General features: G+C 39.0%; 1 protein-coding gene across 1 annotated transcript; it reads left to right on the top strand.

Annotated features, from left to right (window-relative positions):
• Positions 1–8,592: 8,592 nt before the first annotated feature.
• On the top strand, positions 8,593–55,223 carry LOC112968570 (unconventional myosin-X-like; the record flags this gene model as incomplete). Its single annotated transcript, XM_026071004.1, has 3 exons — positions 8,593–8,613; positions 14,360–14,458; positions 55,065–55,223. Coding segments are annotated over exons 1-3 (279 nt in total), but the record flags the coding sequence as incomplete, so codon positions are not given.
• Between the last annotated feature and the right edge of the window lie 14,055 nt (positions 55,224–69,278).

The following is a 69,278-nucleotide window of genomic DNA, read 5'->3' as shown; positions in this document are numbered from 1 at the left end:
GTGACCCTGCTTGAGCAGGGGGGTTGGACTAGATGATCTCCAGAGGTCCCTTCCAACCTCAGTGATTCTGTGATTCTGTGATTCTGTGATTTCTCTGTAGATACCAGATTAGAAGCAGTATGAAATTACAGGTTTAATACCAGGCTATGGCATGAGAGTGAAAATATCTAAGACAGGAGCAGGGTTGTGGATGTTCTGTGCACTGATAAAAATGCGTGGTCTTCCCCGCCCCCCCAAGGTGTTCACTTCTGGCAGTTTACTGGTGAATGAGTTTAAAGGAGTCAGCGTCCGTTATGTGTAATTTATATAAACAGTCCCAGTAAAGGAAAAAATAACTTGCCAAAATGAGTCAGGTGCCTTGCCCTGTAGATGCTTCATTTTATAATGGTAGAATTGAAGAAAAATCAAAGCACCATATGCTAATGAAGTATAGGATTACTAAAAGGAAATGGATCTGGTCAGGGAGAAGGAGTGGATTATGCAAAAGTAGGAGATTGCTTTTCAGGGGGTTGTGACCTTGAGGGGCTGAATATAATGAACGCAGTGTTTCAGGCCCTCTTTTCACCTTGCAACTGTTGCATACCGCTGGTATTCATCAGCAGGGATGAGATTCTGCTGCAGGAGGCCTTGCATCATCTCATTTCTGAGAGAAGTTTAAAGCTGATAAGGTAGAAAACTGTTAAAGTGCATGCAGGAAACTACCTTTTTTTCTGAACTTAATGGTTCTCTAGCTTTACCTAAAATATAACCTTTGTTGCTAAATTTGCCTTCAGTACAGATTCCAAAGTCTCTTTATTCTGATGTAAACTACCACCAGTCCAGGATGCTTTAGTGTCAGGCAGCCCCTGGGAAAGCTGAGATTTGCCCTGATTGTCAGTCTTCTGCTTACACCATTTACCAGTCGAGTGAGAGTATGCTTGAATTATTATTTTCTTTTCCACTGCTGCATCCTAATTGCCCCCTCTCCAAAGAACCCTGTTTTGCTTCTAGGATGGGGAAGTGATTTTAGATATTTTCAGATGCTTGTTGCAACAGATTTTATTTAAAAATGCTCAATCGCTCTTTAAGTAGTAACCCATGAATGACTATTTCATACTTAATTAAACTTTGCTGTTTGTTTCAGGGTTGGAAGATTAGGACTGAGGACATACGTACAGCAAACTTGCATCATTTAAAAACTGAATGAATTTGGGATTGAATTAACAAAGCATTAAGGGTTACAGGTTTTTATCCTCCACAGTTTGACATATTTTCTTCAAATTTTAGGGGGGGGGAGGGTTCTTTTACATTGAAATGTAACAGTGATCAAATCTTGTGTATTTTATATCTCAGTTCATGGCTGAGTATTAAAGGCTCTGTTGGGAGCTTTTCCTGAGTTTCTAACTTGGAAACCAGGAAGAGGCTTAGTAATTATTAGAGAAGGAGAAAATGACARCAACTGCTGCTGGCAGGCAATCTTTCAGCCTGCTCTAGAACCAAGAGAAATATCCACCAAAATCTCAGGAGGTGGTTCATTCCAGGTGCCTGAATAGCACAAAAGAAAACAGGGCTTAGGAAAACAGAAGCTTGTGTCAAGCAAAGCAGAAGAAAGGACACTTGTTTAGGGTTGTGTACAGGAGGAGATGCAGCAATTTCAGAGAGTCCTGTTAGTATCCTTTTTCAACTGTTGTGTATATAAATTTCTTCTAAAACCAAGAGAAAGAGAATAAAATCTTTTATATCTGTATAGCCTTGTGGACCTCTTTAGAGGTCTGCTAGGGACTCTAACTGAGGGTCAGCCTTTGACTTTTTTTTTTTTTTTTTTGGCTCTCTTTTCCCTTTCTGAAAATTTGAGAATGTCTATTTAAGTCATATACACCTTGACTGCTCCTATAGATGCTCACTTCTGTCTTGTTAGCTGAAGCTCTTACAACACCCCAGCAAACATGCATGTACCTTTCTGTGTAGAACTATAATATAAGTTACTTTAGTGGGGTGCTTTGCTTTTTTTTTTTTTAGTTCTTTAATATGCTGCTAGGATTTAATTAGAATAGTGTTGTCTGCTTGATTTTGTTTTTTAAAACATGCTTTGTGTTGTTGCTGTGTATAAGACAATGAGCTGTAGGAAGCTAGAGGGCAAAAGATGTCTGATATCATGTGCCGTAAAAAGTGCAGACATCCTTTTGAGTTATCTCCAAAGGAGGAAGAGACTTTGTTTTAACTGCGTGTCTTCCCCGCTCGAAGAGCTGCCATGGGGCMTGCAGTGTGCTAGCTATGTGTGTACTCTGTGAGAAGACACAGTGGGCTCAGCTGATCCTTTCTGGGCACCWTGGCATGCCTGAACACCCTCTAAACCCCGTATTATGCATGAGCCTGAGCAGTCGTGTCTCCTGACCTGTAAGGAGCTAGCCACCAGCTTACCTGCTAGTACGGGAAAAAGCCTGTGCTCTACCCTTTAACAATAAAATGTGCCATTATATTTTGCTTAATTGGTTATATTTTCATCAGGTGATCTCCAGGCAGGCAATTTGGGGTTCCTCAGTGATTACTGTGGTTTACAGCATACAAATTAGTGTGGGAAGCTGCTAACACTAGCCTTACAAGTTAGGGCTTCAGTGGTAGGAAGTACTTTTTCTGTATTGACTTGAAGCGTAAAAGATAAGGAAGGAAAGTGCGGAAGGGTGCTGTACTGCTCCTTTTGTCAGGATCTTTGTGTTGCCCTGGCATCAGAGCTGTGAGGACCATCCCATTTCCAAACCTGCTTGTAAAACCTAGGCGCCAGGTGGGCTTCTGATGTAGTGGGTGCACTGCCCTGAGGCTGCTTGCTCTCCTGAGTTTTTGATGCTTACCTCCTGGGAATGTAGTACTAGTTTCCTGCCTCCTCAAGTTGTTTCATAATCCCCATTGGACTCATTTTATGTCATCCTGCAAGTCTGAGAGTGCCTGTCTGAGATTCCAAAATTGGCTTCAACTCTGCCAATGGTACAATACATTGGCCAATGGTATCCTGGGGTGCATCAGGAAGAGTGTTGCCAGCAGGTCAAGGGAGGTGATTCTCCCCCTCTACTCAGCCCTGGTGAGGCCACATCTGGAGTACTGCGTCCAGTTCTGGGCTCCCCAGTACAAGAGGGATGTGGCACTACTGGAGCAAGTCCAGCGAAGGGCCACAAAGATGATTAGGGGACTGGAGCATCTCTCTTATGAGGAAAGGCAGAGAGCTGGGCCTGTTTAGCTTGGAGAAGAGAAGGCTGAGAGGAGATCTTATCAACRTGTACAAGTATCTGAAGGGAGGGTGTCGAGAGGATGGGGTCAGACTCTTTTCAGTGGTGCCCAGTGACAGGACGCGAGGCAACGGGCACAAACTGAAACACAGACACTTCCRTCTGAACATGAGGAAAAACTTTTTCACCGTGAGGGTGACAGAGCACTGGAACAGGTTGCCCCGAGAGGTGGTGGAGTCTCCTTCTCCGGAGATATTCAAAACGCGCCTGGATGCAATCCTGTGCAATGTGCTCTAGGTGACCCTGCTTGAGCAGGGGGGTTGGACTAGATGATCTCCAGAGGTCCCTTCCAACCTCAGCGATTCTGTGATTCTGCTGCTAGCAAGTTGCAGAAGTTAGCAGTTGTAAGCCAGAAAACTAAATTTTCTTGGCTGGGTATGGACATTGCATGTGTTTTTATTTTACATAACTTCCCTGCATTCCCTTTCCTGCCTTTGAGTTCTGTGCTCCCCTCTGTCAGTCTTGAGGGAACGCGTGGAAGGGATAAGCTGTTAGGCTGTGGAACAGTTTAAGCAATTGGAGTTGATGTGGCAAAAAGATATTTGTCTTGGATTCAGTACACTGCCTCTGACTTACAGGGAATGTGAACAGAGTCGAGTGGGTGGTGTTGGTGAAAGTTAATAGATGAATCATCATAGCTTGTGGGACTGAAAGACCTGAGCTCTGTCTGCTAGGATTGGTACAATGCAAACCCATCGACTACTTGCAGTCAAAGGGTAACTAGGATTTTTTTCCTTAACATTGTCAGATGAGCAGGACTGGCTTTCAAAAAGGTAGGGATAAAATGGTTGTTCGAATTGCCACAGAACAGGTTCAATAGCACACCTTGATTTCCTGACTTTCAAACTGCTTTTTTTCTCCTCCTGKTTTTTATATTCTGTTACATATTAACCATAATAAGGCCTTATCCTACAGATGTTTACTCATATGAATGGTCCTGGCAACTTTTATAGAACCTGGTAGTTGGGCAAAGTTAAGAAGAAAATTTGGTATTTGTAGGGCGAGAGCTGTAACTTGCCAAATGAATTGATGGAGAGAAAAAAAAAAAAGGCGGGGGGAATTATTTGGAAGTGTGAACTAGCAATCTAAAGAAATAATGCAACAAAATACTTCAAATACTTAAATTCCTGTCATGAAACAAGAGACATTTAGTGATCATATTGTGAAAGTGAAGCTGCAAACAGAAATGAAACTTGCTGATGATCTATTGCAAATACAAAATCAGGGTGGTCAATAACACTTAGAAAAAAAGTTATGCGCCGATATTTAAAATTCTTCTGCTTTCATTAACATTTCTATTAGTGAAATAAATAAAAGAACTGTGGGCTTACTGGTCCATTATTCTCTTTTCTCCTTCCCTTTCATGCTTACTTTCTTAGCCTTGGGATACAATCTTGCTAATTCTTATTGTTCCAAATTTTGAATAAGGCTTCTCCAAAATCCTGAGTCTTAATTTTAAGAAAACATGGGGATTGAGAGGAGGGGGGAAAAAAGGACACTGAACGTGGGGTGGGTTGGTTGGTTTGCTTTTGTCTTAAAGCTCTCATTTTACAGTTATTTTTTCCCCTCTGCAACAGTTAAAGCTGGAAATATTCTCCCTTTCACCTATCCCCACCTTCCGTGGCCCAGGAAAGTGTGAATAACATGTAATATGATATTTCTGAGCTGCAGAGAGACTTTTAAACAAAAAACACCCCAAATATTGTTGAACTTGTAATAGGATCATGAAAATTGGTAATGTGGAAATATGAACTAGATTGGAACCTTTTGTACTTCAATGCTAGTAACCTGAAAGGGCAGGCTGTGRTAATCATGCGGGTATGTTTTGAGTGTGCTTGTTACCTTGCACAGTCTACTGCTTAATACAAACAGTTTTTTTCACAGAAGAATCCCATTTGACTAAAGGTAACTTTTCCAGGAATTGCCAACTTGTTTGACAGGGGGTGGGGAGAGGGAAGAGAAAAAAAACAAGGCTGAACTTTGCAGAAACAAGRAAGAGCCCATGCCTTGCTAATGTTCACTTCCTACTGTTTACCTTCAGGTGCCACACCGATATTTTACTGATGATTTTTCTTGATGCAGGAAGACTGATAAMTTTTACCAGGGTAGGAAAAAAAAAAAAAAAGGCTGGCAAAAAGTGGTTAATGGTAGAAAATTTATCTTGGTCAGGAATTTCATCTGCTTTACAAACTCGAAGTAGGTTGAAGCAAAATAATGTGCCTCTAGACGAGGCATATCCATGTTTGTGCAGCACAACGAGGATCTGTGGGGGGGAAAAAAAGCATGGTGTAGTTGTTCTGTATTATAATTTGTTCTTAAAAAGTCAGTATCCTGGTACATCTTCTGTTGAGAGCTGAATAGTTTCTAATAGATCTGCGTTTTCATGAAAATAAATAGTAAATGCTTCTCTTCAGGATCCATGTGTCAAAGGAATTTTTTTTTTCACTTAATCAGCCTTTAAGTACTCAGATGAAAGATGTTCTTCCTAAATAAAATGTTTAGAAATGAAACTGAATGTCTGTCTTTGCAAGCACGCATTCCCATTTTGYAGACAAGACTCTTCATGGGGTTTACAGGTAGTGAATGCGAATCTTTGAAGTTCAGTCTCAAGCTGACCCTCATGTCAGAGGGGTCCGTCTCTGACATGTTGCTCCAGGCACACCACATGGCGCTCATGAGTCAGCTCCCGTTGCCCCGGTTTGTATCCTCTTCAGCTGGGAGGCAAGAGAAGGGTGGAAGAAAATGCTAGGTTTTACAACCACTGGGAAAAATGTTTTTGAGATCCTTAGCARCCTGCAACAGGCCACAAATTCAGTAGCACAGAATATTTTAAGTGCAGAATTCGTGGAGAGCAAGTTTTGTTGCTGAACCCCAATAAAGAGGATAGTTAAAAAGAAGATAATCCTGTTATCACTTAACCTCGTTGGCCTTTCAGACACCACCCCAAGAGGGCAGTTGAAGGAGGGAATGGAAAAAGGATGCTAGCACCACTTCATATCTGTTGTTTTAGAMATCATCCCCCTTCATGTGAGTTTATAAACTTGGCCAGGCAGCGTATGCAAACAAAAAAAAAWTTGTTTTCACAATTTGTAGAGTTGTGAATATAATAAAAATTTGCTAGTTTCTGAGAAATTTGACATCTTGGCACAGCCCTGCTGTCATCAAAGACAAATGAAACTTCTTTTAAAATCTGTCAAGGCAGAGTTGGGACTTGTTTGGTTCCTAGGATAATTTTAAGGTTTTGGGGAGAATACTGTGTAGTTCTTCCTAGGAAGTCCGCTTAGGGGAAGGGATGACGTGCTGCTTGTTTTTTAAGGTGAGCATGAATATACCAGGAGGTCCRTCATCTGCCGGTCTGTTCCTACCTCCACCCCAAAGCAGGCGGGGATGGAAAGGTTCACAGTGGCCCCAAGCTTTGCTGCTTTTTTTTTTTTTTCTTTTCCCTGCCTTTCTTGCATCTCTCCTCTACCATAAATGACTGCCTCTTCTCCCTCCTTTCCCCCACCCCACACTCCTCACTCACAGTTTTAACGGTTGCCTGCCTCCCCCCTGCCAGGGTGGGAAGGCTGGAAGGGGGGGAGGGGTGATAACAGTACTGGCCTTGCAAATCCCTTTATTGTTGTGTTTTTGCGGCCATGATGCCGTGGTGTAGGTTGGGTGGCTTTGCAAGCAAAAAAAAGATGGTGTTTTGCAAAACTTGCCAAAAAGTAAAGGTAGTGCTTGAACTCTCTCTTGTTAAAGTCATGATTTAGACTGTACTAATACCAGTAACTCTTTCCTTCAAAAAAGTCTTGCAGGTAAGAGAGGTAATGTTTTCAAGCATTGTGTAAACCTAGTCCCCAGGAGCTGGCAGCCACATCTTCAGAGCTCTGTTAATGAAGGTGCAATTGTTTTTGGCCTTTGATCCAGCTTTGGTAATGGTAAGTGTATTGAAATTAGCCAGCAGCAGATAGGTGTGTGCTTGCTCACCTGCTTATATAGAGGTTAATCTCTATGTTCTGTTTGTGTTGAGACCAATGGAGACTAGTAAGTTATAATGTTTAAAAAAAAAAAACACAAAACCCCCCAAGGTTTAATGTAAAAATAGCGGTCTTGTCCATAACAGTATGTAAGAAGTGCTGGTATATTCAAAAGGCTGGGGAAGGTAAAAGTTTCTTCCATTTCTTGTCAAGTCCGCAACAGTAATGGTATATGTTTTAATGGAGTAACTTGTTTTTAATGTGGTGTGCTATCGTTGGTGCTGCATTATCTCTAATTACTGAAACAGAAGGAGATGGATTCTGTTCAATGTTAATCAGCAGCTGTTGCGCAGACCTCAAAAGCTGAAGAGCTGATGCTTTGATCTGGTGGGGGGGTTGGATAGGCAACAGAAATGTTTAGTTTTCAAGGAGATTTTATTCTGCATGAAACGAACCCCCTAAGCTGCCCTTATCTCCTGTGGAAATATCTTAATGTTTTTATTCTGCTTTAAAACAGTAAAATAAAGCAGTATAGCTTAGGAGGCAAAACTAAATTTGCTGAGAAAGAGGTGTCAGTAATTTACTCCTGTGTGCTCTAAGGAAATTGTAGTTAGTGCCATAAGTGTTTGAAAATAACTTGGATCCCATTCAGCCAGATTAATTATGTGCCTAGATTTGTGTGTGTAATCACTTCATGAAGTTGAGTTTAAGATGCTTGGATTCAGATTAAATAGGTAAGTACCTTCCAAAGCTGTGCTGTCTCTCACTGGCTGCAGAGACTTTGGATTCAGTTACTCTTTCTTTGCAACTCCCTCCATCTCTACCTACCCCACCTCCCCCAAAAGAAAACTGCGGGTTTTCTGACTATGAACAGAGTAGCGGGAGAATGCCTGGAGAGAAGCAGAGCTTAGTAGGAACATTATCTTAAAGTAATTTCTGGAATATTAACTTATTTCCCTTTCATAGGTTGTGCAGTGACTGTGTACCCAGACTTTTGTAATTAATATTTCAGTCACCATTGAAATCCATCTTGTGTGGAAGTATTTTGTTGATGAGCACAGGAAACCTAAGCTGGGGAAAATCAGTATTGCAAACAAGGGGATCTAAATCCAGTGAAATACTGTAAATTACGAAGTAATACATGAGACAAATGGCCCTTGCTTGTTTCTCTGGGCTTAGGTATGGAAGAATAAGTCTGGCTTTCTGTTTAAGAGGCTGAACGCTTCACTTTGAGTTGAAGTCAGTGAGAGAGATGAAATCCTGCTTCTGGTGAACTTCACAAGAGTTTGCCACTGACTAGCAAACTGGTCTAGCCTGGCATGCACCCAGCATACTAAGAGTCTGGATCCTATACTGGAGAGTTTTCGGTAGTAATGAAGTCAATATTTTCAGAAGCAAAAGTGTTTATTGACATAAAATTTGCAAAGTTACAATTTTGTCTGGAGAGCCACTTTCTTCCTGTGGCTCTCCTTGTGATCAGTGTGTGAATTAGTGGAGAGGAGGAATGAAGATAAATGTGGGTTTAGTTTAGCTTGCTAGGTTTAGCTAGCTTGACCTAGTTAAATGTCATCTCTACCTGTCTCAAACTTTACATTTATAGGCAGGCTACTGGACTGCATAAATGAAAAGTCTTCTAAATACATATTAACTGTTGTTCCTTTTGCTTTGCTGAGTCCTAATAATGGAATGCTTTTTGGATGGCAGATGCAGCATAACCTACATTCATTGTCTTTAAAAGTTTTAACAAGAGCATTGATGAGTCAWCTGGTTTTACATTATAACATGTAAACGAGTAGCATTTTGACTTGGATGAAAACACAGTTATTATACAGTACATTCATATATATATGTACATATATTATATATATATAAAAATGTAACTATTGTACAGGCAGTTACTTTTTCCACATACAACCTGTATGCATACAAAATCTAGCTTGTTAATTATGGTTTTGCAAAGAGTGTTCTGCCTTTTTACTTGATTGATATAAACTGCTTAGCTAATTCTGTGATTTCCAGAGCATATTTACAATAGAAAGTAAAAAAAAGAAAGGATTTTTAACATTTCTGAGAACGGAATACAGAAGGATACAAATAGTAGTGTTTCCATTTTCAGCAGTAAAATCTGTAAGGTAGAAGGACCAGGGATGACTTTAGGTGGTCTTGCAGCTGTGAGATTTACAAATTTAATTCTTCTCACTTTGCTATGGAAATGATGGCATATGGCTGTTCTTCTGTAAATGCTATTCCAAATATTTTTACAAGCTCACTTTGCTGAAATAAAAACCATTGGGCTTTAATATGTGCTTCTTGACTTGATCTTTTTCCACTCTTATCATAGAATAGCCGAATGGCAGTACGTCAAATTGCTTGTCAGGGAGTTCTAAAGTAACAAAGCTATCGGGCTTCTCCTCTAAAAACAGTTTTAGAACAATACGCAGTACTCTGTGCATTTGGTGGAGTCCTTCCTTATACAAGTCTTATGCTGATATTTGCACAATTGCCTGGCTCATAGGCTGCAGTGCCTGTATCTCCAGCAGATACAGAAGCTGGCCTTTCTAGTTAATCAGCAGCAGTTATTCACACCTATCCAAGAGGCCTTTGGACTAAAACAGGTTGATTTCTGTTCCTTTCCTCAAAGGGCTTGATCCTGCAGGTCAGTCCTCACTTTCCCTCAAAGTAAGGATGTTTACTTTCACACTGTATTGAGGGTTTGTACTTGCTCGAGAATTACAAAATAAAAATAAACCCGAGCTCCTTAATCAAAGTAGCCTCACTTGTGGCTTTTGTAGATCCAAAGACTTGATCCAAGTATATCTTAAATCTTCTTCATAAATTAATTAGTAGTGAGGATTTTGTTCTCAAAACTGACTTGTGAATAACTTGGATATTGCAGAGAGACTGCAGGATATTTGCATAGCTAGCTAGACACACAGCACACAGTTTTAACTTGTGGAGCTTGTACCAGATCCCTTAGGAAGACCCCCCCCCCAGTGGAAGGTCTTACAGTGCACCCTGCCCGTGGACAGATATTGTATTGTTGAACTACCTTGCCAGAGAACGCTTTGTATTTGCATTTAAAATGCTTCAGACTTTGTGAACTGCATTGTTCCAGCCTTCTCTGAATAGTAGCTATTGACCCTTAACAATGTACATTTGTTTAAATCAAACTGTTTCATACTCTCTTTAAAAAGCTTATTTTAGGACTAGTCCAACCAAGTGAATGCTTCTGTGCAGGCAGCTTTTTTTTTTTTCCTTCGTAGTCAGAAAGAGACAGAATGAATTATTTAATTTCAAGATGGAAAACATTCTTCTTATTAGAGACTATTTCGAATGTTGAGGTTTTGGCAAATATTGTTGTGGCTTAATGTTTATAAGCTTTTTCATTGCCCTTGAAAGCATAAACTTCTTGTCACTTTAGCCAGGAGATCTTGGCAAATAATAAACTAGCTGAACGACAGGATTTTAGCTGTACTGAAGCACTCTAAGAACTTGTCGTGTCTGTGTTTTGACAAATAGTTTTTTGCTACTTATTTATGTATTTAGATGGATCAAATTCACAAAGGACAAGGTGGAGACTGAGCAGTACAGATGCTTCTTGCCCAGCAATAAACTGGCTAAAGCATCTCTCTGGGAAGTAGGAAATTCAGGGCTAAATTCCCTTCTCTGCTTGTGGTGACTGTAATACATGCCTCCGCCCCTCTAGTCGTCAGGTCTCCAGAACTTGGCAATGTCAATCACTTTCATTAAAGCTGTTGCACTTTGTGAACAAAACCAGTTATTTACGGAGGGGGAGAAAGCGGGGTGAGGGGAAGCTTTGTTATGCCTCGCTCCTGTGGGAACGTTTTGTCAAGACAGAGGAGCCTGACCAAGTAGAAGTTCGCTATAATCTGAAAAATGTTGTGTTACTTCAGTTTCATGCCAGAATGATTCTATTAATAACAAAAAATTATTCAAACAATGATTGTCAGATTGAATGTGGTTGTTTCCTAGGCTCAGTATTCTTCTTCTTTTAGTCTCTTATGTTAATTTAGGAGTATTACATCTCATAATGCTTCTATAAGTATTTCTGTTTGATACATAGGTTTAATGATATGGCAAAGGATATAAAAAAATGAGGAAAAAGACTTTGTTTTAACTGCTTTGAGCATTTTATATGGTAGAATGTGCTTGGTAGATGCATGATGTCTCTTGCACAGTGTGCACATTTATGTGGTATATTTTACACCACTTGCATATGTAGCATGTTGACATACAACGTTTTTTCATAGCAGATTGCTCTTTTTTTGTAAAGGAGTTCCTCTTGTTGCAAGGGGGTCTTGAGAAATCAGTTTGTTTTAGGAGACAGTCTTGGAGGTAGCATCAAGGAGCACGGCTGCACAGGGAGGAGCAGTGTGTTTCTTGCACTTCTCCCCGTCCTCTTTCAGCTCCAATAGACTCAGTGACCTGAGCCTGTGTGTGTCGGTGAGAGGACACAGTGCAGTTATAACTTATGTTTGATCTGGGGGCATGTGCACGTCTGACTGGCTTGTGTGTACATAGGGAGCAAACGGAAATATGAATGTTCAAGAGCCAGTTGGCAAGGTGGTGAAGGCGGCTGTGCTTCCTGGGCAGCAGCTGGCTGCTGGGAACCAAGCTCGCAAGTGTCAGCTTTATCTCTCGGCCTGCTTCTGTCGTCAGCTCACTCTCTCAGCCAGTGGGATGCTTTGGTTCAGGAGGGCATGAGACCGTATGGGAGCAACAGGATCCTGCAGGAGCCGGCATTGCATGTGCGAGGGAGGGAGTCCCACTACCACCACCCCGGAGGGAGGGAAGGATGCTTTTACGGACTGTTGGCTGATGGTAGCAGCTGTGCTCTTCAGTAGTTAAAATGAAAAAGCCTTTGTCTCCTGCAGTTGTAATTGTGGTAAATATTGCTTGATGCTGAGGATGTCATCTTCAAAGTTGTCATCGCTCTTGAGTCTGAGTTGCACTTAAAGACATAGGAGGAAAATCCTATTTTTCTATTCGTTGGCTTTGAGTGAAATGTAACAGAGAAAATCTAAGATGAATGGCTTGCTGTGGAAGCAAACATCTGGTAGCTCTGAAACATTATGCGGATGAAGAGACTTCTGTATCTGTTGGAGCATGTCTGGTTTCACTTCAGCCTTTCTCCCTCTTGAAAACACAAAGTGAAAGGTGCCCTTAAACTAGTCAGTATGAGAGTATTAGTCCTGCCTGAGAATATTAAAAACAAAACAGGTACCCTGGACATCAGGSTGTTTGGACTGCCAGAGTCTGATTCAGACCGGATGAGCTTGGTGGAAATCTTTCCACTGTTATCACTGGATGAAATTTTTAAATCCTTTCTCACTTTTACCATTTCTTGGGTGTCCTCTGTGTACTGTTTGTTCAGTTCCCCTGTTCCTTCTTGCCTTTCTCAGATGCTAGCTCTCTGCTTTCTGCTCACCTCTGCCCTTCTCAGCACTTTGTACTCTTTCCTGCTCTGCATTGACCCTGTGCGTTAAGTTGACATACCCTGCGTTTGAACTGCCTTAGATTTGCTATAAACCTGGAAACCATCTGGCTTGAGGTTTCAAAGGTAAAATGGAGTACAGCTCTATAGGCCCTTACAGCATTTAAAATGGAATGCAGTTTACGAAAAGGTGGAGGGGAGAAAGGGCCAGGGATGCTCTTATGTAATCCTCTATATGTAGTTAAGCTGTTACCATTCAGAGAAATGAAACGGCAAAAGTTTCTTCTCCATGAGAGCATTGTTTTGCTTCTTGATGCTGCTAGTTTCCCAACATAGAAACAAGAATAATGTGTATTCAACATGATCTTAAGGGTATCCAACTCATAACGTGGCTGAACTCTATGACAGGGCCACTCACCTTAAGTATATAACAAATAAAAGGCTGTGCTGCTTCTGATTGTCCATAAGGAACCCACTTCTACCAACTTATAGAGAGGTTGTAAATCTAGTTTCTATGTGTAGAAATTCATACAAGGGCAGTCTTTGGATGCTGGAATGTAAAATTAATTATTCAAATTGAGTCTTAAGCACTCATTCACCCAAATTCACCGGTATTTCCTAATCCTTTTCTATCACCCCTTTACCTCTGGAGAGAATTTGTCCGTTTTGATGAAAAAATCTGTTCTGTAAATACCCATAAAATACTGCCATTCTGATGTGGAGCCTGCTGTCCATTTTTGGAGAATGAGAGTGTGGTTTGGGTTTAAAGTCAGACCACTGGGGTGCTGCTACTGAATATCTTCAGGGCAGCTGAAGGCTTCTTCTACACTGGAGCAACTTCCGTGGGTATCATTMATGTGATGTTTTTGATGCTGCTTTCTTCGGTAGCCTCACTACAACTGCAGCCGTGCTGTCAGCTGTAGATTTCCCCTTCCCATAGAGGAGGCTCCCTCCCACATCCACCTCCCTTCTTATTCTCAGCAGTGGACATTTCTGTTTTCTGGCTGCTGGATCTACCTTTAAGAGTTGTGAATAGCCAGGTGGAAATTAAAATAGTCTGAGTTTACCGTGTCTTAATAGACAGACGTAGGTGGCTGATTGTGTTTCAGTTGCCTCCCTGCCTCTAAAAATTAAGCATTATTATTTCTGTCACTTTTTCTGCTAGTGTTTTTTTGTTTTGTTTTTTTTGTTTTTATCCTGAGTTCTTGTGCAGCCATGAGAGGAGTACAGTATAAAGGTCGAAGTGGTTTAGAAAAAATGTGAAATGGAGACTACAGATGATTGGGTGGAAGTGCAGTGATCCAAGCAGAGGTTGAAAATAAACAGGTAGCAAGCCTGACAGCTTTGAGGAAGATCTTCTAAACTGTGTGTAAAGTCAGACACCACTTTGTAATTTTATGTATACTAACATGAGGCACATGACTGAGTGAATTAGCTCCAGCTGTTCTTGCTGTCATTTAGGAACTTCCGTAAGGGAGGAAAAAAAAAACTGTCTCAGTAGAAACTGACAAATGTTTGATAAGAAATTATTTTATTCCTTTCTCTCACTTGCTTRTTTGGATTTCGCTTTTATTTTGTCTTTTTACCTGATAAATATTTCTTAAGAAAAATGTTTAAGTGGAATTCTTTGATCAGCTTTTAATTATGACATCTGTAACTTTGTTTTTTTTTATTGTTTATTGTAGGGGTCTCGGGTCTGGTTGCGAGAAAATGATCAGCATTATCCAAGTACTGTTCATTCCTGTGCAGAAGGAGTCATCGTATTCAGGACAGATTATGGTCAGGTGCGGGCATTCTTTTTTGTTTTTTTTCCTACCACTCTGTGGAAAAGAAACTGTTCCCCTTAATGAAAAGGGGATGGAGTAAACATGTAAGGTTTGTGAATAAAACATTTATTTTGTGTGACTTGAATGTAGAACTTTGGTTTTAATAGCTCTTTCCATTGTGTATCTGGTAAATTGCTCTAAATGTGTCTGACACAGCTGAAGAAACACTGTCATGTTTGAGAGCCTTGTTCCATTTAGGCCATTGGTTATTCAGTTTACTGGACTTGTGTCTCTTCATCATAGTCTTCCTTTACAGTAATAGAATGGGGGGCTGAGCACATGGCACTCAAGCATCACAATAGTGAAGTGTTGCCGATTCAGTGAGAGGCAACAATGTAGACCTCCCAAAGCAAAATCAGGACAACACGCTTAGTGTAATTCCATCAGTTCTTATCACCAGAGAACTGTAAAGGAGACCATTACTCCTCTCTCTCGTTCTGTCTGTCTGTCTCTTTTTTTAATTTTTTTTTTCTTCTGGCTGTCAAGCCTTTCTGTCTGTTTGGAAAGATGGGAATAGATCCCAGTGGCTCCATTCCATCTGCTCAAGTTACCTCAGCTATCTCAGGCAGTGTGTGCCTGCTGTATTAGCATATTACTGGCAGTGTCTGGTTGCCAGCTGATTACAGTATTGAGGTCTAGCCTCCTTAAACTTGCCCTTTTTTTAGCCAGAAGAAAGCAGAACTTTCCCTGCCAGTTGCTGACAGCTTGGAAATGCTCTGCTTTCTGGCTTACTTAAATTTTTAATTTATGTATTTATTCTACTCTCTGTTAGGCCACAGTTGCTCCAKACTTCCGTTCTTGCAGCTTCCCTGAAGAAATTTCAGTGAAATTCAAGTTTTAGATTGAGCTGGATATAAACAGTTATGTTGACACAGTTATCAGCATCTGGAGAATACTTTCCTTGACTTYTGGAGGATGTTTTTCCCCTCAAATTGGCTTCCTTTTGTTGGTTATTTGCACCAGATGGAGTTAGCTTCTGGTAGTGAACCATTGCTGAGAAAAGTGTGATAGAAAGGAAAACATGCTGCCTTTTGCTGCAGCCTGTGCTTAATGTCTTTCGGGGTAAGTGCGATGGAAAAGTATTTCCTTCAGAGCCAGAGAACCCTTACTTTTCTTGCATACCTTTTTCTGGACAGGAAAGGAATCTGACAGAATTGGAGAGTGTTTTTTGATGGGCAAGATATAACCTAATTTAGGTTAAATTGCTGTTATCCTGGCAATGAAGGATGAAAGCGGACATGAAACAAATGGGGTCTGAGGCAGAGAAAATGTTGTGTTCGTTCTTTTTAGAGTCCCTGGGAGTGCAGCAAAGCTTTGGAGACAGGATGACAAAGAGGAGGTGGCATTCAAGAACCTGTGTATGGTTGTCTCTGATGGCAAAACTTAGTTATGTTCTTCTATCTGAAAGGACAGTCAGGGAGCCTTTGTTTTTGAGCACAGCTCCCTGGTTGCTCTTGCTTTCCTACTTCCATCCACTGCCCTTTCAAGATCCCCAATCAACTCTCAGGCCATCCTTTTACTCAGAAGGATCCCTAGTTTCTTAAGTGGTAGCAATAATAGGCTGTGTTGGATTCGGGTGCCCATCTTTCCCTCGTGCAGGATGGAAGACAAGCAGTGAAAGCCTGGTTGTACAAAGTTGAAGTACAAACATAATATGCTCAGAGTTAACACATTTCTTGGATTGGTGACCCAGAGACATACGGTACTGGGGAAGACAACCACAGAAGTAGACCGAAAGTAATTACTGCTCGGTGCAAAGCGTCTTCACAGAAAAACAAGAAGCCAGCATATGTACTGGGATATTTACTGTAGAATTCATATTAAATTATATGCTTAGTGTTGCTTAAATTTTGGAATTTAAATGTTTAGAGTTTACCCTCACCCTGTTCTACAGAAATTCTTAGCTTAATGGAGTGGAGATACTGAAAGCATATCCTCTGTTGGTTTCATAAAGCTGAAAAAAAGAAGGATGTACCACATTAAAGCATCACAGGTATATTCTCTTTGCAGAATAAAAAGATTGTCCTGTATCTTTTTACAATAACACATGCTCCAAACAATGTCCACTGCTGGACGTTATGGTTTAAACATAAGTCTTGTCCAGCTTCTTCTAGGAGTGACCCAATTGCTTTGGTAGGAGGGTCTACTTTTAATTTTTCACAGAATTTTGTAGTTGGACACCTAGCTGTGAAGAACCAGACTTCTAGAAGTGTTTAGAACTTATAATCCTTGCATTTATGGAAATTGCAGGTACCAGATACTTCTAAAAATTGACCTCTTCTGTGCCTTAACCAAGAATGACAGAGCTAACATTGGCATCCATATTTAGAAAAGTTCCTTGCTAGTAATCTTGCATACATTACCTGTAATTTTGCCTTTCCGTGATGTACATAAAACAAGCTGAAACTTTAGGTAATTTGGAAAAGGATTCAAGTCACTACCTTAATATAACCTCACTGATTCCATTTCTTTAGGAAATTAGCTAGTGCTATAAATATCACTAGAAAAAAAAAACTTTTTAGTTTGGCCTGCTTGTTTTRAAAGAAGGTGAAGACACAGCAATCTATGCTGTGAAAAATTTAGGATGTTGGAAGCAACCTTACACTTTTATATTTTATTACATAGCATTTATGTCATGAATGAGTCTGAGGTGACTGCTGTCCAACTAAAGATATATTAGCAATTCAGGGAATTTGATAATCTTTTTCAAGTCTTCTATTTTCAGGAGTGCACTTCGAGCTTAAATGGACTGGGCCAGTTGACATTAATGCTAATTAATATTGTTCCTCCAGTTACTTTTCTGTATGTGCTTTTAGAATGTCTTGCCCTTGCTGTATTGGTTACTTATGTACCGCATAAGGTACCAAGTGTGTGGAATGAAATTTATATAGTGTGTGATAGCTACCTCTGGAGACTTGATGGTCTGCTGGAATGCTACATATCACTTTAAAGAATGAGACAGGGAAGTAAGGAATGATGTCTCAAAAGTGTGGAGTAGTTATGATTTTGAAGTGTGGCCTAAGATAAAAGTGTATTATTTCTCAGAACCTTTTGACAACTCTAGCTGTTGTGTTCATATCTAATGACAAACTGATGAAAGTGTTGGGACTCTATCAACTTTATCATTATTAATCTTCTGATTCAGTAGCTTCTGCTAGGATTTGCAGTTTTCAACTTTCAGTGACATTTTGAATGAATTCTGAAGATGTGATTGACATGGCAGTGGGATTAGGAAGGCATGTTTACTAGAGTGGTGCTCAGATTTTATTTTTAGAAGTTTGGATTTCAAGTCTTTGCCAGGGTCAATTTGCAGAATAATAAAAAATCATAGCAGAGAATGTAATTTCTTACTTTCTTCTTTCCATTCTCTTCTGAATGGTGTAAATATATTTGCCATAAAAACCTGCATCATACAGTTGTACTCTGAAGGAGTGTTGGTTGTATGGAATGCTATTGAATGCAAATACTCATGTATAGAATATGCTATACTTTTTAAAGTTTTAACAAGTTACATGTCAGGTAATGGATCCATTCTTTATAATCACATGGTAATATAATTATTTCTTGAGCAAGGTTAATTGATCTGGTGTTACCTGAATGTTTCAGTTAAGCAGTCCATCTGTTGATTTTCTTTAAAGATGATTGTGATGCTGCTTTTTGCTGTTGTCACCATGTCTGTGACTGGGTAGAACGAGTGGAATATATGATATGTAAATCTGTTTTAGGAATTCCAAGATGTAGGTCTGGGGTCCCCTGAGCAAGTAGCTAAGAAACATTCTGGCACTGCGTTGGGGCAGATGAAAACCTCACGAAATGAGGTGGGGAGAGGAGGCGAGAAGTACACTGGGACCATGTTTCACCGCGCTGGCCAATGATAATGGAGTAGTAGATGAAAGCTGTAAAATCCCTCTGAGCACATTTTCATAGCATTGGACTATAATTAGCTCTGGACTGCCTCTCAAAAGTCTACTGCAAACTAGTTTTCAAAATGAAGTGCAGTGCCCAGTCTGCAATGACTCAAGAAGTTGTGATGAGCGAGCAGTTCATACTGTGAATATTTTTCTCTTTATAAGCACCTCCCAGATGCTTTCCAGAAGAGAAGATACTGTATGCATTTGCTGTTCTTGATTTTTAGTTTCATTAGGGTGTGCAGACATGGTAAATGAGTCTGTGCCTAATGTTTTGGAAACATGATGTCTGTGAATTTAAATATAAAGTATGTCAGGGCAGTCTATGAATACTCAGGCTTAAGAAAATGAGCCCTAATCTTTCATTAGCTAATTATATTTTTGAAGATTGCATTACTGTTACTGTAATTTTTTCATGTTTGAGTGTTTTTGTTGCCTCTATTTTTAGGGTTAAAAAATATTTCTCCTTTAAGGGTTTTATTTACAGTAAAGCAGACATTTTCTCATCGCCATATTCTATAAATTTTTAATGAAGTTGTGTAAGCTTATAAAATACTCAATGTGAAATAAAATTCTAAAAGCCCTGCTGTCACAGTATGCTTTGTTTGAAATGACTTACTTGCACATTTTCAGTAGAGTATCAGTGGTTCTGTTGAGAAAAGAACTCTTTCCAGTCTGTCTCTTTCTTTTTTAGGTAATATGGACTTTACCTTTTTTCTGATAATATACTAGCTTTTGCCCTTACATGAAAGAGGATTGCACTGTGCTCTTAGCTTGTTGTACATACACCCATGAAAATGTTCTCAGTCAAAACATAGCTATTAAAAAGATTTCACACCATATGAGCTTCTTCTGTCAGCTTTCTTGAGTTGCATAGCATTAATGCTAAGAACATCTTTCTTATCTCCTAATAGGACTCTCTATCTCTTTTCTTTTGTTTGTATATCCAAATATATATATAAAAACAATGCCAACAAATATGTAGCCAACATTCCTATTAKTTTTTTTTAAACAGTAATTATGGTTTGTGTAAGTAGCACTGTGTTTAAGCCAGTGAGTTTCTGGACTTTCTGAACAGCACTTAATAGCACACATTTTAAGTAACACCCATTCTCTTGCAAGAGAAATTTCCTGTAAATGAAAGACATGACGTGTGTGTGCAGGGGAAATCTGCTATGAAGAAATTCATACAAAGTGAAGTAAAAGTTGAATTGATGGATGCACACTGGTTAGAGTCTGACATGGAGATTTCAGAATACTTAATTGCATACCTGCTTTGTTGACTGAGAGAAACTTTTAAATCAAATATGTTATAAATAGAAGCAGCTGAGCTATAATATCCTAAAAATGTAGGTTCTTTAAAAACAGATGTCAAATATCACCAGTAAAGACTTTGTCAGTTAAAACAGCTTTCTGTGAACTTTCTTTACAAAGAAGTCCTTTTTGATACAATATTATGTCAGCAAACAGAGCACTGCTCAGTATCCTTAGCTTCAAATAAGAGACACCTGCAAATGCAACAAAAGTATTTTTTCCTGTGTGTTTAACTTAATATAGCTCTGGTGGGGCATTTATGCACCACGAGAATGGGAAGGCTGAAGATGTTCCTTGTTAAACACAACTCAGGTATGCTTTCCAAGGAGGTTTTCACCTTTTTATTTTATTATCTTTTTTTCTGGTTTGAGGGCTGGAAGAGTTTCTCATGATGACCTCATTCAGGAGAGTTAGATATAGGCTTTGCTTGAGCTTTTGTTTGTGTTTTTTGGAGTCAGTGATGGAATTACGCTGAAGTTACTATGTGATTATTCCAGTGGAGTTCATATTTTCCTTGTTTGTTTATTTAAAAAAAAAAAAAGTCCAAACCTGCATACAGAAGGGTAAGCATTTATTGTAAATGCTCTTTCCTTTGCCTTGTGTCCTTTCTCACACTTCTTTGGGATTCTCTTGTGCCAGTCTTCACTGCTGTGAGTAGTCCTTTAAACAAGAGTCTTCCTTTCCTATTCCCAGGGCATGGATAATACCATCGAAATTATTTGGCTTGAGGTTTAAGGTAGTGAAGTCAGCAGGACTATTTATCAGTAAATGCTGTGTTTGACTGCATAGGTTTGTAGGATCAGGCATCCAAGAGGGAAATCCTCCTGGAAAAAAATTGTCTGAATCATCATTGAAAAGCACCCTACTCATTTTAGTTCCTCCATCTGATGAATTAACTGTATTTCTGAGCAGTGTTTTTTGACATTTCCTTGAATTTAATGTCTATTACTCCTGAAATACACCCATATAAGGGACCATTTTAAAGAAATCCTTTATGCTTTTCCTTGTATATACCACCTCTTAAGAAAATATACAAATATACTCAGTTAATTTTGATCTTGGCTGTTTTTGGTGTTAAATGAATCAGTCCCTTTCTGTAGGCTTTATTTCTGAAGACTTTCATTCTTCTTAGTTCAAGGGTGCTTTAAGAAAGTTGTGACCACTGACTCTTGACATTGTGTAGTTCATGCATGTTTCGAACAGCAGATTCCCTGCCTTTAGGGCATAGGGTAAATTCCAAATTCAGCAGCTTTATATCAGGAAATAGAATTCCATCTGTCTAAACATTGTAAAGTTCATATTATTCTGCAGTTAGTTATACTTGGCTTAGCTATAATAAGTCTCATAATTATTTCTAGTCTACTTTAAAAGCTTATTGCTGTAGCTATTTGGATGTTGGTTTGGGGAGTGTTCTGAATTTGTTGTTGTTGTGTGGGGCCTTTTTTTGTTTTGTTTTAAGGGATGTGTGAGAATTTGGGGGGTAGGGGGAATGTTAAGGAGCACCAGAAGTTAGCCAGAGTGCCTTTTAGTTCTCTGGATTTATCTTCTGTTGAGAACTGTTTACATCTTTATGTAGGATGTCAAGGTTCAGTGTCTCTTGCTGCAAGCATCTGTTGACGCACTTGTAAGCAGAGCTAATGACAGATGTTAACTGGGTGCTGCCTGGCGATGTGTGCTCCACGTAGCAGTGCTTGGGAGCTTATGCTGTGCGCAGCCAAGGGGAGACTGGCCTCCTTTCAGAGCTTGTGCCTTTGAAAGCTCTGTCAATCCTTGCAGTGTTTTGGGCACAGCTTCCGAAGGTGCAACTGCCAAATTGGCAATGGTATCTTTGGATCATGGCTTTTCATCCCGCAACGTGTGGGTCATCACCCAGAAGGGGTCACAAGGAGCTGCTGGGGCAAAGGCTGTGCCGAACTGACACTTGCTTTGTCTGATGCTCTTTAGAAGTTGATCTCTGTGAACCAATTCATTCTTCAGATGCCATAATTATCCTCCAGGTCCACTGAGCTGCATCGTACAGTCCCTCCTATGACACATTTAATGGACTGTAACTGAAATGCACAGAAGCCTCTCCATATCTTGTAAGGATTTAATGCAACAGTACACCTCACAGCAAACATTTTCCTTAAAAGAAATGCTGCTTCAAAACCCTATACTTTTATTTTTATATTAAAAAATTATGATATCTTGTCACTGATTCAGACTAAATCACTTAGATTGAGCAATATTTTTCTGATGCTTTTTTTTTTAACATTTTAAATTACTTACTAATTGGAAAATAATTAATTTGTGCCTCTTAAATTCTCCAAAATACTRATTACTATAACGTAGAAATATTGAAAAGATATTTCATAATACCAAAACCCATCAGTATCTCTAAAGGAGAACTTTTTTTTTCCATGATAGAGCTAATTCAGCTTGCCTTGTTACCTGCTTTATGTCAAGGGCAATATTTTTATACATGATTTATTCTCTGAATATTTGTTATAGGGTAATAGGGAAAACTTTTCTGTGTGTGTGTTTGTCTCAACTACTGTGAATTTATTACTTCATAACCTGCTCTGTATTGTTATGTATCTTCTAAGATATGTTGCATATGTGCTGTCTTTTACTTTTTTCCTGTTTTTTGCCTTTCTGGCAAAACCACTATCAGTTTGATTAATTCCAGGCAGAAGAAAGTTTTAATTCTGGAGTGAAATATTTTAAAATAAAGATTGAATTGAAAGAACTGACTGCCAGACCAAGTTGATTGTGTTACTCCTGCAAAGTTAACGTTCTAGTTACTAGTGCATAGCCACTTTTTTGTCAGAAATTAGGGAGCTTGAAAATGGCCAACCCAGAAATTTTTTTTAATGCAGAAGTGATGGGGTCAGGCAGGCTAAGCAATGACCATAAATAACTTCTTTAACATTGGTTTTTCAAGGGTTTTGTTCTTTGTTTATTAAACATAATGGTAGTGTTTGCTTTAACTGTACTGAAATTAAATCATTTGGCATTAGTGTGGCTGTTATTAAGTGTTTTAATAACAACATAAATTAAATTGTATGAACTAAAGCATTTATCTCTATTGAGCAGAGAATTGTTTTATGCTCTTTATAAGACCTTACTGAAAGCAGTTAATAACTGAGATGTTGACAAAGAGGTACTTTTTGTGTCTCTTTGGTCTGCCGTGGCCTTGTAATCGGTTGTGGCTACGTAAATAGTTGAGATGTCAGTCTTCTCTGTTGCTTTCTGCAAAGAAAATCTAAACCATCTGTCCTTTTTTGTGTGTTTTTATAATGCTTGTACTAAAGATAACAAAACTGCTTTTGTTTTAAGATTAAAGCAGATGTACACAGGCTGCCATATAAATTTATTTTGTAAGAGAACACAATTCAGCTGTTCACAAAACATGGAAAGGAATTCAGACTGCATTGTGCCAAAAAAAAATCTATAGTGTTGTGATGTGTAAGCTTGTCACTTCAATTGTTTTGTTGTTATTAAATTCCGTTGGATATGGAGCTGGTCTCATTGTTCAGTATTTTTTGGTGTTTTAGGAACACATGACTTAGGTTAAGCAAAACTACACRTTAAGATGCTCTGTTCTGTAACAGAGCAGTGCTTAGTTTTGTTTTGGTGAGATTTTGCACCTTACAGTTCAGATAAACTGTGAGCTGAGCACTGAGATTTTTGCTCAGAGAAGACTCCATCAACCTGTATGGGAATTTGCCCCCATTAAAAGTTGAGTGAAAAGTAGTATAGGGTGCCCTAATCGTTTTTTGTTTTTTTTWAAAAAAAAAAGTCAGTGAAATGACTGAATAATTATAAAAGTGATTTTACACAATGAGGCTTTGTAAGTAAACGCTAATGTGTGTGAGCAACAATTTTAAAAAGTAGTGTCAGTCCCCAAAAGAGACAGTCCTTACATTTTAAAGTAGTTGCTCTTAAAGCTGTAAGCTAGTCATTACAACCTGCAGTGTTTTGCGCTTCTGTTTCACAAAGTGACGTTGTACTTCTGTACCTTTGTACCATCAGGGACAGCTCGTTACCCTCCGAGAAGGGAATGTCAGCAGTAAGCATGAATTGTAGGTGTCTGACACACCAAACAGCTGTCCAGCTGCAACATAAATCTTTGTAATCTTAGACATAGTGGCAGGTATCCTATGAACAAGAGAAATCAACAATCCATTAATAGTCAGTTTTAGGTCTCTAATAATTGGCAGTCAGAATCCAGAAGAAAATAGATACTTCAAATGCCCTTTTTAATGTATAATTTATGTTACATTCATTAGTGTTAGTAAGTAATACCAGTGTGTTCTGTTCTTTACATTGTTTCCTCACAGAACATAACTAAAAAGTCATTAAAAAAAATCATCATTCAATAACATGAAGTTTGTAACTTAGGAAAAATTAAGTGTTACAGAGCTTTGAAAAATCATTTTAGGTTACTATTTCAAATCCAGTCAAGTGAGTAGTTAAAATCTGTAACCATCCGATAGGTGATTAAAATACTGTATTGTTTTGGTGATCTCAGTCCACATCCTAATTAGCAAGAGTGACAAGGTGGTGGTAATTATTTTGTAGGGAAGTAGCCAGTGTTAGCTCATGGGTCATTTGAGGAAGGCTGCAGTGCCACTGACTGCATTGTGCCAATTTTGTAGATGAAAAGTTGACTTCATCTTCCCGCTGTGGTCACTTGAGTAGTTTTTGAGATGTACGTTAACTCTGTATTTCAAAGAAACACAGAAAGAAGAAGGAAGAAGCTGTGTATCTCCAGGTATCCTCTTCTGCACAACTTTAAAAGAAACTGAATCAGACAAACTGTGTATTCAGACCATAATTTTGATGTCAGATTATAGACATCAGATTACTTTCAAGGTTTGATATTCAAAATATTCTGTTTTTGAAAGATGAATTTTTTTTTGTAGAACTTCAAATTCCCTTTTGACCGTATCTATAATGGAAATAATCTTTATTTTCATTGCAGTTAAGAGATGATCCAGGAATATCCAAATAAGATTGAATGCATTATTTCATATTCTGGAGTTGTAGAATGTGTATGTTTTTGAAAATGTCAGTGACCTTTTTGTTTGAAGGTGTTGAACTTTATTATGAGAAGAATATCTGAGCAGAGTTTCCCCTAAAGTATTTTTGCAATGCAACAAAACTGTTTTAACATTAGTTGCAAAAGAACTTAAAAACACCACTATGAAAGAACATTTAAAGTTTGCTAAACCAGGAAAAATAGTTAATAGGTTGTGCACCTTCTTATCATACAGCCCACTTTATTTTGTAAAACAAATAAGTTCCTGTTTAGTATACACATGATGGAACTGAGATATGATTTAAGGAGATTTATGTATCCAAGTTGACTTGACTAAGTACAAGCAAGAAATTTATAAAGAAAAAAACATTGTTAATATCGTAAGATCAAACATTATCACTATAGGATAAGCAATGTGCAATCTGTGTACAGTTAGATTATTGTAATGCATACATGTATGGAGAGATGATCAAAAGGGGATAAGCGACCTCAACTCTAGCTCTTAATAATTTCTGGACCTTTCAGCATTAAAGGCAATGAGTACTTATGAGGTTGGAAGGGAAGGATGCATGTTCACATCTTTTTATATTTTTGGTTGAAGGCACACTAACATTCCTTCCTGCCTCCCCCCCCACCCCACCCCTTGTACCTGCCTCCTTAACCTTAATTTTGCTCCCCCTTGGTCCTGTTTCCCATACACAGGTTCCTGCTGTCTCTTACTTGTTTGATCTCTCCAAGCTTCTGCTGTAACTTCAGTTTCTCTAACATATCCCTGCCTGGTGTTTCCATCTCACCTTAGAGCCTGACTTCCATTTGCATCTGCTTTTATCTCTGACACATGTCTGTGCCGCCCTGTGCAGGTACGCTGTGAGGGGAGCCTGACACTGCTGGTGTTGGCTGGGGCTCTCGGTGGGACAGGGCTGGGCCTCGCCTCCAGGGCCTGTCCCACCACCCTGCAAGGGACCAGCAGGGCTGGGGGTGCCCTGGGGAGACCTGACACACATGCTGCTGACTAATCTAGCTCGGGTACTCCCCCCCACACACACACTTTTTATTAAATTGTCTTGTTGCTGTGTATCAATTTTAAATCGGCTTGAGTCACCATATATGAACAAAAGTAAATTTTATCCAGGTACCGCTCTGGTACCAGAGCTGCACTGTTCCCCTCAGTTCCTGCCAGAGACATCGTCCCTGGAGTTCCCCATGCTCTTCGAGGAGCGCTGCCAGAAGACCTACCTGGTTACCACCTGTGAAGACAACACTTGGCACCATACCCAGATTGACTTTGGTTAAAGGCATCCAGCAAACCTCACCAAAGCATAAAACCTCAGTAAACCTTCTTCAGCTGATCAGGAGCACAAGAGCAGTGGCCTTTTTGTCCTCTCACATGCTTGGATTTGAGCTAACACAGATACCAGCATCGCAGAGCTTTGAGGGGAAGTCTTGCTCAGCAGCAGCTAGAGCATGGCAAGTGCAGATGTATTTTTCAAAGGTGTTTAGCTGCTAAATATCTGAGGTTCTTCTGAATGTTCACCTTGGGATTTTTTTCAGTGATTTATAACTTTGTGGAACTGCTGACTTTTACAGGAAAGATAAAATCTTGCCTCTTGCAAAAAGAAGTCATTCTCTTCTTAAATTAAACATGCCTACTCCAAAGAATGGTCTGATGGGGTGTTCAATTATTGAATCATCAGACTTAATGTATGCCTGAACAAGAGAGAGATATTGATTTATTTTTCCCCCTTTGAGGTTTTGCCTATGATGATGAACTTAAAATACACTAATTTAAAAATATATGCATTCTTAATCAGAAACAAACCTGCTATTGAATGTTTCATCTGAAGCTTTCCAAATTTAGCAAACTTGTAAGCTGTTGAAAATGGATTTAAGAAGGCAATATTTAGCAATGTTAATAGTGGAAATGCTGCAATCTTATAGGAAAATAATAAAAAATAGAGGCTATGTCTTTTACTGCTGATTATTGCTCCTTTGAAAGTGCAACTTTTCACTAGCATCAGCAAGGAGTTCTAATTAGGATTAAATCACAAAATCTGTCCCACTATTAACACTGCTTTCAGGCAGGACTTTACTATACATTGAAATCTGATGTGCAGACATCRTTGGTGTTATCATTTCATCATCATGGTCTTAAATGCAATTACACAGTATCTATCACCACAAGATTTACCCAGGAACTGTAAGGTTGGGACAAGGACAATTCAAGGTCTCCTAGAGATTTGAGATATGTTAGTATTTTTCACATGTCCTCAGGGGGAGGGGGGAGCAGTATTTCTGCATAATCAGGAAATGTGAACAGAAAACATGAACAGGGGCTGCATCAAGTAAAGCCTATACAGAATATTAAGAGGAGAGAGATGCCAAGAAGTAGAAGATTGCTATGAGTTCTTAGACATTGTGTCTTCAGTTTTATTCTGGGATGTTTCCCTGGACAGTTTTCAAAATGTTTGCCTAGGTTTCCAGATGTATGGCAATGTTAACAGATTAAACCAGACACTACTGTACATATTCAATTATTCCAGATCAGTTGCTGATATCTATTAATCCAAGGAATGCCCCCAGTGTATGTGCAAATGCCTTTGTTCAAATGCTTTCAGAAGGGAGCTGAGCTATTGCAGTGTAATGCAGCCTGTGCCTCTACTCAGTTGGTACAGCACTTCTGGAAAGTTTTAGGTCTTCTGTACATATGCTGTGTAGATGATAGGGTAAGGAAAGGGGTGTGTACGGGTGTATACAAGCACATGTAGTCTGCCACTTCCCCAAGACACTGGACTTAAAGATGTGTACTCTGCATCCTGTGCACATCTATTTCTGTAGAAGAAATCCTGGACAAAAGTGTAGCAGCCTACTGGAATTTTCTAAGAGAAGGCTTGATTTTAGGGGTATAATGTCACATTATTGCTGGATTAAAACAAAACCCCAGACCTGATAGTATTCACCTTGTGACACTGATAACCTCTGCAATCAGAGCTTGAAAAGTCCTTGAACATTGCTGCCTGAGTCAATGCCGTTTGAATATGCAGTCCTTAAATCTGACTCTGTACAAGATGAACAAACTGTTTACTGTACCTGATGTCCTTAGAGTAGATTAGGCAGCTAGAAGTAGACAAAGGTTTAGACACCGCAAAGATTTAGAGGGATTGAGTTGCTGAAGCTGTTCCAAATGATTCATTTTTACATGATATCCAAATATGATAGCATTTTTACAAAAAAGATTTACATTTTTACATTTAACCTGTGTGCAACATGATGATGTTATCAGTTGCAGTGTGGACGTTGTGTAAATATTAAGCAGCCTATCACATCTGGTGCTGTGTTGCAGTTACAATCAATGTTTCCTCTATTCATAAATGAAATGAAATGGCAGATTAAAAATGGTCAACTGATTAGCAAACTAGGGGCAAACACTACTGAATTTATGCTTGCAATACAAGTTCACCTTTGAAGTGATAACAACTGAAAACAGTAACCACAAATACTTCCTTTTCTGAGAAGTTTCTAATTGGAGAAAAAATATATATTTATAATGGAAGGTGTAATTAACTTATAAGGGTGCTTTTAGAACTTGGTTTCAAATATTTTCTAAACTTTAAGTTGCGATCTTGAGCTCCTAGTGCCGAATCTAATCAACCTCATTCCTTTAGATAGTGAAAATTTCAAATGTTTTTAATTGGTATTTGAGCTTAAGTGTTCTGAAAGTCACTGGTCTAGATAACTTAATAGAAGTCTCRGTCAGCTTGAGTGTCAGCATGACAAGAATTTCCTGTAACACCCATAGGAATTCCATGTAGGGAAGAATATAAAATAACAGGCCCTCCTTTTACAGCAGGACAGAACTCAAGCAATTAAGTTACTGACTGAGATGACCCTTCTCATTCAGTTCTTTGGATTAATTTTTCTTTTTGTTAGGTGTAAAAGGTAGTAAAGCATAAGTTATGTAAAGAGAAATAGCTACCCTTCATACCTCCAGGTTTACTAAATCAGTCCAAAATAAACTTGCCTTTTRGAAGAGTTTGTGAGATGGAAAAGTAGGTGAAATTCTGGATGCTAACCTATTAGTTTTGACTGCTGCTGCTGCTATAATTAAGCCCTGAGCACTTGTAGTTTTGTTGAATCTCTATTTTGTCTGAATCTAATTTAGTTTACAGTCTGGCAGGAACTGTCCCCTTAATGTCATTTTTTTGTATCTTACTCTTAGCATAGTGCATGGTTTTAGGAGATGCTAGTACATTATTTCTGTCTCCTAAAGACACACACAGTATACTGATACAGTTCTTGAGTTGTATAGCTATCAGCCTACATGTCTGTAGGGTGAGTAACAGTTCTTTGGAATATATGAGTAAATATTTACATCTGATTCCCTCCCACTTGGTAAAATACTCCATTTTTGTACAGTACAAAATGCTTTGTTTATAGAAAAAAAAACACTGTTTAGTTCTTCAGTTTTGTTTTGAGGGGGCGTTTTATTTATTTAAYACAGACCAAACTAGACACAGCGTGCATTTTGCAGTGAAGTCCTGCTTTCATCCAGTTTCACAGCTGGGCTGACAGATTTATTAAGAGGTGGTGGACTTCCTCAAGGTCATGCAGTGGATCGGTGGTTAGGTAGAACCCCAGGTCCTGCTGACTCCAGTGCTTTATTTCGTAGTTAGACTGTACAGCTTTGTCTTTGCAAATGATTGCAGTAAATAACATATCCCTCACCCCCACCCCACACTTAATTTCAATAAGCAAATGCTGTGTGGACTTATTTGTGCTTATTTAAAATGAGGTTGGTTGATATTGATAGGCTCAAACTTGTCCTGACAGTTAGTGGGATATTCCGAAAATGACTGTAATGATTCACTTTGACTCTTCAAAGATTTGGGTGCTTAAAAATATGTATTTAATACAAGTCAATTCATGCATCAGCTACTGCTGCTTTGTGTTTACTGTGAAGTTGTAATGCACAGATCCTAATCTGTTTGATATTCCTTTCTACTGAGTACTGCATAAGGGCAAATGGCAATTGTGAGGAAATTGTAGTGCCAGATCAATATGAAAATTCATTGTAGGCTTGAGCCAGTGTCTTCCCATGCTCTGTTGCAGTTGGGTAGGGTGAACTGTATATAACAGGGTAAGAGTTGGGCTCATAAAGCCAACGGTGACGTTAACTGTGTTCATAAGGAGCAAATTCTTCCTTGGAATAGACCAGCAACTGCCGGAGAAAAAACTGATCTGGGTAAGACTTCTTGAYATTTCATTTAAGTGAATATGATGTGTGCTGTATGGCATGCATATTGCCAGAAAGGCTGACTTTTGTTCCTGTGGACTTGCAGGAGATGGGTTCTTTAGCCTTAAAGAGAGAGTATCAGGTATTTCATGCTCGAGATTGTAACTTTTTCTGGAGTTTGTGTAAATGGCAGGTTCTGGCTGTTGCCTTCAGCCAGGGGCACAACGGGATACTTGGTGACTAAGGCAGAAATATGTTCATGAATCATATGCAGCAATTTCCAGTAAGGAAACTTCAAAAGTGATCTGTGTTTCTATTAGAGGAAAAAAAAAATTAGTGGTCTACCAATTGGAGAAGGTTTAACATCTATCTTAGCACAGCTTTGCCTAGAGCAGAGCATCCAGTAACATTGTCCTGGCATGTTAGCTGAGTTCAGAGTCACCTGGAAGGATGTCACTTAACTGATCTGTCAGCACCGCCTCCAGCTTCCTTCCACATTTTCCTTTATGCTGCTTCACCCAACTTTGGACCTGGTGATCCCTGTTTGAATATAAGGTCTCATGAATTTTTAATCTGGGAGGCTTAGTAATAAAATTATTGTTTACTGTATTTATTTATTTATTTTAATTTCTCAGCAAGCTGTATTTTAAACAGGCATAAGTTTTAATTAATTTTCTCATCTAACAAAACATATGCTATTGCTAACAGCAAGTATTAAAAATTTCTTTTGTGTTGAGTGTAGTATTTTGGGGACTTTTTTTTTCCTGACTTATTTTCTGTTTGATTCCGTGCATATGGATGCAAATGCAAATGGGCATATTCATTTCACTTCCTTTATGATAACTGAGTTTTGTCCATGATATGAATTCCTCATATTGGTTGCGTCTGCATGCAGAAGTTATGGCATTTCATGAAAGTAAGGTATGCTCTTGCTGTCAGTTGCAAGGCAAAAAAAAAAAAAATAAATAAATGCATGAAGCTAGAGGGTTTTTTTTTTTTTATAATAAATTAATAGAGATGCTGTCAGTTGGTAGAGATGCATATTGCTAAGCTCAGCTGAAAACTTGATGTGTGGTAGGAAATCAAGCTAATACTTGCTCCATCTGTTCAAAGGAGCAAGCACAGCAAGAGGCCAGGATAATGAGAAGAGTATAAAGGGAACAATGGATTTTACTATTGTACATAGTTTTAAAAGCTCATTATGGAACAACAGGTTTATGAAGAGGCTTGGAAGACAAGCCAACTGTATTGTTAGAGTACAAATGGAGCCTGAACTTTATTTTAAAAGTTCCTGAATTGCTGGGAACTTTATGGTAGAGGTAAGAGTCTGAGTTTTAGTCTCTGAGCTCATGGAAGACCTTGTTTCTGAGACTGGAAATTTAGTGTTAAAAGGCCTGTCTTTCATTTTTTGCTTTGTATTTGAAAGTAGGTCTAAGGACCAAAAGCAAGAACTGTGCTCTGTGTTTTTACATTCTTCTTGAGAAGTGTTGTGGCTTTTCTTACTGTAAACAGTCAAAAACAGCACTATAATTGTGGGAGTGTAAACATTTTTCTTAATAGAAGACATTAACAAATACATTCCATTACAAGTTGTGAGGAACTTTTTGGCTCCCAATGARTTTCAAACAAAATTATTAGCTGCCTCAAGAATGATGTTTAGCAGCTCTATATGCAGCAATACTCTGGGCAGTATGTGCATTGTGTTTCTATGTGGAACATGCTTGTGTGTGTGAGACCTGATTCGGGGCTTGATTTAGTCAGAGGCTCCCATTGACTTCATCATAAGGTTGGGATCTAGCCTGGAGCTGGCTTAAGCATCCAACCAGGATGAAAGTTGCATTACAGACATAGATTACAGTTTGTTGAGTGTTGGTGCTAGAATAGGCCGGAATATGCATTCCTTACAGTCTCTTCCCACTGGAAATAAACATTTTGTGGTTGCTAATCTTAATGCACTTCTTAGCGCTCCCATCTAGCAGCATTTGTGGGGAGTGCTTGTTTGAACTTGTATCTCTTGCGATCTTTAACTGGAGATGGCAACCTCTTGCTAACATTTAAACTTCTGTGTGTTTTAGAAGGCTGTCCTTTGCCTTTCCTTTGTGGCAAGTTGCTGTGTGTACACTTCAATAGCTTGAACTGTGAAATTTTCATTCTCAGTGTTGAATACTCGGTGTGAAGTGTCTTTATAGAATATTGTGCTCCAAGGGTATATCTCTGTAATGGTTCAAAATGTCTTTCAGATCATATAGTTGACTAGACTTTATCTACTGACTCATATTTTGGCACAGTCATTTGGAAATAAGCTTGCCTTTTTCACCAAATCTGGGATGTAAACAAGTGCCCTTGTTCTTGGTACTTTGTGAAGAATCTTCAGGATTGAAAAAAATAYACCTTTTAATTTGGTTTTGTGATGAAAATTATTGGCTGCTGCCAAAAGCAGGTACCTCATTTTGGGGGCTGTTTTACAGAATAACCACCAAACACTTGAGGCATATCTGAAGAAAGCTATAAACCAAATTGTGACTATGAGTGTTACAGCGACAGTGATACAAATTCTGATGTCACCATTTTATTTTGGTATAAAAATGTCTCTTCTGTCTTTCTGTCTGTCTTTGTCTGTCTGTCCGTCTGTCTGTCTGTCTTCCCAGCGCTTTTATATAATGCTTTCTGGGAAGTGGTTTGTGCTAAGTCAAAATAAAAATATCTGTGTGGGCACTGATACCATTAAAACTTCAGCTGATATAGTATGGTGGTTTAAGTGCGGTGGTGTGGTTGTACCAGTAGAAGGACTTTCTTGTAGTTAAGCACTGAATTCTGCTGAGGCAAAGCTGCCCTTGGATCCTTTGTAACTGTGTAGAAAACTCCCTTGARGTCCAAGGACCCAGCGTCTGCCAGCATGTTTTTAGTCGCAGATGCACATGGGAAAGGGTCAAGAGATTTCTGTAATAGCTGAGACAACTTTGTTGGAAAGGGTTTGACTTATGTTACTTGTGCTGTAGTAGAGTGAAAGACCTTTAGACTCTTGGAGCCTGCAGCACTAAGGGAATCATTTTTAAGTTTTATTACTTTTGTGTGTGTTTTAATTGGATTAAACTGTGCCACAAGGGGTCTAGAAAAAAATTTTGGCAGATGTGTGAGCTCTTCCTGAATAAGGGGACAGGCCACTAACCTTGAAATGAGTAACCCTGGTAGCCCTGTGAGCAAAAGAAAATCCACTGAAAAAGCACACACTGTCAGTGTAATTGTGCTGAGGTCAAGGGCCTCTGCTAGGAAAACCTCTCATATTTATGATTCACAGAGCTACATCAGCAGGATCTAGTGCAGACCTGTCTTAATGGAAAAACCTCTGATGTCAACAAGTTAATTTCTTTGGAGACCAGTGCTTACTTAAGTTTTGTCAGCAACAGAATATATCTGAGGTATTTGAATTACCTTGCTGTGAGTTGCAACAGACGGAGGGGATCAGAAAGAGTGCTTTTTCAACTTTGTTATCTGACCTAATCTAATGGAAGGATTGTACGCCCAGCATATGCTTTCTTTGACTTGTCCWCTAAAGAAATGCATTCTGGTAGTCCAGCTATCAACCTTCCTCTTAACAACAGAGTTCCTCCACTGGCACTTTAGCTACGTGAGCAAGTGGTATGTTTCCCTACCTGAGAATGTGCAGTAATGTTTGATAGACAAGATCTAGTGGTGGAGTGGGAGTGCTGAATTTTTATGCAATCTCTGATAAGGACCCCTATTTTGGTCTTGGGCAAATCAGTTAAAGCAAAACCTATAAATAAAGGTAACTGAAATTAGGCACTCTAATTTAGATAACTGAATGTGAACCTGCATAGCTTGTTCTCAGGGATGCTAAGTTTTCCTAGCACTTTACAATTATTCAGTGCCTCATACTAAGATTTTGTGCCTGACTTCTAGCACCTAGGTTTGAACCTTTCTTCTCTTTTTTGATCCATTTCCTTCCCTGAAAAATTTCAACTGCAATGGAACATAGCTAAAGCAAAATTGTGGAGACCATCTTGTAATTTGGCACGTTGGAAGCTCATACCTAGGCCTTGTGTGGTTATTGCAAGTGAGTATTCTACAGGTATGCTCTTGCAGGATTTTTTTCTTCCCCATAGTATAGTAGTATTTGTGCATAAAAGCAGAAGACATTTGAATTTCAGTTACATCTGCTAGGCACACAAGATTTTGTGATGATGGTGGCAGCAAATTTGGGTGGTTAATTGAGCTTTTCAGATGTGTAAATTCCAGAATTGACCAGTTCCAATATTACGGTTGTAGCTATTTGCTTAAAACACAGGGCTCTTCTGAAAGTAACAATATAAATTAATTTTCAAACCATATCAGAAATAAGTATGATTTTTTTATACAAGTATAGGAAATCCTCATTATGTCTCCCTTCATTTTAGTCATTGAACTTCTTTGATATAACTGGCAGTTGAGGTTTTGGGGTACTTTGCCTGGTCATCCATAGCTTTTTTTTTTTTTTATCAGTGTGGATGTTAAAAGAAAAAATGTGTGAAGAGATCAGTATAAAGATTTGCGTTTGAAGCTATTGTGGTGCAGAAGAACAGGTAATAAATAATGGATCTTATATTTCAATAGTTGGCCAACATTTTACTATGCTCAAAGGAAGGAATATATATGCATATCAATGGACTTTTTTAGGAAGTAATCTCTTTTTTTACAGTTTAAATATTTTATATACATTTGTGTTAGAGTTTCAGAAACCTGCTGTTCGTGGTGGAGCTGATGCATGTTTTGATGATGAAAGAGCTTGCAATGCAAATGTTAAGGCTTTTTTGTAGCATCACAGTATTTTCCATACTTTGCAATTGATTAGAGTCAGTTTTTAGTTATGAGTCATGTGATGGTGAGTCAGCTCAAAATGAAGTGGCTGCTTTGTCGTGTTGTCTGTCTTCTTTTACTGTGGGAGATGATAGTTGGGACTGCAAATTGGAAGTCGCTGACTGCTACTGCTTTCTTGTTAACGGGAAGTATGACCCTCTGTTGTACTGGCTTCTGCTATGCCTCGGTTCGTTAGCTTCAGTCAGCATTTGTGGAGATAAAAYGACTTCAAATAAAATCCTTACTGGAGGTGTTAGTTTACAGAACTCCTATTAATGTGATGTATTTTTTTGCTTCTCATTTGGAATTGCTTTCACCTTTTTGTCCTGGCTGTGCCCAGCCTAGCCAGTAACCTGAAGGCACAAGTCYGGCTGTTACTCCAGAGCGTTTGAATTTAAAGAAGAGATGATGGCTTGCTAAGGGTCCATCTGTGCTGCACATGTTGGTGTAGTGGAAACCAGTCTCACGTTACTGTCTCTGCAGATGGTCTTTGCTCATTTGCAGCTTTGTGTGGCATGGTTCTTTACCGATGAGGATGTGTTTTCATGACTGCCTTGATAATAAGCAGAACTGCTCTACAGTGGCCACATACTACCTTGGTTATGAGGTGGTACCTCTGTACCCTATGTGTGGCTGTCCAGTTATGCCTGCCTAACAAGCTTTAGTTTGCACACTCTTCGTAGTGCCTTTCCCTGTATGTTGTATACTGTGGTACGTATTTGGTACCATGGACTTGGTGGTTCTGGGATGAACACAATTAAGGCTGAGGACACTCAGAACATCACTAAACTCGGGCTTTTAAAAATCCTCCGTGCATAACAAAAGAGACTATCCAAACAGATGATAGTAAATAAAAGATACTTTAGGGAGGAGAAAAGAGATTTGCAGACTTTCAGGGCTGAGACTTTACTAAACAGAAATTTAATTTAGGCATGTCTATTCTCTGTGTTGTACAGCTGCTCCAATTAAAAGATCRTAATGTTCTCCCTAGCTTCAAACATGTCATTGTAAACTTTTCTAGAAACTTCTGATTTGGTCTGCCAGACTGAAGCTAAATGTAATGAAAATCATCGCATCATCAGAATAAGAGTGTTTATGCATGGAACGGAGTCACTGAATTTTGCAGTGACTTAGTAAATAGATAAATAGATAAAAAGATAAATACTTTCAGGGGAAAATGGCATTAGCTGAGGCTCTGGCTAGCTAAACTAAGTGGTTATTTACTGCATTCTTTTTCTTCTAATCTATCCCTATATTTGTTCTGCAGAGGATTTTTCAAAGTTATAGCTTGTTTGCTGTGCCTTAGTAGATGAGGGCAAATATATTCATTAACTTGCAAGTTATGTGGATAAAAATACGCAGAGCAACTCCATTCATCTTTTTTCTTCTGCAGCAGAAGTTGCTTTCCTTCCTTTTGCTTTGAAGTGAGAATAATTAAAAAAAAAAMCAAACTTCCTTTCTCACCTTGCATTTCACCAGAAATGGTAATAAGCAAGATAACTTCTCTGGCTGAGTCTGTAAATTGCAGTTCTGTAAATTCCAAATACTTTTGAGGAATAGGGGCTGGGATGGGAAAACAGAGATAACCTGTGCATTATGCGGTGTCCTGCAGTGCATGGTATCAGGACTCAACCGTCCCTGGAGGCAGCAGGGTTCTCCAGAATTTATTTAGCATCAGTTGAACTCTGTCCCAGGCGGACATGCTGCTTTATTCCCTACTTTTTGAGCCTGTCTCATATTAAAGACTAAACACTCTAAGTATCTGTAGTGAAAAGAACAAATAGTTGGTATGCTAATAAGAAGACTGCACCCTTGACAAGATCATGCATGTAATAAGCTGAGCTTGTTTCAGGAGGTGAGGGGGGTGGCATCTTTAGGGGAAATGAAAATTGATTTTGATATGGGAAAAAAAGGCCTCTTGTCACTTGCATGACAGTTTTTTTCCATTGAGCTCTGAAGTTGAGTTTGTTTAAGACGTGATATTTATCRGAAAACACAGTAAAATAAACCTTTTCGGATAGTTGAGAGTAGCTTGGGAAGATGTGTAAAATGCGACACTATTCACTAAAATGCATGTATCTGTGTCACAATCTTTGCTCCCATGCAAGCAATCAGAAAAGGCAGTCCGATTTTAATCTTTTTCATCTAGCTTTAAAATATTTTTAATAACATGCCAGGGTAATCTGACCATATTTGCTGTTGAACTTAAATGTAACCCTTATTTTAAAGAATATAGACCAGGGCTTTTAGAGCTTTGAGTGCTTGMGGTTTGTCAAGACAAATTCAAAACCAAACAACAGGATCCTTACAAAAACAGAGAAATGCTGGTGTATTTCTCTCTGCAGCAAAAGGTTGTGTTTTTCTTTTTAGGGCTATAAACATTACAGTTACATATGAGGCTACCAAGTAATCCTCTTACTATAAAACATCTTTCTTATCTATCTGCTTCCTAATTTTGGCACAACTGCTGAAGAATTCTGTCCTTATGTGAAAAAAGGTACTTACGAATTGCTCGTTGCTTGTATCATGAGAACTGATTGTAATTGGGCTCCTCAAACATATGCATACATGCTCTCCGGTATGTAATACAGATGTTTTTTGCACATGTAAGCACAGYCTAGCTGTGAAACATTAAACTGTGCATATATTCTAGTAAGTGGGCCACCTTCGTATGTTTTAGATCTGCACTTTTGCTTCTTGCAAAGGGGAAGGGTCATAGTTCAGATGCAAGCCAAACTGTTTAATGCTGATTTTATGGGAGCAAGTTATTGAACAGTGTCTGTCAAATTTTTACTGCCAAGAGCAACTTCTTTTCCTTATCTATGTATAATACTCATGCTCACACAGGTTAAAGCAGTATCTAGCTCATAAAATAGACTTACTAAGATGTTTTGAAGTGTATTACCTCTTTTGACCACTCCATCTGCCCTGTTCCCGTTGATCCATCCCTGGAATGACTAATGTTCCAGTCTCCTGAGCAGATTCTAACAGTGCCACCTACTTATGTATCTATTTATTTTGTTAAAAGAAACTTACTACGGATGTGTGGCCCAGACTGGACATATCCAAACTTTCTACCTGTCCCCTTTTTTTTGGAGAGGTTTAAGGTTTTTTATTTTACCAGCCACAGGCTTTTCACAAGTGTAACAGAAAAAGATTCTTAGCTTTATAATGACAGTATAATAACAATTTTTTCCTAAAACAGATATATTAAGATGCAACAGTGTTCTCATATTTGTACTGCAGTACTTCTGAGAGGTTTTGCAGTCTTTGTGCCAAACACTGTGCAGTTTTATAGCAAAGAGATAGCTTTTGTCTTAAGAAGCTTACATTCAAAGAAAGAGCTCACTCTGGCATACCTAAGAATGTATACTTCTATTTGTATAATAATCAAATTTATTAGAATACCTTTGAAAGAATCTAAGTAATTGGTGCCTGCCTATATAATCTAACACACCTATTCAGTGTAAACTTGAAGATGACTACAATGTGTTGCTTGTAACTAAGCAGTTTCTCTTGTTCCCAGTCTACACTTAAAGATTTCGTATTTCAACATAAGTATGCATTCATGTCCAGTGCAACTATTTTCTTACAAACGAAAATCTGATTAAAAATTTTGCATTTACAAATAACTACTGTGACATGTATATATAAGCCATATGCCTGTAGTTCAGACAAATACACAAAAATCTAAAATTTCCCTGAATGTCCAGATTGCAWATCTGCCCTCCTCTTCATTTCTGTGCATTTTCAAGATACGGTAAGGTTGATCTATTTTTTTTATTAGGTGTGTGTTCTTTCTTCTTTTTTTCTTCCTCCACTACTTCCCTTTCTCTGCAGCATGGTTTCCTGATGATTGAATCATTGTGAAATATTCAACTATTTTTGCTGATCTTAAACCAGAGAGCTGTCCATGGACAGAAGAGGTCTGGAAAACATTAATTGTGTAGCTCCCTCTCTCCCCCCCACATAAAAAGTAAATAAACAACAAACTGGAAAAAAAAAAGTTACAACAGGAAAATCTGAAGAGATTATAAATTAACTGTCAGTAACACTTTGGCTCCTCTGACTCAGCTAAGGCTGGAGTGTGGCCTGGAGAAGCCTTTGGTTTCAGCCGCGTGCAGGGACGTGTGATCTCAGTCAACAGGAGCCGGTTGTGCTCCCAGGGTGTGGATCTTGGTTTCATATTTGTAATGAAAAACGCATAACTGACTTGGTTACTATTGTAAGATACCTGCAACTTAATTTCATGCTTGTCCAAACCTGTCTCTTTCTTTCTTACAGCAAACATTCTTCCTATTTCAGTTAACAGTATTCTGGGGGGAGGGATAGCCTGTCCCAGCTATGCTGATGTAATATGCTCAGATCCCGCTGCTGATAATGGTTGTGGTGACTGTGACAGTTTAAGGTAACAAGACATGTTGGTGAGTGCATGCTTGTGAGAGTATTATAACAGAAAAAAATGCAGGAGCCCTGAGTATCTTGAAGTTTTAACCTTTGCCTTGTGCCACACCTAGCAAAGTGCCTTGGCAATTTTTATGAGGGTTTCTCATTGTGCACCGCGGAGTAGAGCAGAGTGAAAAGAGGCCCTGCTGTGACAGGCTGGCGTATGTAGCAGTATTAACTGACTAGCAATGCTTTCCTTCAAGTAGCCCACCGTTGTCTGCTGGAATCTGCTGCTGATGTCTAACCATAGTTGTTCCGGAGAAAAGCAAGAGTCTAAGGACAAAATAAACTCTTCAAAACTTTAAAGAATGGTGGCTTTGTGCTTTTTGAGACTAATAACATTCATGCTGGCTTAGGATGACAAAATCTCCTTGAAGATTTAACCTATGAGAATATGTTATAATAAAATGCTTTCTGCCTACTATACAGAAATTCAGAACTATCCCAGCTTCTCGTTCCCTTCCCCACTTTTCTCCTGTCATCTACTATTTATGTCAAGTCATTCAAGAGCCACGTGTAATAGTGGAAGGGCTCCTCTGTCCTCCTGGGTTCAGTGGATCCTACACTCACCATCAGTGTGAGGAAGACTTGCACGTGGCCAGGGCAGCAGCCTGTGGTTGTCTGCTGGAGAGGGGAGGCTGGTTCTGTTGCTCCTTCCCTCTGCAGACACAGGGCTCTTTGTTGAGGTTCTGCTAGCACCGTATGCAAGAGCAGTGAAATAAATTCCCCTTGGGAGGAATTGTTGCAGAATTATTATTTCGGGGGATTTGCAGACTTGAGCAGCCATCCCTGCAATAAATCATACACTGGTAGGTTCCCGCTCAGCGTATGAAAGCTGGGGTGTCTTTATTTTTTAATTCCGTATTGAAGCTGGAAATCTGGTGTACAGCCAGCTCCCCATCTTCTAGGAGAAATGGGAATGTGAGGCACCCCAAGTTCACATAGGGCATGCTGAGAGGCACAGTGTAGCCATACCCAACCACACAGCCATTGCTGTGGACATGGATGTTGCAATTCCCAGTGTCCCAGACTCTGGAAAGACTGGTTCACTGTGATGCAGAACTGAAGCTGAGCTGCTTCTCTTCACTATGGCAAAGCCAGTAAATCCTTCCAGGATGCTGTGTGAAGACTTATTCTGTCACTGCCTCCTTGTCCCCCTTGGGGCTGTGGCTGGTTCCAACTTGCTTTACTGCTAGGCCCAGAGAGATCAGCAGTGGACCCAAATGAATGATCTCCTTTTAGGCCTAGGCTGGTTTCATACGCAGACTATCATGTGTCTCTGAACCATACATACAGGGTTCCTGGTTCATAAGCAATGTCCAGGGGAAACTGTAGTAGCAGTGCGTGGAGCCAGGTGAGATTTAGCTTGAGTGCAGGCTATGCAAATGTGACTAAAATGCCTTCTGACCCTTGACTGAACTGGTCTTGCCAACAGTTACACGTTTCACATGCCATACCAATGGCACTGGCTAATTCTGAGTGTGGATAAACTACCTGCGTGTATTTTTTGACTTGACAGTATTTCCATGCATGGACATCTCTGGCATTGATATAAAATGTAAAGGTCAAATTCCTAACAACAAAAAGATTTTGTTGATATTTGGGTTGCTTGCTTGGGTAGGGGGAAACCATACTGTATTGGGATGCAGCCCTGATTTGGGTAGGTGGAAAGGCAGCTTTGGAGACCTGCTGAAGGTTGATCTGTCCTGCCCACCTTAGAATCACCACTGTATGTCAGAACTGGGCGCAGAATGAAGGAAGGGTCCCCAAGGACCCAGACCCCTTCCCACAGTCACTGAAAGACATCTTCCAATTGCCTTCATTGGAGTTGGATAAAATCCTGACCRCTGTTTAATTGAATTAATGAATATAACAAAGGAGGAAGTGGCCTTGCTGTTTGTCCTGAAGGAGCCCTTTCCTGAAAGGCAGATAAATTGTTCTGAGATTGGGATTCAYGATAAAGGTTAACTTTGAAATGACATAGCCTTGTAAACAAATCTACGATAGAAACTGTACCATAGACTCAGKTTTGGGGAAAATGCCATATTTTTATGTTCAGCTAACTGTATTCTGCTTTGAACATTTTCCATTAGGTATTCTGTATCGTCTTGTAAATATTTGCTTTCATAGATATACAACCTTAGGAGCTTATTGTATTCAGGGCTTGATTCCGCCCCCCCCCCCCACACACACACTAGTTACCATTATGTACTTGTGCATTTTGAGAAAGGGAGATGAACAGACAGCCACCTCTTTAAAGGAGTATGTTTTCAATGAACGAGCTTTGAGCTGTGAATAAAACGCATCCTTGGCTGTCTAGCTAGCGGTGTAACTGTGTTAAAACCTCACACCACAAGCAACCTGCAAAAACAGCTGGTAAACACTGGTTCCTTTAAAAAAAAAAAGAAATAGAGAGAGGGATTGATGTTCAAGCTAGGGTTTGCATTGCACTTGGATTAGTTGTTATCCGGTCCCCGTTTCCTGGGTTAGAACAATAGTAAGTGGCAGGGGTATGAAAAGTAGTGCAGAGTACATGGTGCCAGTCAGGTGTGGTTTTTGGCTTGTCTTTATCTGCTATTTGGTGATATTGTGGAAAAAAATTAAAAGTTTGATCTTTGTTTTTAAATATGTAGAAAGGGACTCAAGCTTTGGTTTCTTGCAGAAGGTACACAGTCCTTTTTAGAGTAATGTCCAGATCAGTTGCTTTTATGTGAAATATGAAGAGAATAGTTGCTAAATATTTTGAGAATTCAGCAATATTTCTGAATCATGACCAAAACTGAGCTGGTGCTTCTTGGATGTGTCCCATACAGCCGTTCTGTGTGTGATGTCATACTTATGCGATGTTTTGATGAAATCTGAACTGGCATTTTGGTGTCTGTTAAAATGAATAGCTTCAATTCGGATTTATACTTCCAGGTTCTCTGCAAGCTTGTACAGAGTTTTATATTGATCATTTTCTGTTTTTTCTCTTTTCTCATAACTATAATAGCAAAGAAAACTAAAGCTAATTTTTTTAAAGGATGAAAGTGATACCAGACTCATATCTAAAGTTCACCAGAGTTGAATCAAAAGATCTAGGAAATCAGTGCCTCAAAGATGATTTCAGATCAATTTATTGCCAGTTTATTGCCATATTAACCTTTTACCTATTCTGCTTTTTTTGGAAACCTATCCGTACAGAAAGATCTGAAGGACTTTTTTGAATTAAGGTGGGAAAGTCATAGTTAAACAGACACATTGCAATTGTGAACAAAAATTCATTTGATGAAGAAGTGATTTGAATACAATCAAATATTGTTGCTTTGAGGTGTGCAATATTTACAGTAAGAGAAACCAAGTCAAGATTTGGAGAGACTGTAATAAAATGGAAACATGATTAATTGACAAGAGTTTTGTCGTGAAATGTTATCAGGAAATCTGAAAACCAAGATTGTATACATTCGAGCTTTATTTACCCATGTGCAAGTTGCCATTTCTTTTATTCACAAACTGTTTTACAAATAACTTAATGCAATAGGCATTTTTTGCCTTAAACACTGGATTCATAAATAACATCTGGCAGTATACTCTTCTTGCTTTATATTATTTTTTTATCATGATGTTTCAGGGCATCTCATATAGTGTTTACTTTCTTATTTTTAGTAAGGGTTCTACGTTGTTCTTTGTCAGCACTTGTGTTTTACCTCTGTTCATTTTTCCTAAGGTTATGTCTCTTTTTAGGTGTGGGCAGGACAGAAGAAGAATCGGTTAACTGAAAACTTGATTTATTTGCATTTCTCTCTGCATTTCAGGGAATGGGCAGTTTACTTTAAAGCTAAATTTAAAATTAAATTTACCCATGGATTTGAAAGTAACACCTTGCCTTGCCAGACTAGCCATATTTGGAAGGTTTGACTGGAAAGCAGTGACTCCAAAGAGAAGTGTGTCTCTATGGGGAGAAGAAAGTGGGTAGCAGGGGAGGATGGAAGGAGAAGAGGGAAGAGAACTGAGAAGGTAATAGAGGGAGAGAGAAAGAAATTAGTGTGAACGGGGAAGGTTTGCAGCTGGAATGCAGAAATAAAGTTGTTAGTGGAAAATTCTGGAAGAGCATGATCTGATCCTTAGTAGGTGGTGTAACATCTACAGGAGGAACAGGCAGGAAGAAAATGGGGCTGTTAGGTGGACTGTGAAGATTACTGTTTGAGTCTGTTGTAGATGCTGATTTTCAGGACTGTAATAATCCTGTTGGCCCAACTAACCTAAGTTTTACCCTAGGAGAGCACTAGATCTTGCAGTAGCTCTGTTTCTCTCTCATGGGCCCTTTTCCAGCCCAACTCCAGGATTCGTTATCTCAGAGCGTCCTGTATTGCTTGTGACAGATGAGCGCGGGAGCCTGTCAGCACGCTCTTGTAGGTCACTCAGCCGCACTTGGCTCCGAAGGGTGCGAATTTCCGTGGGCAGGAGCTGCCCTGCTGTTGGCACCGTCACGTAGGGTGTTACATACTTCTCACTCCATCGAGTCAAAGAGGAGGGGGCTCTGGCAGAGCGCCAACCCCCCAGGCTGGCGGATCCCCTCCCTTGAGCACTGTGAGGCCAGGGGGGTTCCCATACTGCAAGCCTCCTTCTTGCTTGTTGTGTTTTCTTTCCCTTTCCTCACAGTCCTTTGTAGCAGTCTTTCTGAGCACCTGGGCCTAATGGGTGCTGCCCCTCTTTTGCAGGAGTTGCATGAGATATGCTTCCAGCTTCAGCTGGATTTGAGGTCACTGCAGGGACCTTTAGCTTTTAGAGTTGATGCTGTGACAAAATCTCTCTTTTGGTAGTAATAGGATGGTGATAAATTCAGGAAACTTTTCTGACAGGAACTTCCAATAAAGTTCACAGTGCAGTTACCTGGCTCTCACTCTCCAGATGAGCAGTCACGTGCTGGTCACTCTGTGCATGTGTCACAACTAACAGGCCAGTGGTGCCACCGCAACAGGAGTGCTGCACTTGCTGTCACACAGAGAAGGCTCGTCTTCACGGTGCTGGCTGTGCAGCACTTCATCTTTGCTCTCATGGAGCATTGCAAGCAAACCAAGCATGTGCGAGTAAATGAGTCAGATGGCAGCCTTTGGGGTACAAGCGATATCCTTGTTCTCAGAGCAGTTCTACTTACAGACTCTACCCTTCATCCTCCCTCACTATCTGATGGGTGCACATGGTCCAGCCTGCAACAGACTAGGGAGGTTATCAAAGTGTGGAGAGGAGAGAAGGAAAGATCCCTGCAGGATTTGGGAACCATCTGCTCCTACGGGTTGCAGTGACTTCCCTGAGAGTTTGGAAGGCTGAGTTCATCCAAAGCGTTGGACTGAAAGAAAGGTAGGAACGAGGCCAAAAGATTCGCATTGACGTTGCTCAGGTTTTGGATGTGAGGTGGAAGGTCCGAGGTGGCTCTGGTACTTTGGGGCTGCTGTGAAGCATCTCCTCCGCATAGTTCACAGGAGCTCCGCTTTGTTCTGCATCCCAGTAAACCTCATCAAAATAAAACCTTCTTCACTTAGTTCAGARCAAGGCTTGCTTGACAGGGATGGCCCCTTGGAGCTCAAAGCTCTCACGTTAGCACTGCTTTGTATTTGCCCCTAGATTTATTATTGCAGTGTTTCACAAAGACTATTCATATTCTAGATTCAGAGGCAATCCAATCAGCTGCCTGCTGTGTTTTTTCTTTCTTTTCTTTTCTTTTTTCTTTTTTAAAGAAAAAACCCTATTGAGATTGTTTTATTGTGCCTCAAAAAAGCTTTTAGGCTGCTTGTTGAACAGAGTTGTTCCTGTTCTTGATAGCAGGACATTTTATTCAAATTCTGTCTTGTTCATTCAGTTGCAAATAATCATTGTTTATCTCATAAATCACTGAATAAATATGAATTTAAAATTGGGAGTTCCACTCAAGCTCTAAATGATCTTGACAGTCAAGCTAGTGCTTTCAGTGCTTTGTATTGTCCATCAAGGCACTTTCTGTTGTGTGAAAAATGATATATAAGTGGTGAAGGTTATTTATGTATTTTTTTAAATGTTTTGGTCTTCCTCATGAGAGGAGGAAACATCAGTTTTCATCCTCCTTTCTTCTGAGCTAGTTAAGGTGGTGCATGTTAAAAGCAAAGGGAGTATTGCTGTTACTTCTGTTTACTAGGTGCTGCTTACAGTGGCAGGCTCTTGTAATGCCAGCAAGTGGGGGCTGCCTTTGGTAGGGTGACTCCTGCCAAAAAAAGTGAACTAATTGGAAAGGTTGGCCTGGATGTTGATTCTTCTGATATGTACTTGGCTTCGCTTTGTGCTTCATCTCACAGTGCCCTGCAGCCTCTTCTATGACTTACTCTCTAGGCATTCAAAGCTGAGTTCCAGTTCAAACTCTGCTGTTGACCTGATGTCTCACAGGGAGCCAAAGACTTCATCTCTTAGTGTATCTTCTATGTGTCCTGCCATTCAACTGTTTTATTTGGTTATGCATTCTGGGAAAGCCTGGGAGCTGTGATCCCTCCACTCTTCAGTTCACAGACAAAAAGGGGTACTTTTCCATGGTTAAGCAAGTGCTAGTGACATGCCAGGAATGTTTTGCCTTTTCTGCAGTGCCAAGGTCACAGTATTTATAGATGGGTGGACTTTTTAAAATCAAGCTTTGTGGTGTCTTCAGGTGCAGAGAACTGTAGGTTATACAAGGTCACTTCCAACAAAAGTTAGATACACTTTTTTTTTTCTTCTCTTAGAATTAGCATGGCCTGCCTAGAGGCTTACTGTAGTATAATCTAGGTAAAATTTGTGTGTTTAATTTGAATTAAATTTCTTTATTGTATGTGTAGGCAAGCTCAGTTGAAGAGTCACGAACACTGAACCTGTAATTGAAAGCTTGTTCATATTTGATGGCAGGGCTTGTCTACAAATGGAAACAGATCAGCATGTGGAATAAACTGTCTTGAAATGCCTCTTGCAGAATAGGCATTCAGTCTTCATCAGACAAGTTTGTTGACATTGGTCAACAGGTAGGGAAACAACAAAGAGGTTTCATTTAGCGGCTTTGCTGAGCTCTACTGAGGTGATAAATGGGATTGCCAAACTGACAGTATGCTTCTGCATGCTATGAAGTTCGGAAGCAAAAAGGGATACTTCTGTATGGGTGTGAAAATGCCGAGTTATTAGTAGGAATGCTGCTCAAGGAAGATGACGCAAGCCAGAGATTAGTGAGAGAGGTGGGCAAATGCAGTGGGACAGGCTTCCAGCACTTGACCTGGGTAGTAGCTGCTATGCTGTGTGTCCTGCACTCAGGTAACTTCATTCAGTGCAAGGATGCAGGAAATGCGGCAGCACACAGACAAATCTGAAAAGCGATAAGAAAGAAAGAGTGAGGGGAAGGGTCTAGAAGTTTTGTTGGTGGAAGTAGGAAATAAGAGTAAGAATAGGTAGAACTAAGCTGAGCAATGGATAAGATAAAAATAGAGAATTTTACAGAATTTATTTGGTAGATACAATAATGTGCAAAGTGGACTAAATGGGAAAGGAACATGTAGAGTGGAGTGATTCCCAAGATAGATGGGCAGGAATTTTACAGAACCTATAGGAAAACAAATGGTGAGTGTATGGGATTTTTGGAGAAAAGGCCAGTATTAGTCACAGTGGAAACAATGTCAATTTAGTTAGTAATATCTCTTTTCTTGACGTCAGTAAGTGCCTTTCATAATTTTCTTTAGTTTTCCCCATCATTTAATAAATAAGAAACTTCACTGTGTTTTTGTTTGGTTTGAAAAAGATTAAATTGTGTTGCATCAAAGCAAGCCTTGGGCCCCGGTACATCTTGTTGCATGAAAGTTTGTGTTTTGACAAAGGAATGGTTGTCTAAGGTCGGCTCTTAGAGGGAAATAGTAAGTTATCAGACAAAAATATTACTTAGATCACGCTGTTGTTGAAATTAACCGTAGTATTTAAAATATTGGTAGTTAGTCTGCTTTACATTTGTGTTTAAATTGCTTATGATTTATAAGAGAGCCTTCTTTTCCTACATTTTAAGTATCTATAGTCTTACAGATGTGTCCAGAAAAAAAGGGTAAACTAGTAGATTTTTATTTTTGTGTTTAATCTTTGGGTCCTTGGGCTTTTAACAATTTATTTTTCTCCCTGGAATATTGCATTCCACAGTTTGTAATGTGACCTCAAGGCCTCTTTTCTCTACTTGGACTCAAGCATAAAGAGTTTTGGTAAGATTCATTGCATTCTTTTAACTTCTAAACATGAGGGAAACACAAATGATGATCCTCAATCCAGACCAAAAGCAGAGAATGAAAAAAGTTGATATTTTTAAGTGGGTGTTTCTGTGTGCAGTCCACTGTGTTATGCTGGCATATGTTCAACTCTCATTTCTCTGCTGTGGGGTCAATGACTGAAAGCAAAAAGATGCCTTGGGAAGCTGAGGGCACTGATGTCTAAAACATATGAGCCAACTGCTCCAGAAGTTTCAGTTGATTCTTACAGATTTTCATTGACATCACCATAGCAGTTGGAATTAACTCTGTGAAAAACATGTGTAGGCAAGCCCTCAGGGCAATGAATGCAAGACTGTTGGCCTCACTTTCTGGGTCACAATTAACTTTGCTTTCTGATGTCTGTGGGCTGACCAAATGCTGTAGTGCTTGATTGGCTAATATCATGGGTGTTACTGAAGAAAGGTATGGTTGTATTTTTTGCTGTCTGTAAACCTGTTTCTCAGATGACATCCGTATGACACCTCCTTGCATTCACCTGCCTGTATCTTACTGAATTTTATGTTTAAGCAACCATATCTTCTATTATCCTATTGGTTATATGGATTTGAACAACTTAATTTAAATTAAATGCTTGACAAGACTGGTATTTCTGTTTTCAGTGCAAGAGTATCAGTCTTCTGCAGCTTGTAAAGTACACTTAAAGTTACTAGAAAGCTTTCTTACATAGAAAAGGGCAGCAGAGAGATGTTGGTTGTTCCCTTTCTGCTTTCTTCTATCAAAAAACCATCTGATTTATTGCAACAACATAGATGACAAGGAAGTGCTAAACTGTGTAAACATTCATGAGAACTGGTGTATTCAGTACTGGACATTAATCAGATACCATCAGATTAGTTGAGTCTAGCATGTTTTATTAACAGCTAGATTGGTCATGCTTGAGTGCTGCCTGCATGGTGGGAACTGCAAAGAGAGCAATCCCTGAGCTTTCCCAGCTTACTTCCTAACATGTTAAGGTAACTTGAAGTCCATGCAAGTTTGTTTTAGCATGTGCAAGCTGGGCTGTGAATKCTGGCTTAGCCATTCTTGCCATTAGGTGCTCGTTTGCAGAGAACAGAGACAGCAGAAAAACAGAGGTGGTAATTACTTTACTTTTCTAAATTTAATCTAGCTGTGTTAGTGCCCTCAGTTGCCATTATGGTTCACAGTGCTGCGTATTTCCAGCAAGATGAGCAGCAGTTCAGTAGATATCCCTGGTGCAAACACGCAAGTCATCCCCTCCAGGGTATTGTAAGATGCTGTATTTCAGACTGTGGACGCTGGAAGCCAGCAGGGAATTTAAGGCCATTGGCAGATGCCCTGGTCCAGACAGAGCTACTCTTAGAAGGAGTCAGTGCTCATTGCCACCCTCTGCCAGAGACTGCTGTAGGAGTCCTTACTCTTACCCGTAAGTGTGAGATCACCATCCTGGCTTTTGGGAAGGCTTAATGTCTTCCAATAGTGGAGCTGGAGCCAAAAGCTGAGTGTCCTTAACACTATGGAGTGGGAAGTGTGGTGGATGTTCTTTGCATTTGTTTGGCAGAAGTTAAAGCCTCTGTATTTTTCCATGAAGAAAAGGGAGTGGAGTACTCTTTTCACTTTTTCAAATAGTGAAAATAGCTTTGGATTAAAAAAGAGAACTGAGTCTGTATTGATTATCAGTTGTATTTAGGAGGGATGAGGGGTTGGGGTTTATGTATAAAAAGGGCTGTTTTAAAATGTTTATAATGTCTGAACTTTTCAACAGATGATATTACACATTTTCAGAAAGCGGATTCTGTAAATGACCCAATATACACCTACCTAAGTTGTAGACAGACTTAATTCTGCCTCTAAATACAAATTGCAAAGAAATCTCACAAGAATCATGAAGATGCCATTATAATTGAGATACTTAATTGCTGATGAGGAATGTTATAGGGTACCTGCTGCCTTTCTCCCATCGAATGTTGATCATCAACATCAGAACAAAAAACGAGCTGCTTGTGAAAAACATGCTCTGAGATTTGATTCCATGTTGGCTCTGTGCAGACTAGAAGGCCTAAGTATGACTTGTAGCTTTTGCAAGAAATAAGGATTGTGTGTTTTTTGATATGCTTTATCCAAATACTTAATTTGGCATTCTCTAAATTCAATTGACTCACCCTTTGTGAAATCCCTTGCTAATGTTTAATGACCTTATTCAAGCAGGGATTTTTGTCACTTGGCATCACATGAAATGATACAGTTAGAAAGCATGTGTGCTCCTGTCATTGAGGGCCCGCTCTGACATTCTTTCCTGGTGCTAATGAATTGTATTACAAATTAAATCTTGTGTTAAAATATAATTTCCATTAGATCTTGAGCCTGGGGCTAATTTGTCAGTGCAGAAAATTAATTAGATGTTGTTTTGTGGTACCCCTCCCCCCCTTAAATGAAAGACTTGAAAGACTTCTTGTTTTGTCTCATACCAGATCAATTGTGCAGGATAAAAATGTCTTTTCAACCTAAAGAAGTGGGAAATATTAAGTTCTTCATGCTGGTTTTCATGCTTTTTTAAAAGCATCAGTGAAATTATTTTAATTGCAATCTTTTGCTTCAAACTCATGGTTTGTTTGTGTGTTGATTTCATTACTTGCTGTAATTCTCCAGTAAACTCCTGGGTCGATTTACAAGAGTGTATTCACTTAAAATACTCTGCCAGGTTATTACAAATTGCATGGCATTCTAGAAACTGTGTTTTTATTAACCAGGTATAAAATTGCAGACTCACCTAATAAATGCTTGTAAATTGTGGAGTACAATATTGCATTGCTGATGCAGCAGTATTTATGAATAGGTACAGTATTTATGAATAGGCAAAATGATATATTTATTTACTAAAGCCATCATTTTCATTATATGTCTTTGTTTTAGCACACAATTTAGGAGTTACTAGCTTTCCAGAGGGGTGTCCCATATGAATTGATTTATTCCAGGAGATTCCACTATTTTGGAACAAAAACCCTCACAAAACATTTAACACCAGAAAACCCCCTCTACCTAGTGTTCATCTACAAAATCTCACTTTTAATCTCAGTGCGTGTTGTTGTAAGTTCTCAAGCTTCCTAGAGTGTATTAGAGAGTATTTTATTGGTATCTTCTGTAAAGAGAATGTACCTCTTGCAACAGCAGTTGGGGATCTGGATAGTATTTCAGAGGGTGATGTGGGAATCTGTCTGGCATATGTGATGTAGTCATACCCATATCCTGGAAGAGTTTGCATGCTGTCACTGACTTCCCCCAACTTCTTTTCCCTTGGCTCTGTTTGGCAAGGCAAATGTTGTCTTTGTGGGAAGATGAATTAATTTTTTCTATTTCTTATTCTTTCCCATCTGGGTAATACTTTTGAAATAGGAATGTAATTCCCACTCTCAATATCTAGGGCTTGACACTCTATCCTAAAGCAGGTCTGACAAATGCTGCAGATGGTGTTGTCATTGGGCAGGGAGACCTGGATACTACTCTGGGTGCATCTCTATCCTGGTGAGATTGATAAACTTTACCCAATTCTGGAGAGAATAGAGTTGGGCTAATAAACCTGCTGATTACCAAACAGACGTGGTTCAGGACTTGGAGTCATATCTTAAAAGCTTTGAAACAGGCTATCATAACTAAACCTGTATGTTTTGTATTCATGCTTTGTGTGTGTTACCCTGTTTTTAATGTTTTTAATGTTCAGGCAAATATTCCTGTCCTTGTTTATCTGTCTTTTCAATCTTTTTTTTTTTCTTTTTTTTTTAACTAGAGAGAGAAATCTGACTCAGCAGCATCTAATTACTTTCTTTCAGTCATATTTACTTTCTTCTTCAAGACTAGTACTAACCAGTGTTCCTCCAGCCCACAGGTATCGGTTCTCCTTTCAGCAGTGTATTAATGTCTGGGTGTTTGATAGTTCCCTTCTAAATTATTGTAGAATCCCAGAGTGCCTGTGACAGCTTTTTTCCATGCTACCTGGGGACATTGGAACTGTTGATCCCCTGGGTTTTAAGGTTGCTGCCTCATTTGGGTTCATTTATGGTATGTTTATTGTGGCACCAGTAAGCCATGATAAGGACAGTCAAGTCATTCTGAAGCACAGTTACTCTTTCCCAATGAAATTGTTTAGCAGGATTTACTGTTTTGTATTTCTCAAGTTTGTTCTTTTTGCTGTTGTTCTTTTCATTGTTCCTTCCTATCTCAACCTCTAATTTACACTTCCACAGTAATTTTGAGAGTTCTTGTTTTGCGTGCTGTCTCTTTGGGGCTTCATTTATAGTTTTCTGTGTATTCAGCATATTTTGTTATCTTGGTCCATTTCTATCTAGAGAGGAAAGTGTTTTTTTGCTGAACTTTCACTTAGGTTTGTCTTAAATCTTATTCCAAGTTTCCTGCATGTTTTACTTGAGCTTCCAGAATTTGCTGGCAAGACCCTTGAGGATGCACTCTCCTGCACTCTGCCAGCATGCTCTTCTTAAAGTTCAGGAACCTACTTCATCTTCCTTCTTTGCATTTTGACCCTGTAGGATGGCTCTGAGGTTCCTATTTCCTGAGGATTTCTTCTGCAGTACTATTTTATAACATGATCTTCTAATTAGTATTGATAAAGTTCAAGGTTATTTTTTCACATAATTATCTTATAAAAGGAGCGAGCCAAAATGAAACAACAAAAGCAGGGCTTGCAGGGCTTCAATACTAGAACTATCAAAAGCCCATTTTAAGGAAATGAGGCCTATGCATATGATCCTTCTGCCCTGCCAAATGACTTTGATCTTGTTTGCTGATTTTGACCAAATTTGACAGCAGAGTTATAAAATCTGAAAGGTGCATGGTTCTGATAAAAGTCAAAAGTAATGGAAAAAAAACTCCCCAACATGAAGGAAGAGTCCCTTGTCCTTTCTAGTCTGTGTGACAGCCGGTGTGACCAGTGAGTGTGCTTTCTAGTGGGTCAGTGTACAAGCATTGCTCTGAATCAGCTCACAGAGCCGTTTCCTCATCCAAACAAGAAGGCAACCTGTGGAAGAGCTGAAATTATGAGATGGACCAGCTTGAACAAGAAGCAATTGGTTTCGAGAGAGAAGGATTAAACTATAGAGACCATAATCCTGCTCCTCACAGGTCAATTGTCGTGTTATTTTTCTTGGTGTGTTTTTATTAATTCCTTATGCTTATAAATGTGCTTAACAATGAATGGAAAGCTCTGCATACCCTATGAACCTATGCATCACATATCAAAGAATACAAATCAGTAAGAAAAAATCTGCTCTCAGAAATGATGGTCTTCCTCCTTTCTGTGTTCACATGACCCACACTCACAGAACATGTGCTATCATATTCTGGTTTCCTAAATCTCCTACTGAGTCTATTTTTCTGTTTTAATTCCATCTCCTTCCTGATATGTAGCCTCAGTTCAAGTTGCTTACTCTTCTAAAATTTGCTCCGCTTCCCCGTTATTTCCAAATCTTCCAGCTTATGTTATTCTTTGTTCTGCAGCATTACCTTTGCTTTTTCACCATAGTTCTTCTAGTTAGGAACTGCAGTTTATTCCACTTGAAATGTAATTATCTCAAATTCTGGATTATTCTTTGTGTGGTTAGTCTTGGGTCCTCTAATACAGACCCAAAACTTTGCTATTGATGATTCTGTTCTCATTCTTTCAGTTTGAAAAATCTAGATCACTTGCCCTTGAATATGTTTAAGTTGCTGTTTTCTTTGTGCTGGCCAACATCTATCTGCCCTGTACAAATGCTTGTCTTCTCACCTGCCATTTGATAATTGTTTTACGCAAAATATTGTTCAGATCCCTACATGTCTGTCTTTTCCCACGGATATGGATTTATTTTGGATCATCCTGAATCTTCAGGAACATTCTCGTTGTTTGTTTGTATGTCTCCTTGATGTCTGGGCTGTCTTCCAGTTCCTGTTAAAAATTTGTTTCCTGAATCTTCCTCCTCTTCTTTCTCCCCCAGCTTTCCCCCAATATACTCTGTTCTGCTACGAATGATGGCTGTAACTCTTTGATGGTCTGTGCTAAAAGTTGGTATGTTCAGTTTGGGATATGATTTTAATGAACACTTTTTGTCAGGCAATTCGCCTTATTCATTTGGTGGGTATTTTGGTACAAAGTTTTAATGTTAAGTCTGTTCTACATTCAGCCTGCTGCTTCCTCAGTTTCTTTTTCTCACTTGTCTCAGCAAGACAGAAAAAAGTCATGCAACACTGAGCGCCAGGAATCTATTTTCATGCATAGCATCCTATAATGATACTGACTATCCCCTTTCAGTCTTTCATTACAAAGAATATACATATATTTTGTTTTTTTCCTGAAAATCTTTGATGGGTTTTCTTTTCCTGAGAAGGCTTGGCATCTTGCATGGGACTGCTCCAGTCCAAAATACTGTGCAATCCACAGCCCACACTGACAATTCTGAGATGTTCAAACAGTTGGCTGTAGTTATTGCAATTCTTCAATCAGATGAAAGTTTTATAGATATTATTTCAAAAGATTTTGGAAGATTTTTATGTTCCACATTATTAAATTATTCACAGTCACCCACAGCTCAGCTTTCTTAGTCTGAAGCAGTGGTTACATTAGCAGGGACTAGTATTGCCTAAGTAGCATTGGCTACAAAATGCAGATGTATGTCTGTAGGAATGAGTTGCCAAGATGTGAATTAAAAGGAAATGGGAAGCTGAATTCGAAAGCAATTATTTTATAATCTTTAGTGATGTCATTAGTATTCATAAAAATTTATTTAACTTTATTCGGGATATACACATCTTCTGAGCATATTTTATAACAGTTTTATAGAAGATGCATAGAAGTGTTTTATGACTAAGTACTTAAATCATGGGGAGTTTTAGTGCTTTTTACTGTCTGTCTTGAACAGGCTTCAGAAATTTGTCTCAAAAGAGCATTGATTAGGAATTGGTTCACCCATTTATTTTCAAATATGTGCAGCATGCTGAACTTAGTGTGCTAATTACACTAAGAATAATGATCTAACCTAGTAGTGATCCTGATCAGAGCATTGAATGGAAGCATTTAAATGGAATTTGGATCAAACATACAAACACTTGTAGCCCTGTTAGATCAGTACATTCATTTTTGCTGTTTTGTGGTGTAAAGCATGTTTCCCCAAAGTAATCTGAATATGAGTGGGTTTTGTGGGAGGGGGGCATTTTGTCTTTTTGTTTGGTTAAGGGTTTTTTTAGATTTTCTGGGAACGGTTGCTTGCTTGGTTTTTTTTCCAGATAAAGTCCTAAAGTAGTCCAGCGTGAAACCAGATTCCTTTTGTCCAGAAGAGACGTCAGCTCTCAGGATATTGTCAGTATGGACTAGTTTCATATGACCCCTGTGTATGTCTTTGGGGTCTTAGTTATTGTCAAAGAAGTCTTAGAAGAAGGTATGAATGGCAGGCTATTATGTCTTATGCTTCTGCCTGTTGGTAAACTGGATAGGCAAGAACAGGTATGAAAGCTCCCTTCTTAAGTATGAGTTTTTGAATGTGTGTTCTGATTTTTTTTCTTCTTCTTCTTTTAGGTATTCACTTATAAACAGAGCACAATCACACACCAAAAAGTAACGCCTATGCATCAAACAAGTGCAGAGAGTGTGGAAGACATGGCAGCACTAGTAGATCTCCATGAAGGCTCCATCATGCACAACTTATTCCAGCGATATCAGCAAAATAAAATCTATGTAAGTTTCTTCTAAAATTAAGAAAAATATCCAGAGGGAATGTTTTTGGCTGTGTAACTACTGTGTGTGTTTTGCTGTTCTGTGGTATCTCCCATCTTAACATTCTCCAGAATTCTTTATGTGTTTGTATAGTGCTGAAGTATGCCTAATATAGCAATTTCTTTCCAACAAAAATGGCAAAAGTTAGCCCAGGGCTGGCAAGGCAATTCCTTGGAAACCTTTAAARACTGGTACATCGTTCCAGTGACAGAGTTGTGTAAAGGTTCTTGTTTTTCTCTTCTCCTTTAGACCCCCTGCACCAGCAATATATGCTGTGCATGTCGCCTGAGAGGATGCAGTGGGATTTAGTCTGTGATTGCCATTTGAAGATCTTATCAGGCCAAGATCCAGTTCTGATCAGCTTCCCCATTTTTTATTGTAATAGAAAAGGGGTGGTATCTTGATTGTCATGCTGAGAACACATATGATAAAATACACGTGGTTAAGAGTTTGGGGTATATGAGACCAGCCAGCTGTTGAGAAGTTCAAAAAATTAGGAATTTGTCTACACAGAACTCTTTCTCTCAACTCTGTATTACAGGTTTTTGTAATTAGATTTACCTGGTTTTAAGTATTTTTATTACTCTTGAACTGACTAGATTGAATCTTTTCTGAATCTAGCACTACACTAAATGTGAGAAGGGTATAGGGAGTACTAGTGGCTGCTATAGGTTGTGAAATTTCACTTTTCAGTTGCTCAGTGTTTTAATAAAAATAAATTAATTACAGAATAAAAATAATTTTTGTTGGAATCATCTTTCTAGATCCTTGGTTTAGCCATCTCTATGCTTCATCCCAGGCTTAACCTATTTTATTTGGCTTCTTAATTTTTAAAGATAAGCATGTCTTAAAGTAAAAATAAAATTCCCCCATATTTGGAAATTTCTTTATGATAAAGAAGCAAAAAAAACCACAAGTAAATTATATTCCTTTGTACATCACCTTTAAAGGGGCTTGTAGTGAGAATCTTAAATGTTGAGTCTATACTTCTATACTTAATTGTCATTACAAAAGTCTGTTTTTCACAAAATAAATGAACCATTTTGCCTTTCAGAAAGATCAGCAAGCAAAAAATGAATGCCAATATTTTAGCATATGTGAACAATCCTGCATGTGCAGGAAAAAAAATACATTGGTAACAGCTTGGTTTTCCACTAGGGTTATTATATTAGAATATAATATTCAATGTGAGTCAAAATAAAATATTCTGTTTCCTGAGCAATTATATATACTCAGATGTGGGACGTGAATGTCTGCCTTTTCCCCTTTTAAAAAGTGTATGTGCAGAGGGGGAACTTTTTTTGAAGAGCCAAATAACAACATTGTTCTGAAGAGACATGTCCTAGTTTATTTCGTAGCTTGTTGAGGCAAGTTGAGGGTACGCTGATGTTTGCTGCTGAGTGTGGTATATGCTTCTAGACAAACTGGTTTGTGTGCTGTTAGTGATGACAAATCCATTGCTGCTGATACTCATTGTCCCTGCAGTTTTGTTAATTTTACTGCTTACTCTTTTGGGTACAGCTCTCATGAAAAAGGAGGGTGACTGGAAAAAAAGGTCCATTTTGAAATGCATATGAAAGAGTCTCTCTTGTCCTGTGTATGTAACCAGGGCCTGATGTAAGAAGCATTGTCGTTATTCTTTCCCCGTTTTTTTGCTACCCTACTCCTGGTGTGCCAGTGGTAGTGTTTTAGCAGAACAGGGCTCCAGGAACAACGAAACTGAAAAAAGATTAAAGAGCTTGAATAATTTTGTGAAATGCTTCTAGGTGCATGAGTACGTGTTATAGGAGAAGGTATCGTAGAAGGAGTCTGCAAATGAACCATGTCATCTCAAGCCAGAATGAAATAACGTTATTGAAGAGTTTAATGATTTTTAAGGTTTGATGTATTAAAAAAAAAAAAAAAGGACTCAAAGGAAAAAAATCAACTGCATTAACTTTACCCTGCCAAATACATTCCTGCAGCTAAAGAAATTAGGATCCTGGTCACTCTGCTTTGGTTCTTGCATAAGACCAGAAGGACCATTGGAGTTCATGTCAGGAGCATCAAAGCTTTCCAGAGTATACCTCTGCCTTCTCCCTTCCCTCCAAAAAAGTCCTCTCCCATGGTCAGTAATTGCTTCGTCAGCACACATGGTGTGTGTTGTGTCCGTCTTAGCATTTTGATAGTATCTCTCCCGTGTGCATTATAGGTAACCCAGGAAGGTATGTGCCTCTCTACACTCTGGGCTTGGAGGCTAATTACCCCCTTGAAAGACTTCTCTCCATCCCTTAATATAAATCACTGTATAATTGCCACGTCCTGGCTTTTAGCTTAGAGATGTGTTTGGGGTTTTTTTTGTTTTTTTTTTTAAACCAAAACCAAGAAGTGCAGTATGCTAAATTGTAGTGTAAAGTACATATTATTTTTAAAAATATAAAAAAATACATTAAAAGTTTAAATAGTTGCTTTCCAAGGAAGAAAATATTTATGCAACTCTTTCCCTGTTAACTTGTGTATTTTTATGTACTGGAGGAGCTGCTTCTCCAGCAACAAGCATTTAAGTAAATATCTTCAGATGTTTGAGTTTAGTTTACTTTTCCTTTTCATAATAGTATTTTTGCCTCTTCAGGTCGCATAATCACGCCCATATTCCTAAACCCTTCACTATTTCCCCATTAATTTTATAAAAATATTTGTTATAGATGCCAAAGCTTTTCAAGCATGTCAGTGCCTTTCTTTGTTGCTGCTAGCAGCTCCAACTATAAAGGCCAGTGTAGAATTTTCTGTATTTCTTGCTATTTCTTTGGCGGGATTTTGATTTGGTACACAGACTGCGTTCATCGTGGGGGTAATGCCTGGCTCTGTACGTAGTAAGTTGAGGCTCCTAACAGAATCTCTGCTGTTAGTGAAAAGATGAAACAAAGTTTGTTCTGATCCACGTGCAACCATCTTCTTGCATCAGCATCAAATCTGTCAACATCTACTTGTGCTACTCATTTGTCTGAATTTCTGTAAAAGAGTGCTTGCTTTCCTTTTTCCATCAGGGAGAAGCATGGGCTATATATGCCCTTTCTAGGTTCTTTAAAACAGGCTCCTGACTGGTATTTTTTCAGCCTTGTCAATTAATACTGCTTTATCTAAAAGCTTATTTCTGGGTTATTACCGCTTTTGTTGTCCAGGAAGGGAGCAAGGTTAGTACACCAGGGATTATAAGTTGTTGAGGCTTTCATTACTACTCCCTCCCTCCTCCCCCATCCCCCCTCTTACTTTATCAGGAACAACTTGATACGGGAGGTCCAGCTTTTGGACAACTGCATACAAGGTTTAACTCCTATGTGTGAGTGCTCAGATTAGCTTGCGTACTTGGTAGGTATGTGGCAAAATATAGAAAGATAAACACCAGTGCTAAATGTGGAAGCCATAGGAAAGTGCCCACATTTGAAAACTGAACCTTTTGTGGAGGCAAATGAGGGATTTCATCGTCTCTCTGAAGCAAAGCCAGCGCTGAGCACATGATGGTAACACAGGCGGCTGTGGGATGTGGAAAGGGGAAGTGCTACGGTGGTTGTCTTGTTGCTGTTCAAAGGAGAATTGTTCCCTAAGCTGTTGATTCTGGTTTACTTTTAGTTAAGTACACATCACGGAGGAGACCAGCGTAATCTTGGAGAAGACACCGTAAACCACATTATTTGGATTGTAGTGCAAGCCACATAAATTATGGTGTTCATGCTGTCTCTGAAAAGAGCTGCCTTGTCTCTCTGGGCAGTGGTTAGTTACTGATTCAGGCAACTGTATTTAAGAAGAGCAGATCAGAGGATTAGAGAGAAGCTTTTGTTGCAGTGACAGGAGAGTTAAAAATAACTTCAGTATACATTTACTTGGTATTGTACACTTCAATAGGGAAGTTTTCAGTGTCAGAAAAATCCTCATTTGACTATGTTTAAGCACTAAACAAGTTCCTAAACACGTTTGCTTTTTTTTTCCCCTTTTGAATTAAGCTCTGAAGTACCAGATAGATGCTTTTCCCTTTGAAGTGGCAGTTATTTGACGTGTGCACTTTTGCTTGGGTCGGAAACGTGTCCCTGGGCTTCGGAAGGCATGCAGTGCAGGGGGGGGGGCGGTGACAGTGCCTCAGCTGCTTTCCCCTGTGAGTGCCAAGCAGCCTCCCGCTTGATAGGCCACAGGCCTTGTCCAGGGGGAGGGAGAGTTGCCCTGAGGTTGTGAAGGAGTTTCATGCAATGGCAAGGAAGGCTGAGAGAGAACATAACCTATTTTGCTCACTTTCAAATTAGAGTTGTAGCCTGCCTGCAGATAATTATAACCATCTGTTAGGTTTGTGTATGTGTGTGTAAAAACTGTTGTACCAGCCACGTAGACACATAGTACTGTACCAGCCACATCCACATCAGAGGATGACAATGGTAATTAGGAGATCAGTTTTTGTGACTTCCTTCCTTTTTCTCTTCAGCTGAAGCAACAAGCATGGGATAACTTGCATGAGAAAGCAAAACCCCTCCAAATTTTAAAAAAGTTGTTAAATTGGAAAAGTTATATCTTTCCTGACAACATTACATGTAGAGTTCTTGTCCACGTCATTCATTACACTGAATGCTCAGTTATCTGTCCTTAAAAGGTCTATTCAGTTATTCATATATTGATTTTAAACCTGTTTGCTTGGGTTTTTTTTAAACAGCATGTTCAGTCATAGTTTGTTAAGTCATCTAATTACTGCATGTTTTTCTCCAAGTAGTGAGGGATCCCTGAGGGAACTGGTTGATGTTTCTGCAATATTAATCAATAGCATAATGAACTGTCAGGGATTTTTCAAATTCTGTTTGCAGACAGAGACACTTTACTATCTAGGTCAGTTGCTCTCTGTGACTTTGTTTGTCTAGGTTTTTGCATACTCAGGTTTTTTGAATAAAATAAAACTCATTTCAGACCCTGTGTGTTTCCTCTGCGCTGTGTTACAGTGGTCAACAGGAAGTAGGAGTTGGTACATGTTATACTGGGAAAATAGCAAGGCACACCAGAGTAGTGGTTAATTAAGTAAAACCAGTATGAATTAAGACAGGCATAATTACTGCACTTCTTAAGCACTTCTGTTTGGATGTCTTCTAGCATGCATACAAGTTTTAAGTAGATGCAGAGAGACAAAGAAAGATCAGTAAGAGGCAATAGCCAAAAAATGAAGACTTACGAAGCCAAAAGTTGTCATGATTTTTTTCTTAAATACAAAAACTTGGGTACGTTCACTGTAGAAATTAAGCCTTCAGAGAACGTGTATCAAGCATCTGTGCGCCATGCTGGACAGCTAAGCAGCTTTGGTCTTTGGTCTACCATGCTGCATGGTACAAGAAAGTGTGGGCCATTGACTTAAAAAGAGCAATGACAATTTAAACTGCCTGGTAACCTGCATTTCTGTCCCGTTTTCACTAATGCTGAAAAATATCAAGAGTAAGTTTCTAAAAGTGTTAGGCCAGAACATTTCTTTACTTTCGCATGAATTGTGTCTTTAGTCAGCACCATAAAATACATATACATGAGTACTGTATATGTACTTTGAAACCGAGTCCTCAGTTATTCCTCTAGGTCTTAGAACCACTTTTTCTCTAGTCAGGTCTGCCACCTGGTTGTAATTGCACAGTTGCTCCCCGCAGGTATCCAGTACTCTAGAGCAATCCCAAGTGACCAGGTTTTGTAGGATCTGCTGTATAGTCACTGAAGAAACTGCTCTTTATTTAATTGCTATACTTTTACAGTAAATAAACGTAAAAAGTATGCTGATGAATCACAGTGTTTTTCATGCCTTCTGTTAGGGCACTTTCTATATTACTGCTGAGATGGGGATAATTCTCTCCACCAGTTCCTCTGGTCTACACAGACCAGAGAGAGGGCACTTGTCAAGAATGCATGAAAAATGCCTATGCACAGCTACTTACCTCCATAATTAGCATGTTATGCTTACACATATCAGATAATGTTTTCAAAATGTAGTTCAAAGTGAACCCCTGTCTCCAAGCATTAGTTACAGCTTCCATTTCATGTCTGTTACTGGAGAGCAGTAGACAAAGATCTGTATAAGCACAGCAGGCTTTTAATTGGAATTCTAGTGGAATTTGGTTTTGGTGATCGCTGTTCCTAAAGGATAGTCAGTTATATAGATCAACAATTGTTTACCAAAGGACACATCATTATTTTTTTTATTTGTTTTTCTTTTGTTATATACATCAGAGGAAGAAGATAGCTGTACTGATATGAATTGAAGTAAACAAATGCCTTTGGTTGTTTAACCAACTGTACTTCTTTCTGAATTTGTCCTTACTGCAGAACTTGTGGGACTGCTAATTAAAAAGGAAGGAAAAAAAAAAAAAAGGAACATTTGCCTAAACTGCTGAATATATTGGAGGTTTTTTAGGTGCATGTTTTCTGGTTTTAGCAATTGTTTTGGTTTGAGGTGTTGTGATCAAAATGATATTAAAAAGGGAGCTGCTCAAAAAAGTCTGTGTAATGTACACTATCGTGCATGTGATGACTACACGAACAATTTGCTATTAGGTAAATTTATATTGTGGGTGTGTAGCACATTAGGTACCTTTTGGTAACATACTGCATGCTGAGGCCCCTGTGGGGATCCTGCCCACTGCCCAGAACAAGCTGTTTCAGTGAGGGAGGTGGGGAGGAGGAGGAGGAATTTGGAAGAGAAACACTCCCTTAGAAAGAACATCAGACAATGTTTTCCTTCTTTGTTGGATACAACATTTAATAATTAAATTCAAAATCTGTAACATGTTTGCTTTCTAGGAAACATTTTTCTGAGTTTAGTTGGCAAAAATGTGCTCTGTCTGCTTGGTTCCAGTATTTTCTTCACATTTGGCCAGTTGGTAGAAGAATAAGTAATACATGGGTCAATTCCTGTTGACTTCTATGTGTTTGGAATCAGACCTAAGCCTTATTTAATGATAACTTTGTATTGAAAACTGCAAAGTAGAAATCTATATCTTGCAAATGTTTTTCATCCAGTAGGCCATACATTGCTAAGGTCTTCTCAGCTTTGAAGCATTGTTCTTTTATTGATTGCTCCTCGTCCCTGTTGAATGTCACTGGGAACTCTGTATGAGCTGAGAAGAGAAAATTTCTTTAACTGCCCATGTGCTGCATTTTCTTTTTTCTTTTTTTTTCTTTTTTTTTGGGGGGGGAGGTCTCACTTGTATGTAAGCATAGGTTAATTTCTGTAAGGTCTGTTACTTGCAATATGTACAAAGGTATCTAAATCTACAAAGGAGGGCAAGAATTTGGACGCTGAAACTTATGCCACTTGTCTGTCACCAGCACATGTTTTGTTAACATAACATGAGTTGGGCTTTGACTGTAAAGGCCATAAGCTGCACACAACTTGTGCTACACTGTCCAACTGCCTTTTTCACATATTCCAACAGTTTAAAACTAGAAAGGTCATAAACAGCCCATTTAAGTTGAGCATGAAATAAATTATTTTTACAGCTATTGTTTACCTGTGTAAATGGACCCTTGATTCATTGTCAAACTGTTACTTTCATTCGAAAAGATGTAAACCATTTCTCACAAGTAGTTTAAACTATTTCCTTTTGATGTTTTTCAGGCTTTCCTTTTAAAGGCAAATGGGGTCCAAAAATTCCATCTAGGAGATTTTTGGCTGCTAATACTGTTTGTCGTCTTAGTGCAGACTTTTAGATCCATGGCCATTGACAGCAGTTCAGTGCCATGCAACAAACTACATGGAATCAACTCAGAGTTCGAATCTTTTGGCTTTTGACTTCTGCTCTGTTGACTGCATAATTCCTGCTGTCCTCCCCCAAAAGCCCTTTCTGTAGAAAAACTCTTAAAACATTAGAGTAATATGCAGGTTATGAAAATCTGGAATCAATGTGTAAAATACTTACAGTCAAAATGAAACAACAGATCTCCAAAGCTTTATATTACTTTTTATATTTCTCCTGTTTTCTAGAAACACTGTTGGGATATCATCTACCAGTATTTTTGTTTTCATTTGCCTGTGTATTCTCTGAAAAGCCCCTTAGTCTACCTAAGATGTATGTATAGGAGAGAAGAACGTTTTTTTCTTTTCCTTGCTGAGGATCAGTTACACCTTCAGACAACTTTGAAAGACTCATGTAAGTTCTGTCCAATAACAAAGCAGGAAGAAGAGCCAGCAAGTGGTCCCAGGCCATTTGAGATGATGAGCCATAGGGTCTCTGCTCTGTGTGGGGCCTTTTCTGATTTCAGATAGAGATCTTCTGGTTAGAATTAAGCTGTGCACTGACACACAGATTGATACAGTCTGTGATGTGCAAACCATGTGATCACAAGAAAGCCACAAAATAAAAGCTAAACGTTTCTGGTACAGATGAATGGGTTGAATTTGTGGTAGAAAGCAGATATAAAATAGAGAATACTCTTGCTTTTTTCTCTTCAAGTCTGAAAGGAGATGTAATTCCATGTCGTTCATCCTTGGGGCATGAAAGCCTCTCTCATACAGTCACATCCTGTATTGCAGGGCATGAAAATGACAAAAATCAATCTCTCATCCTGGTCAATCAGACTTTTTGTTGAGGAGGTCACCTCCCCTCTTCCCCTGGCAATGGTGAAGACATTCTTCCATAAGCAGTAAATGTTTACACAGGACAGTCTATACAGTAGATCACAGAAGATCATTATCTTGGCATTAGATAGGATTAATACCTGGTAGAGATTCTCTTGTATTAGTCAAGAAAAAAAATGTAATAAAAGCAATGAAATTCAGTCCTTTTTATACTGAGGAGAAAATCTATTAGAAACCAAGGAAGTTCCTGAATGAGGAAACATGTCTTACCTGACATCTTTAGTATGGTCTCTTATATCACAATTTTTTTGTTTGCTTGTTTTTTTGCCTATGGCTATAATAACTCTTCTATCAATCTTTTTCTTTATATTAGTTTAATTTTCCTCATCTGGGTTTTCTCTTTTTGTTTTTGAGTTTTTTTCTTCTTTGACCCTTTGAAAATGGGCATTTCTTCAATTCCAGTTCAAGTGCTGGACCCCCCAGACAGAAAATCTTTGGAGAATCTGTGGGCATCCTGCAGATTCTGGATAACATTTATGGAATTCCTTGAATGTCTCCATCCAGTTGGGATTGTCTGTTCAGTAGGAGCAAATTAGCGGCAAAAGAAGAGGAGCTCAAGTTGTGAGTGGGTCTCTTAGTCTTTGGAGAGCTTAGTTTTGTGCAGGTTCCTCACTGTCTCCGAGCTTTCTTCAGAGTTAAGCTGAAAGATAAGACTGCCTGTATGCACTAGTTTGGTCACATCGGGGTATTTCCTTTGATAGCTAAAGTGAACAAAACCCAATTTTTTAACCGTTAAGAAATGGGTACAAAGATTTTCTAGCTTCATTTACTTGCCTAGAACGGGGGCATTATAAATGTGCAGTGTTGAAGCTGTARGAAGGGGAGTGGAAAGATTAGCTTAGTTTAGAAGTTAAAGGAAGCTGGGCTGCAAAATACCTTTTTTTTTTTTTTTTATGAAGAGGTAACAAACATAGCCTTTGTCCTCAGAGGGGCTTGGGGATGGGGTAGTGTTGTTTAATGCTCCATACCAAGGGAAGCATATGGTCACATTACTTGGGTTGAAGGATGAACATAGAAACTAGGATACATCTAACAGGAAATACTGTTACCAGAGCTGATGCCATTGTCTAATAGTTGCCTCTAACATCTCAAATCAGGTGTAAATGAATACACCTCCTGAAACCTCTCTCTGCCAGCCTTGCCAGTGAACACAAGMGTAAAGTTACTGGCTGGTTTTGAGAATACCTGGATCAGTTGTTTCTTGGATCTAGCCCATGCTCAGCACAGGAAAGGAGAAGGCCATCAGGAAGGTCGCTGGTAGAAGAGGCTGCTCCAGCTTACCTCATGGAGTGGAGCACATCAGAAAATACAGTTAATCGGGGTGAATGTGGGTGAGAAGAGCCTTGCGGGAAAACAATGAGAGGGAGAACATTTAGCAGGCAGGTCTGAATGGAAGTAGCTGCCTGTTACCACTTGATCTTCTAGGTGAGAATTTCAGTGTTGTTCTGGTTCCCTTGAAAGGGTCCTCTTCTATGGGTGCTAACTCATGTTTGTAGTTTTGCCTGTATGTTTACAAATACCTCATTTTGCAACTAATTCTGTAACTGGCTTTGAGAAGTGAAAAAGACAATTTTGGTGTTGTAATGGGGTGTGCCTTGACAAAGAACACATTGATAAAGAAAAGCAAAGCAGATGTATATTTATTTGCTGGACTGTTGAAAACCCACCATGAGTCACCACACAGGAGAAACCCATGCATATAAGGATGATTACAGAGTATAATTTTTACATCACAGAAAGAAATAGTTTGATTGGTTGAAAACATCTAAACTTGTAGTTTAGTACTTCAGTTTGATTATGGCTTTTAAGAAAGGAGCTTGGCATCAGACATTTTAGCTTATAATTTAGGGAGAGAGCTGGAGTCCATCCTACTGAAATTAACATGGGACTAGCTGAAATACAGGACATGTTTACCACAGGGAGGATAAATCAAGACCCTAGCATGAACAAGAGTGTAATTATCATCCTGTTTATGATATATCCCTGCCTCTTCTACTCCTTCCTCTAAGCATGCCAGAATATGGTGCAGCCATCTCTCTACTTCTTATGCTGACGTGTATATGGCTGTTGACCTAGTTATCTTTGCCTCAGTATAAACTAAACCATGATTATGATAAATCCTTTTACCTGGGAGAACTTGGAACAGCGAAAGCTGTACCTACAGTGTTAGGCAAACTCTTCTGTTCCCAAGTTGTGTTTCCTGAAACCCTGAAATTTGGCATTGAAAAGATGAAGAAGTTTCACAGCTGTTTTGTGTTCTTTCAAACATTGTCTCCATTTGCATGTGCTGTGAAAGTGCAGATATTCTAATTTGGTAGTGTTAGTGTAGCCTTGATAATTTAAAGGTATGATGAAAGTGCAACTTCTGTGGAATGGCGATAAAAACCTTTTCGCATATTTTGTTTAAAGGAGCCGTAAAGTAACTTTCTAGTGAACCAGTTGCACTACAGTTTCATTTGAAGTTGCCACATATCCTGGGGCAGCCCAGCAGACAATATTTTTGAATAAATTATCTAGTTGATATTAATACCATTCTTCAAAAAAAGGAGGGGGGAGACAAAATGCACACCTCACCTTTACTTTTCACAACACAGAATCAGTTCCTTGAGTGATTCCAGCAAAGTCTGGAGTTGCGCCAAAACAATCCAGATAAATAACTTTTGATGCTTCTGTAAGCATGCTTCCATTTCTATAATGAGGATAGATTTTTTTTTTCTGTCTCAGATTGTGATATCTTTAAAGTGCTCTGAAAAGAGAGTTGTCAGGAAAAAAATCATATTTCTCACTCTTAATGTGTATACCTGTAACAAAGCATCTAAATTCTGTATTTGATCAGTTCCAACATTTCTAGTACTATCTTAGGCAATGCTGGGAAGAATATATTGTTTTTCAGTGTCTCTGAAGAAATGCGAAGACTGAAATTGAGGTGTGTGGTATCCTTGTACCAGTTCCCATAGTTCAAGCAGTTTTAGCTTCTGTTGTGATTATAGATCAAAGACTTAGTTCAGAAGTAACATATAATGCCCTTTAGGAAAATCCTCCAGCCTGCTCCTACCTTCTTTCCATCCTCCCTGTATAAAACGCAATACTCAAAGCCTGAAGGAAGTCTTAAAAAAAAAAAAAAAAACTTAATTTTTTTTTTATTTATGGTGGTGGAATGGGATGTCTCACATGCTAGAAGTACTGGAGAGTACAGAGGAGCAGCCTGATGCACTGGATGAAAGAAGTTCATGAGAAAAACTTAATGTGGGATAAAATTGAGGACCTTACATGGGAAGAGCAGGCTTGGGGAAAACACAGAATCATAAAGCTGCCTCAGGAAGAGAAAAGTAATTGTGGTGATGCAGAAGTCTTGGCTTAAGTGGGAAGAAATGGAAGGCAGATGATTGCCGGCCATGGAGCAAAGCTGAAAGGATAGACCCCAAAAAGAGTCTGTGAAGGGAAAAAGAAAGGGGGTAGGTGGTCCTGATATGCGTAGTGTATTTGCTTTATAGGATTCATGAAGTGATACTGCATGAGGTCTGTCCTCTTATTTGTTGCTTTTTCTATGTGGAAAACCTGAAATAATTCTTGAAGGGGGAAACTTTTTACTTTTTCATATTTTAGTTTCAATGCCTTTTCTACATGGGAAAGAAAGACATTTCAAACTGGATTTAGTTAAACTATTGCAACCCTTTTTCTAATAATTTTAGGGCTAACTTGAAAAAGCTGATTTTAACCCATAAAGCTTTTTACACTATTTAAATCTATTTGACATTAGACTCAGTAAACTGATTGCATCTTCCTTATGTAAACAAAGCCCCTGTAATGATAGGTGTGACCGCTGTGCTCCAGTTTTTCCTGGAGTGTTGCTGTGGGTCTTGAAAAACTTTGTGAGCTCTTAACTCTGTTAAAGAACTGAATTGGCCTTGATTTTTTGAAGACGTTTCAAGACATAAGATTTAAAGTTGCTTGCTATCAGAAGACAACAAGCAAAACAAAAAAGTGCATTCAGAGAACTGATGAAAAATCTCTCTCCGTTCTCTTTTATTTTGACTCTTGCGGTGCCGTTGTCTTGCTGAATGGCTAGGCAAAAAGACAGGATTTGAACTTATAATTTTGAAAGACCTCTTAGGATCAGCAAGCAATCTTATTTCCTCTTTTTTTATGTTAAAAGGGGGAGCAGGAATGCATGTGGTTTGTGACTAAAAGTGTTCTAGGAGATGCATTATAAATATAAAATTTCTGTAAAAATATAAAAGTGAAAAAAGAGCCTATCCATTTAATATGATAGTCAAAGTACTGCATTGGGATTCAGGCTGAATTACTTAACTTTCATTTATTCTTGGGTTCAAATAACTTTATTAGCAGTGCTCTGATAATGAGTTGTCGCTGGTTTAGTCTGTAACAAAATAGCTCAAGAATTTGTAGGGTACTGACTAAAATTTTGGGTTGGTTATATAATAGGGAGAGAGAAGTGAACTGTCCTATCCCATTCATTGCCACTGACTTAAGAAAATGGGTTTTGTGGTAGAAGCTTTACACAGTATTTCTCTGAAATACCTCTCAAACTCTTTCAACAAGAAATCTTGAGAAATCCTATCTGCTTGCTAGTACTCTGTCAGAGGTATGAGTGTTTTTCCTATTCATAACTGCTTTTGAGTGTTTTCATTAAAATGAGTAGTTCTTGACTCTGAGAATGAGATTAGAAACTGCAAAGAACAAAGAGAAAACTGAATTCACTCTATTTTAAGCAAAGTGGAAATGACGTGAAAATACTGTTTCTGAATGGTTTCATCTAAACTGCTGCCTCGTGATATTAGCATAATAAAGTAATTTAGAGTTCATACCTCTGTTAACTGCTTTATTTACTGTATGAATGATGCCTGATGCAGAACTAGTGTTCTGCAAATAACATCCATCCACTAAACAACCCTGCATTTTTTGTGCATCTGTACAGTGGTTCAACTTGCTGCTCACATGCTTCTACTTGCAAAGCTGGAAAGTTTGCCATCAAAGAAAATAGTTGACTCGTGAGGATATTTAGAGTCCCAAGGAGATGGAAAGCAGAGCCCTGCACGGGGACATAACAAATTGGTCAGCAATGGAAATGGTATAGTTCTGTACATGGATTCAGATTATATCATATGTCACATGTCTGACTTAGTGGCTCTTAAAGGTGCCAGGCAGAGTCCAGCAGAGGCAGGATCTACTTTCAATAGAATGTATTTACTAATGAGAGTATGTGATACTCAGTAGACAGGAGAAGCAGTAAACCTGGAACTGATCACAGAATCGCTGAGGTTGGAAGGGACCTCTGGAGATCATCTAGTCCAATCCCCCTGCTCAAGCAGGGTCACCTAGAGCACGTTGCACAGGATCGTGTCCAGGCGCGTTTTGAATATCTCCAGAGA

This window comes from Apteryx rowi, unplaced genomic scaffold (genome assembly GCF_003343035.1).
Source record: "Apteryx rowi isolate R43461 unplaced genomic scaffold, aptRow1 scaffold_1070, whole genome shotgun sequence".
Classification (NCBI taxonomy): domain Eukaryota; kingdom Metazoa; phylum Chordata; class Aves; order Apterygiformes; family Apterygidae; genus Apteryx; species Apteryx rowi.
This window is presented reverse-complemented; position numbering and strand designations above follow the sequence as displayed.